The sequence below is a fragment of the Leiobunum rupestre genome, chromosome 11 (assembly GCF_980474605.1).
Source record: "Leiobunum rupestre chromosome 11, qqLeiRupe1.1.hap1, whole genome shotgun sequence".
NCBI lineage: Eukaryota > Metazoa > Arthropoda > Arachnida > Opiliones > Sclerosomatidae > Leiobunum > Leiobunum rupestre.
The window spans coordinates 23,306,571-23,378,659 of NC_143394.1; the positions used below are offsets into that span (position 1 = coordinate 23,306,571).

General features: G+C 36.2%; 2 protein-coding genes across 3 annotated transcripts in view; one reads left to right on the plus strand and one right to left on the minus strand.

Annotated features, from left to right (window-relative positions):
* The first annotated feature begins 6,744 nt into the window (after window positions 1-6,744).
* On the plus strand, window positions 6,745-48,166 carry DAT (Sodium-dependent dopamine transporter). 2 transcript variants are annotated; one of them, XM_090163247.1, is made up of 14 exons: window positions 21,040-21,151; window positions 21,217-21,264; window positions 21,646-21,780; window positions 22,788-23,163; window positions 33,801-33,939; window positions 34,703-34,837; window positions 41,944-42,047; window positions 42,112-42,236; window positions 42,718-42,830; window positions 42,897-43,025; window positions 43,583-43,682; window positions 43,774-43,874; window positions 46,970-47,137; window positions 47,818-48,166. In XM_090163247.1, the coding sequence occupies exons 3-14, from the start codon at window positions 21,672-21,674 to the stop codon at window positions 47,929-47,931; spliced, it is 1,713 nt and encodes a 570-aa protein (XP_090019373.1). In that variant the 5' UTR covers window positions 21,040-21,151; window positions 21,217-21,264; window positions 21,646-21,671; the 3' UTR covers window positions 47,932-48,166. The 2 variants fall into 2 exon arrangements, with proteins under 2 accessions (XP_090019372.1, XP_090019373.1); XM_090163246.1 differs by lacking the exons at window positions 21,040-21,151; window positions 21,217-21,264 and adding an exon at window positions 6,745-7,502.
* A 22,701-nt stretch (window positions 48,167-70,867) lies between these two features.
* LOC149922006 (uncharacterized) overlaps window positions 70,868-72,089 on the minus strand; it is a 1,740-nt gene continuing 518 nt past the window's right edge. The window contains exon 1 of the mRNA XM_090162205.1: window positions 70,868-72,089. This exon is cut by the window's right edge and continues 518 nt beyond it. Within this exon, the coding sequence (XP_090018331.1) occupies window positions 70,868-72,089 (1,222 nt within the window).

The window sequence follows — 72,089 nt, forward strand, 5'->3', positions numbered from 1 at the left end:
AGTGATGAAGACTCAGGTTCTGGCGGTGTTGTAGTATCGGGTCATCGTCGTTCTATCTGACTATCCCATCTCGGCTGCTGGACTCTGACATCTGCTCGCCCTGTCTGGTGACATCATCATGAGCAGGAATATTAGTTTCAAAGGAACATCGCTCGGGATCGGATTTTACATCTCGGGACCGAAGAATTTTGTCTCGCTTGTTCTTTGAAACGGCGGCAAGATGGACAGGGTTTGAAGGTTCGACCACCTGAATATCCACACGGTATAGAGACTCGACTTTTCTTGGAGATCTGTCGGGATTTCATCGTCGGTGCCTCTGCTTCTAGACGTTCTTTTAGCGTTTCTGCAGTCTTGGGTCAGATGCCCATATCGTTTGTAGTAGGAACACCTAGGGCGTTGCTTTCGGGAACTCTGCCTTGACGAGGATTGAATGCTACGGTTGCCTTCTCGTCTAGCTACCAGCCCGGTTGATTCCGTGAAAGCATCTCCGTCTCGGGTCGCACGGCCGATCAGTAGTCGTTGCAGTTCATCGACAGTTTGCTTTTCTTTGGGAAGAGTGTCCCAAAGCATACTGAATTATCGATATCCATTATTCGGCAAGGATTCGAAGATGCAAGCAGCCAGGATGCAGTCATCAAAAGAGATATCTTTTTCTCTTTTAGCGGCAGTCAGTACTGTCAGCCCATAAGGAACGTAATTGGGCGAGATCGGTTGCCATGTCGACATCTGGCGATTTTGTAGCTCACATTAACTGTGCAAGGAGCTTTCGCAACCGATTTGACGACTTCTGTTCGAAAATCTCGAGGAGCTTATCTCACATCTCTTTGGGCGTCTCACAGTCTGCAATCATGTTCTGGACCTTGACGGAAAGTACTGAACGCTACTTGATACTTCTTGAAAGCAGCCGGAAATGTCGCTTCTGACGTCGTGGTTCTAATCGGTTCTGTCCAGTCTCCCTGGATAATCTCATGAATGTCCCGAATGATCAGGACATCGTTGATCTGTCTCTTCCAGCTCCGCCAATTCTCGGGACCAGACAGTTTGTCTATCTCATGGCGAAGCAGTCCATCCATTCTTCAGGAAACAGTGGGTCAGGATCAGTTTGTTGAGGATATCAGGAACTAGAATACTGGAACCAGGACTCAGCTGTTCATAGGCTTCTAAGCAGAGTGACGCAGTGGGAGCGTGCTGGGCCCATAACGTGTTGAAGTTTACAACATGCACGCAGGGCATAGCCGCTTGAGGGTTTAGAAATGAACAAACTGAACGACGTTATAAATAACGAACTAGTAATTTATTAATGAAGGCATTAAAAGAATATTTACAAATTATATTCAATTAACGAACATAACTAGATTAGTACTGCAGTGACATTACTGCAAGAAGTGCAGAAGCTATATGACACACCTTAGTCTCGATTGGATTATTTTTATATATTAGTCTATTCGTTAAAATATTTTTTCACCGGTTGAGATTTCTAACTTAATCTGTGAGACTAAATTGGGTTTGTAAGGAACATCGCTGAGATATAATTAATATAGTTTAACTATTAGATTGTTAGAATTAATTATTTTTATTTACCTTAATTACTTAATTGTTAATAAATTTAGAATTGTTTAATATCTAATTAATCTTTACATTAACACTGTGATAATTAATAATTGTTTAAATAAGTATTTGGATAGAATTTAAGTCAATATGAAAACCTGGTCTAAAGAAGAATAAACTATTTTCTTTTGTGTTTTCTATATTTCCACCCTTACAAACAGTTTGGCAATCTCGAACCAAATAAATTTTTGATGTAGCGGCAACGGGAATAAAGTATCGTAAATTTATCGTGGGGGTCTTGGTGAAATATATAAACTTTAAATTGAATTTTTAAACTTTCGGCCCGTTTTCTTTATTTTTTTTATCAAAAAAATGAATTGCCCTTATAACAGTTTTGAATAAGCGTAGTTATATAGTGTTGTGAGACGACGCGTGGGGAATGAACTAAAACCCCTCCGAGGAGAGGTAATATTACGGGCTGGGCCAACTTGTTTTCTAATCATGCAACTATTTACAACAAGAAAATTACTATTGTTATCACTGCTCGGTGAGGGAAAATGACACAATGCTGGCTTCCAAGTTTTAGGGCGAAACAAATAGTCTATAATAGGTGTTTTCATAAAATCTGGCTATGTTGTTTTCTCTCTAATGTTTTAATCCTTTATAAATAAATTATGATCAACTTTACATTTGATACCGTCGTTGTTATTAAATACCTCCTTCAAACATGTTTCCCGAAAAATCAATAAAAAAAAAGCTACAGACAGTTATCCCTTCCTAGAGTAAACCACCTCCTAGGCTGTTCTTTGATGGGGATTTTATGAAAACACCCATTAAAGAGGTTTTTAGAACAAAGGGACGTCCACTTTTTCCGTGAAACAGAAATAAATTAAAAAGAGTCTGAATATCTGAAAGATTATCACAAATCCTAATTTTTAATAAGCTCCGTAATACACGAAAATACCCAAATTGTGATTAAATTTAACTTTTTGCTAGTTATTAAGGGAGTTTAATACGCTAAAATGTACAAATTAATTTCGTATTCGAAATTTTTAACTTTTTGTATTGTAAATGTATCACTATATTTCCGGAAGTTGACAGACTATAGAATAAATTAAATTTAAAACTCTTCGATTTGGCAGGCGATCAATCTTGACATGACGTTAAAACCACACATCTCAGAAAATCCATTTTCTCTGTATAAAGTTTTCTTTATAGTCGATCCATTTATAAATAATATCTTCTGATATATTGGGTGATGCAATTTTCCCGATAATTGCATTTGACCCACAAACTATTAGAGCTACAATTAGGAATATTGGAGTAAAATAAAACGAAAGGGGCTAACCAATTAAGTTTCTAAAATGAAATAATTAAAAGATTTTGGAGAAACTGTAATCTAAATAACTTCATAAATTAATACGTGATCATTTAAATCACAAATTATTTCGTTTATTTTAGTGAATGTTCAACTCGGATGAATCAATGGAATATAAATAGTAATTTGCAATTTAATGGAAAATTCCAACAAAAAATATTTAATTTTTAATAAGCTTATATCAATAACATTATAAATCTTTGTCAAGATAAAACTTCTCTATTAAAATAATGATATTAAATTGAACGGTGTAAGCTTCCCTTCAATACCCTAGTTTAAACCACCTGTATGACTCAGTTGCCGCGTCACATTTTTACTTGCATTAAAATACAATCTAAGAATCTTAGAATCTTTTATAATTTCGAGCTTTCTCATTCTTAAAGGCTGGTTTCCGATAGGGCAAAAGGGTAGACGCAAAAATGCCCGTTAGGCTTAGCGCGGGTAAGTAGGTTTTTTAGGCGCTTGAAAACCAACATTTAAGGCTGGTTTTAATTTAAGCAAAGATGCCGAGACAGTGAGCATCGACACAAAAACAATTTTATTAGGTTTAATGGTTGGTTTCCTCTAGCGTGCGTCGTCATGCATTTTTCTTTGAGCACGTCATTGAATCAGTATTTTATATAACCTGTGATTGCAATTCATCCTATATCACCAGTAGTGCCATCAAAATGCCCTGCGCAAGCGTCCACAGCCCACACGGCAAAAACGTTTGAGCGTCCCAATGTTGAGTGACGCGCCGTTACTCGCGCTTGTGGAAACCAAGGCTAACGCGGTCATTTTACGTTGACGACGTAGTGGCTAGTGAAAACCAGCTTTAACACTTCCCTTGACATGTAGAGGGGTGCTTGATTTTCTCCTACCAGAAGTAAGTTGGTTTTCCAAGGAGGATTTTATACAGTGCGAAAACTTATTCTCCTTGGTGTAAACCGTGTAGCCATGTAGTGCAATTTCGTTCTCATTCGCGAATTTTTAGATTTTCTTAGTTCACCACCAACGAACCCAGGATTTTAGGTTTAGCTTAATTTATTTATTAAGGAGAAAAGAACTGAGTTAGTTTCCGAAAGTTTGACGTTGATATTTTCGATTTAAAAATGTTTTGGAATAAAATTATTTGACAGTTTAATATAATCAACTAGCCGAGAAGCCCACACTACGGGCGGGCCCTCAGCTTGTTGTGTGTTTCGAGGCACTCCACCCCAGTAAGGCCCCCTTGCCCCTTTTCCGAATGCCAGAATTACCGGGGTACCCTTTCCCCCCTCAAAAATAACGTAAAAACTCGTCTTTCTCTCTCGTCCCAAATACCCCTGTACTTCTGTGAACCACCTCTATCCAATGGCCGATTTGCTCCCCCCTCATGACGAACAGAAAACTACGCTCGTCCTTGAGCCCTGACTTACCTCTGTCCCGCGGGCCGCTCTGTCTATAGTCGAACCACCTCAGTAACGAAGCGAAAGGCAGTCTCGGTTAATTCCCTCTGTTCCGCGGGTCACTTTCTCTTCGCCGCCCCGCCTTCGCCTTCCTTACTGACTAACGAAAAGCTCGAACGACGACGACGACGACGAGGACGACGAAGTGGTTTTTATGGAGGTTGAAACATTAGGCATTGGATGCGGTAAATCTCTGACGCTAGCCTCACACACTTGGTCCTATATCCCGCCTCCCTTAACAATTTCCCAATCATTATACCCCAACAGAATATTTATCTTTGTTTTATTACATTTATTTTATATAAAGGATCCGATTTGTCGGTAAGCTCGGAAAGTTCACTTTCCTCGGCCATTTTCGCGACTAAAGAATGCATGGATTTTGCATAAAAACCGCGAGAGACGCATTTATACCAAATAAATTCGGCAAATATATGGTTCTGGTTTTTTGACAGAGGGATAGCAGATAGCGCATGCGCAGTCGATCTTTTTATCTAGAAGTTAATTTACTCCCTGGCATGGCCACTTGCGTTGCCCTTTAAGCTGGAGGAGGTCTCGAGCATATCACGATACGCGTCACCAAGATTGAAACTATAAAGAACCAATCGGATGCTGTAAATATACATTGCAGGCAATCAAGGAGGCTAAGCCTTTACAGGGTGGTTAACATGATCTTAATAATAAGGGTTCTCATATAATCAAAATTAAATTTTTTTAATGTAACATTACTTAGATCGACAAGAAAGCCCATCAATTGTTGCGCGTAAGGGAAACTTTTCACGAAAAGACGACTTTCCAAACTTATAGGTGGAGTTTTTAAAGATATATAGACTTTCTACGCTCGCTGCGAGAGATTTATGAATTGTGGCGGACCATAAACTTACGTTGTGGCGTCGTTCGAAAACCCAAATGATCAATTTAGAAAAGTTATTTATAACGAGAAGGCTCAGACCTTCGAGAAGTTATGAAAATTTATCAGCAGCTTGCTTCAGAATGATACTGCGTTACTTTTTCCCGTACGTAACTCCAAACAAATACGAAGCCAGAGCATTTTTAAAGACATTTTCAGAACTACTCAAAATGTTCGTACGCCGATTGACATCTAGGGCAAGTAAATTTATAACCCAAAATGACTAGCGTCACTAGATGCAGAGCCGGCGAAACTTCCTAGCACGGTCCCTTCTGTGAGAAACATCATAGCAAATATATACTTCTGTGTACTTACATATGTGAATGTCAACGCTATGCTATGAGATATAAATGATAAATTTGGTATTCCTGGCGAAATAAAACGCCGTTGCATAGCTATTTTCGATGTTACTGATAGCGTAGTGGTGAAACAATTGTTCTGGTGGAAACTCTTCTTGAAATATGGTGGCTATTTTTGGATAAGAAACTAAGAACGGAATAATCGACAGATTTTGGGAAATGAAAACAAATTTGACTTCATAACGTTAGACTCCCTCGCCCTCAAAATCCTTTTAAGTGGCTAAAAAAAACTGCCTACCTTCTCAAAAAGTCCTTTACCCACACTTACAATAGACGTTGATACTTTAGAATTGTGGAATAGAATACTTTTTCAGTGTTGAAAATAGGTCGTGCTAGGCTTAGGTTAATCTGTCAAGCGCATATGGATCGTTTAGATCTGTGTAATTCTAATTGTGGATGTGCCGAGATTTGTTTAACACTCGAAAAAAATTTACACTTTGATCTTTGTCAAACGATATATAAGCTTTTTACTCAATGTGAAATAATATTTTTACCAAGTAATCTTTTTTGCTTATTCGAAATGTCGTTGATCGTAGCCTAACGACAACAAAGATTAAGTAAAAGAAAATCGATGTATTCTATTTTGTTGATGTCAAAATATATTACACTTACATCTTAGCCAGGCGACGAAGAAGATTATTTTTAAATTTCACAAAAACTGTTTTATTCAGAACAAAATAGTTTAGAAGTGCCTATCAATTCGTAAATGTTTTCAATTTTATGTTATAGAACCACAACAAGTCTATCCAGGTATATCAAATCATTCAAATGATGTATTCCAAAAAAACTTTTAGGATAAATCTAGCGTCAATTATCGGGTCAGAACCAATCAGACAAACACGCAAATAGATTTCGAATCTAATAGAAATCTTCGTTCACTCGAATTTTTTTTAAATAAAATGGCGGACAAGATTAATTAAGACACTTATGTTGTTACACCTTTCAAATAGTCTGATCAGAAGTTTACTTCAAGTAAAGACAGAAGCGAAGACGGTTACGACAGAAAGCGGTAGAGCGCAGGCAGCGGGCTAGTGAGGCCAAAGTCATGACATCGGCGCGTTCAACTCCCAAAAAGTTTCGGCACTTGTCGAATGAGGTCGTAGAAGCGAGGCGCGCGAGAAAATGTTCTTCGCAACTAGCGAGAGACGTTCTAGCGGGGCAACAGTCCGGGGCGCTGCTCGAGCGGGCAGCGGTGAAAAGTGAACGCCACCGAAATATAGGAAAGAGAGAGAGACAGCATCGAAAAGCACGTCCACGTAGGCCTGTATGTAGGACGCAAAAAAGTGGAGAACCGGTTTTAATCTACACTCCGTTTGATGTGGTTATTCACTCGATTTCGTTATAGAATAGCCAGCTAGTTCGATGAGAAATATTATTGTAGAAGTAGATTCCATTTCGTGTACACCGTTGCTGATCGACGTCGTTCAATAATATTTTTATCGCTTTTTAACTATCGGGTGCCTCTCGAGTTACGGTCGCGTTGGCAATACCCTGTCGAGATTGTCATTTACGCCCTTCTATAGCGTAGAAATTTTGTCAAGTGATGAATGGGGATAAAGAGTCGGCGTTCGCGGCAAATGAGGCGCGCGACTCGAACGAGCTGGAAGAGACGAAGCCGTTAAACAATTGCGAAAACAATACAGAATTCGAATGTGACGCGGAAGGCGGGGACGAAGAAGATGAGACCGGGACGCTGAAAAGGAATGTCTACAACACGGAAGGACCCCCGACGATTGTCAATGCCGAACAACGAGTTGCCGTAACCGAAGGCGAGCGAGAAACTTGGAATAAGAAAGTTGACTTCTTGCTGTCCGTCATCGGGTTCGCCGTCGATTTGGCCAATGTCTGGAGGTTTCCTTACCTTTGCTTCAAAAATGGTGGTGGTAAGTCGATTGTTTTTTAATTATTTCATCCAGATAATAAAAGCTTCTGGTGTCCGTCCAGAACCTAGCTAGTGTATGGTTAAGGTCAATGGCGTAACTATATCGTCCTTGAGATATTTAGAAAATTTTATTTAATGATCTGCGAGGGGATTTTTTTAAACTTGTTAATGAACTATGCAAAACTACGGTTGGTCAAATGGCAATTCCAGGTCTAGTTGGCAACGTGAAAATTGAACACTCGGAATTTAGGTTATTTATAATGAAAAAATATTAACTGAAGCTATATTCTTCGTGGACCACTTTGGAGAGCGACATTGCTATTCTGTGCATGATAAATTATTTTTAAACCAATTTCATTAAATAGTCTTATCAAACCCCGTATGGCCAAGAAATGGACCATTAGGGGCGGGAGAAATCACCGAACCCGTACCTGCCGTTGATTACGAAATTCGTTCGTCCTTCACCATGAGAATGTTATACCGGAAATATAGTATTAATAATTGAACAAAACAAGCTGTACCGTTTGAAAAGTCATTGATTTAATTATATTTTTCACTTATGTAAATTTTTTCATGCGTTTTGTGCTTAAATTCTCAGAATTGGAATTGAAGGCAATGAAGCCACATGATATCTCTTATAAACAAGGTGTCGAACTATTAGAGCTGAAGCCTTTAGAAATGAAGTGTATGACACGAACTCCTTCCCAGGGCTGTAGAGAGCGAACCCGAACCCCGGTGAAACAATAAATCCGGGACACAAAAGAGACGTTATTACTAAAAATAACTACTACGTTATTGGGAAGAAACATGAGGGAGGGTCGAAACCCCGAGTCTCAGGCTGTGCGGGCCAGATAAAATTGTACTTCCTATCTTTGCTTTGAAATGAAGTCGTGGATATTTAAAGTAATAATCTGAAACTGTTCGGCAGGAAGGGCGTTCGTTTATTTTTCAAATTTTTAATTAAAAAATATTTACCTTTTTCATTAAATACCAAGCCATTGTTCTAAATCGTATATTCTCCATCACTTAATCCTCTTTTGCTACGTACCAGCAGGTTTGTTATAGAACTATCCGCTTCGATTTAAATTAGCGGAAGTAAAGCGGATTAATACACTTCCAACAAATCAACCGATCCAATCACGTTATATTATTTATTGCATTAACATTATATATCACTAAAATATTTTTACTGTGAAGCTGTTTCCGCGGTATTCTGTGCTTTCTATATCACTTTCTTTGATTATATGGGCCATTTCATTTCATAGAAACAATAACGTAATTGTCGGACCGGTCAGCATAGGAACATTACATATGCACTTTTCGAAGCCCAATCACGAGACAATTGTATGAATTAAAATCATATATGTAGCCGTCATCTCTGTACTTAAGATAACTCAAAATCTACAGCTTTAAAAGAATTAAATGATGCATTAGCCGAGAGTAAATGACACGCTCAATTTTAATATAGGAAATGCCGACCTTTTAAGCTACCGCACCTAACAAGCAAAAGTCAAGAATAGTAATGAATTATTTCATAAAGGGCGTAATATGTGTATAACCAGTGGCTGAAGCCTAGGGGCCCGGGGAGCATTTGACGAGGCTAAACGAAGCTTAGAGGGGCCCTATTAAAGTACACGCCTAGGAGACCGGGTGGTAGTTTATCTGCCACTGATTACTAGTCCCAATACGAATAATTATAACAGTTTTTGTCTGTTAGGTGAGGGCACTACTGGAAACCTAAAAGCTAAGTGGTGTAGCTTAGTGGTGCTTTTATCTAAAACTGAGGTAAACAGATGCCCTTTGATCCAAATAATGGCACAGGGAACAATCACCTTTCTCCCTATGGGTCACTCCAGCCCTGGAAACGTTTCGCTAAAATTCAGGAGCGTTTTCTTTGAGTAAAAATTGTCTAAGCAATAGTGCTTTCAGAGATATGGTCCACCAAAAACTAACCCCAAACAACGATATTATTATGATTGAGAAGCTTAAATTTTTCCGTATTTCGTCTAAAAAGTAAATATTTCTGTTACTAATACTATTTTTAAAGAACTCTAAAACCCATTTTCTTGAAATATATTTAGCGCAGTCTGCTCCAATTTTTGAATCTGAAAGTAAAATATGACTTGGCCATCTTGTTTATTTAATAATAGCAATTTAGAAGCTTGTTGTATTTTTGTTAGAAACATCAACTGATTACAGATTAGATAATAAATGGACGACTTTGTGAATTAGAGGACAACATTGTCTGAAGAGAAAAAGATAGTAATTAATATAATTTAATGCGTAGGATTAGCCGCGTAATTAGACTTTTCAAATAAAACTATATTGCAAAAGAATTCCCAGTATAAGATTATATATTATACTCTGGGACAGGTTTTTTTTCGTTATCGAGACAGTTGTATACCCGGATAACTATTCCAAGTATAGATGCGACGAAATTATTGATAGTCAAATATTCCAAGAAACGTTATTGCATTACGGCCAATTTTGAAGCAAGATTTAAGCAGAAATATATAATATATCTTTTACGACGAGAAAGGTATTCGTCTAACTATATAGCTAAAGTTATTCGCATTAATCATGTACCTAAGCTGGCTTCCATTGATTTTCCAAAAGACGTTTCGGGGAAAAAATATCACGGATTGAAATACACCATATAATGACTTACTAAATAATAATACATCGATAAAATATTACTTATAAATAAGTACATATCTCTACGCAGTGTACATTTTACATTTCGCCTCGTTAGATGAAGTAAGCGGAAAATTTTGGGTGGTGAACCGAGGTACCGATCCAGTGGCGTCACTTTCATTTTTGCGTACATAGGACGAGAACTTAAACCAACACCTAAGCGACGGCAAATTTAATGTAAAATGCGCGTTTACAAATGTCACTTGAGACCTACATGCAAAGCAATTTCTATACAGGGTATTTTGAATTGCTCTGACTGTCCATTTTTTTCAGAAACTGCAAGAGAAATTTTCTGGGTATTATTTCTAGTGTGGGATCGCTTTAAATCCTAAATTTCAGAAAAATCGGAAATAATTTCGGGTTTTTGTAAAATATAGTTTTTTCACCGCTAGGTGCTAGTAAAAACGTTTCAATGTGAAAGTTGTAGAGTTGGGTTGGCAGGAACGGTCACGTTCGATGGCCTGCGAGGTCTCCGGACCTAACTCCGATGGACTTTTTCTTGTGGTGGTTCATCAAAGCACAAGATTACGTGACGCCCGTTGAGTTCATCGAAGATTTGCGTCACCGAATCATTGCAGCCTTCGAACTTGTCACTCCTGATATGATCAGACGCTCGTTTCAAAACCTGGTTCATCGTGCCCAAACATGTATCGCGCCAAACGGAGGTATCATAGAACCTTACTTGTTAAAATCTTATGTTTATTCGTATAAAATGTTCAATTAAATCTTTCAGACATTTCTTTCATTTACAAAAAAATCAAATCTGTCGCATTGGTTACCTAAAACTTAAGTCTTCCGACGAATATAAGACACGCCAATGAGAATGAAAGGTTAAAGAGTGCAGTTAAAAAGCTTGATTTTCCTATGCAGTGTAACGCGGTGATTTTTATTTGGGAGCTTAAGTCGCGTTTGATCAAATTTTAGTTTTCCAAAAATAGTTTTTACATACAACCCCTAGGGATTTGAATGTATTAGTTTCACGTACAGTGTAGCCTAGGCCACTGCCGTCGAATTTTATATAACTCTACAACGAAATGGTCTAGAAGGGTCAATGATATGTCAATAGATAGAACATAACGGGCCCTTGATAGAACATTAGAATTTGAGTGATCTGAGCCCTACAAGCTGCTCAGTTGATTATTTTGGTGCTCCTAGACGCCTTTCGACTTAAAATCTATTAAGCCATATCGTGGGACCCCACATTATTGGCATATTTTAATTTGAAACCAAATCCATTTTAAGATACAAGCGCCATCTACCCCCAACATTTCTTCTCCGACCTAGAAATTTTCAACAGAACCATCTAGCATTTTGGCGACAATGTTCCATACTTTATCAGCACATTATTTACGGCGGCCATTTGTTTTAGCTAGGTGTTGGTTATGCAATGCCTTTAACTTACGGTGCCCATTTTGATGACTATTTCTTCAGGTGTTGCTTTTTGGCTCGTATTTTTGGATCCTATTTCCACGTCCGATCTGTGGCCCTTGCGGGCCTCGTTATCTTGTTCTCCAACTAGATGTGCCACCGGGTTTCGGTTGGGTTATATCAAACCCGAACCGACCGACATAGACGCAAGTGTTAGGCTTAACGCTGTGTCGGGTTAAACCCGAACAACTGGCAAGTCTAGCTCCGACTTTTGGGTCCGATCGGCTGGCCTCGCGGGCTACACCTTAATATCAGATTTCTCCGCTCAATTTATGTTTATGGGGCTAGTGTACGTGCCTCTCTTTGAACATTTTAACATACACATAAAGGAAAGGGTACTTCGCTTCGAAAATGTTGTTATGTAATTCTTTCGTTGCTGGTAATTTTAACCTGCAAAATGTTTTTAAAATATTGGGGAAATTATATGTATTCTGGTGTCGGACATCTATTTAATGCTAAAATTTGTAGCTTTATTTGTGAATACCAAGTTGTTTTAAAGTGAATTTAAAATTTCTTTATCTTCTAATTTTTAACGTTTTTTTTCCAGCTGCTTGCATTTTATGTTAAATACCGGCCTAATAATAAATTAGGTTTTGTTCGGGTACGTTAGATTACGTTAGCTTATGTTAGATCAGGTCTGGTTATATTGCTTTAGGTTAGGTAAACTTAGGTTAAGCTTAGATGTATTAAAACCGTTAATATTTATGTGATTAGGTTACGGTGGCTTAGGATAGCTTTGGTTAGGTTTGTTGGGGTCTAATAACCGCAATATATATTGGTTTTAATATTTCTGGTTAGCAGTTGGAAGTTTAACTATATATTGATTCATTGAAAAACTTAAAACATTGTGCAAATAGAAAATTACGTTTTGGACCTTTGAAATCATATTTCCCCAATTTTAGATTATTCAACCATTTGAAGTAGTTCAAATAAACGATTCCAAATCATTGCTCTGTGGTGCTCTTATTTAAAAATAGTACCAATAGAAAACCAGAAGACAAATAACGCCATCTGAAGACTAGCTAATGAAGCTCTACTGATTTATTAATGATAAATTTCGACTACTTTATTATGGAATGCCCATGCTTGTCATTCTGATTTTAAAAGCGCGTTGTTATTTTAACCTTGTAAATCCTGAGATGAAATACTTAAACGGGTTTTCTACGTTATTTCTTGCTCCTACTATTAATCATAAATTAGGAGGTTTAAAATTAGATACTTTTCTTGGTTCAAAATCCTCGGTTGGTTAGATCGTTATATTTCCTTTGCAAGAAAAATACTATTTCCTGTTAAATCGATATATTTGTTAAGATAATATTTTTTATAAATATTGCCATATTATGAGAGTAATATTTACACCAGCAATGATATTTTGAGATTTCACTGTATACAATAGTTGGTTTAAGTCTTTAACCATCTATGAGTCATATCTACGTATTTAAAAACTGGCGAAACCTTCCCCTCTTCATACTCCAAATGGAAAACCTACTCTAGCCCACTCCTGTAGCGTGACTTTAGGAATAGCTAAAATCACAACTTGATAGTGAAGTATGGCGGACACAGTGAAGGGAAATGCCTCTCTCTTAAATTTCGGGTCATAAATGTGAATAATTTTTGTCTTTAGAAAATGTCCCAAATTAAATGAAGTCATACAGAGTGCACTGACTTTAACATTTCCTAGACGACAGTATGTTACTTTGCCAAATTTCATTTCTAATTGAACGAAGAAAGATTAAATGTATTGGAGTAAACGAGTGGTTATAATTATGGCTATAACGACATAAATATTAGGTCTCTTAATTAGATAAATAGAAGTAGTCTTACGAGATGCTGCCTGTAGAAGATAATTTTGGGCTGGAGGCCTTTTGTTGCTCCGTAATTTCAAAGCGGATCTCCGTTCCACTTTCCATCAGAAGCAAAACTTAATTTAATTATACTGTAGCTGGGATTCCAACTTAATTTTTTCATTTGTTTTTTCCCTGGCTTCCACATATTGATTATTCATTACGGCTTATTCAAATAAGCGCAAGAATGAAGTAGGCATCGCTAATTCAGTGACGTACGTACTGAGAAACATCTTAAAACGAATATTCCGGTTCGCAAATATGAATAAAGGATTGGAATTTATTTTGTCGTAATATCGTGGAAAAAACAAGTTTGGAAAGAAGGCGATAATATTATTTCGTGTCCGTATTCCATATACAGGGAGTAGGATGCGCCATAGCTTCTCTATTTTCTCGCTCATGGCGCTAGTCTAGAACGATAGTAGAAACACCCAATTCTTCTATTAGAGGAAGCGTGCCCACCCCGATTGTTTTATATTTAGTGTTTATTTTTTTAAATGCACCCTTAATTAACATTTAAACAACAATATCCAAGCTATAAATTAATAATTTTCATTATAGTTTGGATATTTATTCAAATATAATTTCTTAATAATGAGGTACGTGGTTTTAGATTCACGAAAGGCGTTCTAGTAGATATGAAAAATTAAAGCACTGTCAAAGCGTGGATACTTTTAGTGGGATAATTCCTCAAAAACCACTGTATTTCACACTACTTATAAGACGTGGTTAGATAAATGAGGGGAGGGAATTATATGTATTGCCCCAAATTCCTGAAAATGTAATACTCCCTTTAAGCAGCTTCAATAAGTAAGTGCCACACTTATTTATTACTTCTGGCCATACGTGGCTTCGATAAGTAAGTGACAAACTTATCTATAACTTCTGCCCATACACGGCATTGGAACTTGTATGCGTTTTTCAAATTCAACTGGTCCCCCTGAACTAAATGCAACTGACCCCAAAGTCAGAGCCGTGCTTAGAGGTCTCGCGGCCCCGGGCGAAATGCATGGGCGAAACTGAGTGTATACATCCCCATGGGAAAATTTTAGCGGCCCTGGGCGACCGCCCGGCTCGCCACCCCCTAAGCACGGCCCTGCCCGAAGTAGATTCTTCTGACTGAGCATTAAATGCATCTGGCCCCGAAGTAAAATCTAGACGCCTCCGCCTTTTCGCTGCGCAAGCCTGGCGTTGCCTAAGGTTTTCTCTTTTCCGGAATTCAGGATCGAATTTTTTGGCAGTGTACCTTTCTCTAGCTTTAATCTTCTTTCTTTCTCTAAGCAACGCTCTGCCAGTTTTCTTTTTGGTTCTGACTTCGGGGCTATTAAGTCGTACTTTCGCAAGGTTGGTAAAAATACTGTGTATTATAAGGTTAGCTTATAACGCGGGGTCGGGAATAGAGATATCTGCTGAGAAGAAAACGGGGGGAAAACACGGTGTTTTCCTGGTGTATGACGTAGCTGGATCCCAGCGAACGATCTACAACGAAAATAAACAGGCGTCGCGTACCTCAGAAACTCCGCGGTGGGAAGACAGCCGAGCGGGAGAGCTGACGGTAAACATTCCTCTTCGGCTGGCAGGCCGCGTTTGCCTTTTTATAAAATTCCTTTGTGGATTAAAATTCAGTTAAGCATTAATCGTTTACCCATAAATTAGATCCATTATAGTATTACATTTTTACTAGTGTTAAATGGTATAGTTATATAATAATAGTATTTTTGACTATTTTAAACCATGAATTTTATAGCCGAGGCTTAACTTTTAATATTTTAAAGGCGGTTATTTTGAATTTTGTTAATAAAGGCTTGTCAAGTTGTCATGAACTCAACATAATACAGTAATGCACGGTTTAAAATGCTCGGTTCTCGGGTGCAATAAGTCCTTAATTGGCACCCGAAAGAAGAATTTGTCATACCATCGATTCCCATCTCAAATAACTATAAGGCAAAAATGGATAACCGCTCGCGGACGTTCCCAAGACAAAATAAATGTGAAATATGCAAGAATTTGCTCAGAACATTTCTACGAAGAAGATTATCCAAGAGATCCGAGAGTAGAATTGATGAACCCAATACAAAGAGGCTCTGAATACCCACTGCCATTCCTTCAAAAAATAACAAGAAATGAAATATAGTATAAAGAAAGTGATAAAGTATTAGTAGCGTGTTATTTAAAGTTTAAATATGTGCAAATTTAAAATTTACTAAAGTAACAGGAATGTATAGATTTCTGCTAATGTTAAAATTTTAAATTTAAGGTGCTATATATTATAAAATTGGTAATTAAAGCTCTAGTTGATTGTTTATGTAAATTTTGAATATGTATAATTAATATACTTTAAAATACTTAAAAGTAAAAATCTATAATTTGATTAATTACTGCTATTGTTAACAACTGTATCTAAAGGCATCACATTACGTTATATAGTTACTGAATGTATAAAATATTAAAAGTGTTAATATATCGAAAGGTGTCACTTAACTAGTATTAATAATTTAATTGAAAGGTGTTTTATCATTTTACATGCCTGTGTGATAAATATTGCTGTACTTGAGAACTATTTTTGGATTTAGTCTATATTAAAGTGTTTTTATAAAAATATGACTTTGGATTATTTAGATGTAAATAAATAAGAGTTCCTATGGCACGCTGTTCAGGACAAAACTCAATAAAAAAATAGAGATTTTTTTGTAAATATGGGGGTATTTTTTTAAATATAAAGCAGTAGAAGGAAAGTGAAATTTAAACTATAATACTAAACTTTTTCAAAAAAAACTTTTACAAACAAAATTTAAAATACACATTTTTAAAATTTTACTACACCAGCTCCAAGTCAGCTAGCGACTTTTAAGTAACTACTAACTACAATTAAAATTCAAAGTATCTGCTATATTTTTCATGCTTTGAAAACAATTCATTAAAATCTCGAGTTTTTAAATATATGTAAAACACGAAGGAGCAGATCTTTTATCAAAAATTTTCAAAAATTATATTTAATTTAGTTTATTATAATATAGGGAACTCAAAAATTAAAAAACGAAAAATCAAAAAATTACTTACTTCAACCTTTCTCCCAGTTATTAGTTTCGTTTTAAACTTGGTTTACGTTTTAGTTTTACTTTGCTATTCTAGAAAATTCCCAAATTCCTTTAGAGTTTATCAGTAAAACCACTTACTTTAAGTATTTTTTTTAATCCGTTCGGTCTAATAGTAGATTACGCACCTATAATCCATGATGTTTTCATTTAAATTCAAATTATAACGAATTGAAAGTTTGAAGAAAATATTAATTTAGTTTGTAAATGAAATCCTTTAGTACTCTGAAGGGCTCTTAATACGTTTTGAACTTCCAAAATAAATTAATGTACTAAGTTACGTTTAAAAGAACCTTTTGTAACAATTCCAATATGTAAATATAGGTATAAGGATTATCCACTCTAAAGTCCATTTTTCAGGTATTAGTAAGTATTTCATACAAACTAACTTCTAAGTTTGAAAAAAAAATATGGATTTAGTTCTTAAATAAAATCCTTTTAAAGTACTTTGAAGGACTCTTTATACGTTTTGAACGTTTTGAACTTCTAAAATAAATTAATCTACTAAGTTACGTTTAAAAGAACCTTTTGTAACAATTCCAATATATATATATATATATATATATATATATATATATATATATATATAAAAATAACCGTGATAAATAGTAAAACCCACTTATTTTTCAATAAATACATTTCAGATACACAAATTAATTAAATAAAAGTATTTAAATAAGAATTGTTTCAATAAATTATGCATTTGTACTTAAAATAATACCTGAATTTGAAATTATATTAGAATAATTATATTGTTAAACTTCTTTCATTTTTAAAAATGTAGTAGAAAATGAAAGATATTTTAATTAAAACATTTCTTTATTACCTAAAAATATTTACAATATTTACAAATTTTTATATTGTTTAACTTCTTTCATTTTTAAAAATGTAATTGCTTGACTTAAATAAAGCGTGAAAATTATTAGTTTCAAATGATATTTACAAATCTTATCAACTTTAAAGTCCATTTTTCAGGTATTAGTAAGTATTTCATACAAACTAACTTCTAAAATATGGATTTAGTTCGTAAATAAAATCCTTTTAAAGTACTTTGAAGGACTCTTTATACGTTTTGAACTTGAATAAAATTAAAAACAATAATCTAAGATACCTTTTAAAGTTAAATTCCTTTAGAGTTTATCAGTAAAACCACTTACTTTAAGTATTTTTTAATCCGTTCGGTCTAATAGTAGATTACGCACCTATAATCCATGATGTTTTCATTTAAATTCAAATTATAACGAATTGAAAGTTTGAAGAAAATATTAATTTAGTTTGTAAATGAAATCCTTTTATAGTACTCTGAAGGGCTCTTAATACGTTTTGAACTTCCAAAATAAATTAATGTACTAAGTTACGTTTAAAAGAACCTTTTGTAACAATTCCAATATGTAAATATAGGTATAAGGATTGAAAAAATACTTAATTATCCACTCTAAAGTCCATTTTTCAGGTATTAGTAAGTATTTCATACAAACTAACTTCTAAGTTTGAAAAAAAAATATGGATTTAGTTCGTAAATAAAATCCTTTTAAAGTACTTTGAAGGACTTTTTATACGTTTTGAACTTTTATAGTATTTTTCTATGTATTTATTACTATAAATATCCCAATATTAAATGGAAACATGTATGCGTACCAATTTCAATATGTAAATATAGGTATAAAAATATGATAATCAAATTTAAAACTTACGTGCTAATAATATTAAAATGAAGTTTAAAAATATTTCCATTCTACGTCATTTTAACAACGAATATTCCATGTCGTCAAAACACTCAAATCCGTGTTTTAAATTCAAATTAACCGCGCACGCGTGCTCCGCGCCTCCCGGGTAATCCACGCACGCGCGCGTTATCTCTCACCCAGTGAAATACTCGTGAGATAAGTTCAAGTGCCAAGCGTACTACAATGATATTAAAATGAAGTTAAAAAAATTTTACATTCTACTTTAACAACGAATATTCCATGACGTCAAAACACCCTTAAATTCAAATTAACCGCGTCCCCCGGGTAATCCGCGCGCGCGCCGCCTAGGTTATCACTTTTTACATCATTTCAACTTATTCCGTACGATAAAACGCGATAAGATATACGTTCAAGTGTCTTTCAAGATAAGCGGAGATAAATGAACAAGTTGGCCTGAACACAATATGTTGATATGAGAAAACGAATCGTCGCGAGAAATATCATAAATACATTGACTTTTCGACGATTTTACCCTCATTTCACCCCGACCCCGGGATCGATGTGTCGACCTCACTTTCCTTCTACTTAAAGCTGTTTTTAAAATATAAAGTCGTTTTTAAAATATAAAGACGCTTTTAAAATATAAAGGTGTTTTTAAAATATAGGGTCTCTGGTTTTGCCTTTTTTCCATTGGTATGCTTAGGAGAAATGATTTAGGGTGTACTCCATTTTTCCTGCATTGTAGGAGAAAGTTTTGGTTTATTTGCTGTCTCCTAATACATAGTTGCAGGAAATAAACATAAAAAACTTTCCTTGTAGGCTGTAAGCAGTGGCGTAGTCAGAAATCCGTCAAAGGGGGTCAAGGAGGGGTGACAATTTAGTACAGTCAAACGTAGGCCTAATGGGGGCGGTGACACGGAAATCCCCCTTGTCTACGCCACTGCCTGTGAGGTTACTATAGTGCATTTGTACATTCCAGGTAGGTAGTACATTTCTTAAACTGGCCTCGAATGTCTTAGACGAATTCGCCTTATATTTTGAAAAGTAATTTATATTTCAAAAACGCCTTTATATTTACAAAAAATATACAAATATTTTTGGTTGAATTTTGTCCTGAACGGTGTGCCATAAGTTCCTTTATAGTCCTAAATTCTTATAAAAACGATTGAAGTTTTTAAAATGACAGACATAGTTTATACATGGTTTTGAGATTGTAAGACGCCTCATTATTGTGTCTAGATCGTAGGCGCTCCGAAGAAGGGATCCAACTACGTCACACGCAACTGCGACTAGAGGAGCTCTCGATTTTCTGACGGAGAGACAAACCGAAACGAGGAATAATCCCCCCTTGGCACTTTCGTTGTAGAATTGTATATTATTACTTCATCACACTTATTTATTACTTCTGGCCATATACGGCATAACCTCCATGACCCCGCAGGCGGTCCGACACAGCATGGTCATCTAAAGAAAATGTGGATTCTGTCAAAAGTAAAAACCCCTGCTTTTGGTACATGCTAACCTCCACACTTATTTATTACTTCTAGAAATACACGGCTTGTGCAGTCAACATACATTATTACTTCGTCACACTTTTTTTACGATAGTTTGGATTATATGTAATAAAAATTGTAATATAATCCCCTCTTCCCCCCATGCACTTATTTATTACTTCGTCACACTTATTTGTTATTTCTGGCCATACACGGCTTCGATTACGCGTCAACCCAACTACACGTGGTTTTAACTTGCCACACGTATTAATTACTTCTAGCCATACACGGCTTCAATAAGTGTCTTGCGCAACTACGCGTCCCCCCATTCCAAACCGATAATTGTTTATAACTTTGTCACACTTATTTATTACTTCTAGCCATGCACGGCTTCAATAGCCTCCATGACCCAGCAGGCTCACACTTATATTTTACTAACGAAAATGTGGATTTTTCAAAAGTAAAAACCCCTGCTTTTGGTACATTCTAAACTGAACTCTTATTAATTACTTATGTGCAGTCGACAAATTAATATTATTACTTCGTCACACGTATTTAGAGAGTTCGGATTATATTTAATAAAAATTTTAATATATTCCCCCCTTCTTCATTTTGGCGGGAAACCACCCATCTGACAACACTTCCGGCGGCGTCCCAATCCCTCTCATAACTCTTGCAACAGACACACAAGAAAAGACGGGTTTTTCCTGTTCCAGAAGGTCAGGGGGTTATATTATTTGGATTCACCTATTCATGTAACCATGGTTAGCTGCTCATAATAAGATTTCGCACACTTGTTTCTATGCTTATAAAAGATAGATTGGTAGATTTTCAGGTTAAAATATTTGCAAATGAAATTTTTAACAGATTTTGAAGAGCCTATACAAAGAATCTAGGCCCCAGACAAAAATTTTAATAACGTACCCGCTTTTTATGAAAGTATTCCACCTCATAAAGTGAAAGGCGAGAAATCGAATAGTGAACTCAGAAATGAGCTATCATGTCTTAGACCGCCGTCATAATGTATTTTAATATATAAATGTGGAATATTAAATATTCAATACATAATGAAGTAGGACCAAAATACGAGAGCTCAATCGGTACTATCCAAGTTATCGCATTGCACTCCATAAAGTGTTTTAAGGTAATCCCTTAAAAATCAGGTAAATTATTTACATTTTTGAACCCCGGATATTTGTTGGGGCTCTGCTTCAATTTCTTTTTAAAATTTAATTTATTAATATTTAACCCTAATTTTTCTGCCAATTTTAGTTTTAAAAGCAAAGAAAAAGTGTACAAATTGTTATTAGGCTTGCCGACCCATGGTGACATGACTAGGTGAATGCATACGGAATGAGAGAGAAAGTTTGTTACTACTGTTCGAAGAAAAGTAGTCACTGATGTAAATGTTAGTAAAAACAAATTCATATTCACAATTTTTCCGAATTTTCATATAGTGTTTTAATCTTGAAGGGATTGAATTTTGGTGAAGAAACGAAAGTAGCTCTGGAAACAGAAATGGTAAAGGTGTAAAGAAAATACCTACATGTATATTTTATTTGCTTCTCTTGTAGCTGAAAAATTTTACATCATTATTAATTATTATTTATGTCATTTTATGTTTCATAACTATAATTTTGAGTTAGCTGAGATATATTAGAACTATCGTCACTATTCCGTACACTTCATCGGGAAAATTAAGTAATTCAACTAGGTCTCAATTCAACTCCAAATTGTCTTAATCGGTTAAAAATATAGGAATAAGCTATAATTATTTGTAAAACCGATTTTAAGTAGAAATATTTAAAATTTTATATTCCTTTTCTTAATATTAAATTCCCACACAGATTACTCAATGGTACAGTACGTGTGAGAGTTAAAATATAATTGATTCTTTTTCAGGTGCTTTTCTTGTTCCCTACGTCATCATGTTGGCTGTTGGTGGCATACCTTTATTTTATATGGAACTTGCGTTGGGCCAATATCACCGAAAAGGGGCTATTACGTGTTGGGGCAGGCTCGTTCCTCTCTTAAAAGGTAACACATATTTGTAAAACTTAAACGTTTTCTTACAGTTAAGGAAACTTGGTCGCTTTTAACGGTTGTGTTTATTAGTGTTCCCTGGTGTATACATTCAACTGTATTGCCAATTTTTCCAATTTGTGGAAAATTTCCCGTATTTTATTTTGCCGGAAAATTAACAACACTAATCCATACCAAGCCCTCCACGATGGGGATATGGCACGCTGATCCAATGTTTGGAACTGGCTAAGGTGAAAACTCGGAACAACTGCAACTGCGTTGAGTTGGTTAGTTCTCTCTCCTTAGTTAATGGGGTTTCCCACGAATTCTTTAGTTTCCCCTTTCCATTAAAAAGTGATGAGGTTATGCGAAATAGTTAGTGAAGGCAGCTGTTGGCTCCGGTAACATGAAGTGCTTTCCACCAGCCTTCAACGCATCCTGATTTAAAGGCATAAACGTTTCTAGATGACTTGGTCCTGAGGTGGTGCCTTGGGTATTAGCCAAACTTTATATTATAATTAGTATTACATTTTGTTGTCATCACTCCAACCTTAGTGAAAAATGAGCCTATTTGGACAGAATTTTTTTTGTAAGTTTCAAACTTTGATCTACAACTTGAAACCTTTAATTTCGATATACAGATAAAAAAAATTCCAAAACCATGAAATGTTTTCCGACTTTTCTGAAATTTAAAAATTAAAAAGGTATCTTATTAATAAACCAAGCATAAAAATTTCAGTATTGTAGATTATATAGCTTTCAGAAAAATATTTGAGCCGACCAAATTTCAACACCCTGTATAGATTAACTAATCTAGTATTTTTCAGCAGAGGCGATTCTTCCCTATTTATACCCACTCCTACATTCCAGCACTAGCAAAAATAGTACCCCCGGAAGCATCAATCTCTACTAATAGTTTACGGTGTAGTATAGTTAGGGTAAAATTGGGTGTAAACGAATATTGTCAGCCTAACGACGTAGGAAGAAAAATTCTATTAATTTTAATATTGCATTTGACGCAGGTGTTGGTTACGCCGTGGTATTAATCGCTTTCTACGTGGACTTTTACTACAACGTGATCATTGCTTGGGCATTGTACTTTTTCTTCGCTTCGTTCACGTCCCAACTGCCGTGGGTCGGCTGTGATAATCCCTGGAACACTCCCAACTGCTCCACCCTCGATGATGGAGATTCATCGTCTGTGGATCAATTTGAAGGTGGCAATATGTCTACTGCCTCGCCCGCTACTTCAGCCTCTCTAGAACACTTCTCAGCCAGTCTACTTCAGGTTGCGGCATTCATGGAAAATGCGGGAAATGCAACGGCTCAATTCAATGAATACGTGGCTGACCCGACTGAGAAGAAGACCCGTTTCTCTCCCGCCGCGGAGTATTTTAAGTATGTTGTTTATTTGTTTCTACGCTATATGAGATTAAAATAATGTATGTGTAGAAGTTGCCCACTCCACGGTTTCAGATAACTGTTCAGTTAGCTGAATCTTATGAGATTAATTAAAGCAGATAACTTTAGATAATGAATCATAAATTTAAAATCAAATTGCTAGGCTTGGGAAGTATAAACTATTGATCTGATCTGCCTAACAGAATAAAATTATCAGTTGGCTGTTGAATTACTAACAAGGAGAGTACCCGAGGTGTTTATTGCCGATTTAGTTCAAAGTCGGCCGTAATGTGGACCTATATGAGATATGAAATTTCCCAAAAGGAGAAGTTGCACTACCCATTCTATTTGCCATGGCAACCGAAAATGTTTTTGACCACTTACAACCAAAATAAGATTTTTCCCTTATTTTACCCAAAATTTGTTACAAATTTACCCTAAAAATGTTTCAATTTACCCAAACTTGATGAAATTTACCTAAATGTGGTCCAAATTACACATTTCGTGATTTTCAAATTTTTTCAAAATTTTCGTAGCAAGGACCCTGTGAAACCGAGAAAATCCCATGCTTTTTTAAATGGAGATTTTATTGTTTTAAGTGATCAAAAACATTTTTGGTTGCTATAGCAAAACGAATGGGTAGTGCAACGTCTCCTTTTGGGAAATTTCATATCTCATATAGGTCTACATTACGCCCGACTTTGAACAAAATCGGCAATAAACACCTCGGGTACTCTCCTTGTAAGATATATCCATAGATAATGGTAATTAATCGATGATATCGAACTTACTTTACAATAGGTGGTTTCTTTTCATTTGTTCCGGGATTTTGGAGTAGGGTAAGAAGAGTTACGCTATAACATCATTTTTCTTCGATTTTGTGGTGGTGGATAGTTTGAGTCGGAGTAAAAACGTTTTTTAAAAATTGCTGACGACCAAATCCAATTTACTCTCTTTTCACCTTTTTTCTCAAGGAGTAAAAAGAGTAGCCGTAATTGTCCGGAACAAGCGAATACTTTATATGGCAGTGTAATTATCAGGCGAATAAAACGTTTTAGTTTTAAAAGAGTACACTTTTAGTCCGAGAAAAGGGGAAAAGAAACCACCTAGTTGTTGGAAGGCCTTTGCGGTCTTCAATTATATTCCAGCGTCAGACACGAATGAGTATAGGTAACATAATTACTCAAAAGCTAGAAATCTTTAAATTTGAACACGAATATATTATCATACATTACTTATCAGTGACAATTGCAGTCATAATAATAATAATAGTAATCTGCTATGCTAATTCCCAAGTCACCACCTTTGACCCAACTCATTTAGCGACTTTTGATTATCCCTACACTTACAATCCATATCCACCTTTTTTAATGGACAGTCAAAACCTTCAAAATTCGTATTCAAAGTTATTATTGTTATAAGTCTATAATTGCGTTCGTTAGTCAGCCGGAATACTATTAGTTATCTATACATGTCCGTGGAATACACAAAACGAGAAGCGCCTCTAACGAGGAATATGCGCAGCGTAAAGAACTGATAACGACTCCGAACGGCTCCTTGCACGCTCTTACTATGACGGTGACACAAAGAGCCCGATTAGGCCTAACGACAAAATATGAAGTTCATCAAAAATGTATAGTAATTTTATAATTGGCTCTCATTAAATAAAATGAGGAAGAAACATGTCTCGGAGTCACTGTCAATAACTCCTGATCAGTAGCGGCGCTAAGGGTGGGCTGAAGTGGGCTTTAGCCCCCCTGCATTTCTGAGAGGGGCCACATATTTATATTAAAAAGGCCACATATTTATATTTAAGAGGCCACATATTTTAAATTTCTTTATGTTTTTATTACCAAGTAAAGTTTTTCGGGGGGAAAAATCTTTAAAAATCAATTCATTTACTCAAAAAGATAGTAGACCATAAACAGATAGATTCGGGAGGCGAAGGGAGCGGAAATGGAGAGAAAGTTTAATGAACAATTGAAAGAAAAGAAAGGCGCTTGAGGGAATTTCGGGAAATACCCCAGCGGCCATGCACGTTAATGCTCGGATACAAGCTCAGAAGGGGTCCAGTAAACGCGACGATAGCCACAACAATAAAACGACCTTGCTCTTCACGCTTCCTGGAAAATTCTGCGGTTTTTCGATTTCACCACTTTTGCGAAATATGGTCAATGCCAGGCTCGACCGCTAAGCTGTTTTTTTTTTAAACATTTCTTTCCATTTCGTCTTGAGCTCCAGAACGAGTCAGGTCTATTTTGAAAGTCTTCCTCGAATTTTAAGTCTTTAGTCTTTCTGTTCTATTATTTTCGCAAGAGCGGACTTCTACCTCCTCGAAGTTTAAAGAAGCCCTAATGCGCTTGTTTAAAATATAAACACTTAGCTAAATGACTAGTTGATAGTTTAATTTTATTTCAAATTATTTCAACAGCCTTTTAAAGGCTAATTAACTATTAATAATTAATTTTTCCAAACAGCCTTTTTCAAGGCTAGCTAACTATTAGTAGATATATATTTTGAACTATTAGTATCTACTAATAGTTAGCTAGCCCTGAAAAATACTTTTTGGAAAAATTAAATATATTTTCCAAACCGCCTTTGTCAAGGCAAATTACTATTATTGGTTATTTTTCTAATATCTTAGACACTTAGTCTTATTATTTACTAAGATAAATATTCCTCGATAATTAGAAGGATTTTAGAGATACATTTTAGATAATTATATCCGGTAAATTTAACTATTTAAGTATTGACAAATTAAAAAAAATTGTAGAAATGAGTGGGAGAAAATTTCCGTCCGGAAGCCAAAGTCGCGAAAAGCCAGTCAAGAATTTTTAAATTCTCAAAAAGGGGCTCTAAATAAGTACTTCAAAACATCAATTCCAGTCTTAGAACAAACTCAATTAAATACAATTGCGAACAAACTTGACTTACCAACCACTACTGAATCTTTAAAAAATCAACTTTCCCACAACGAAAACGAATCGCTAGAATCCGAACCAAAACAAAATAGTACTGACAATAAAATAAGCTTATTGAAGGACGCTATAGGGGTTCATGTTGAAAGTAATCTTTCAACTAATAAATCGAACGATGTTATAAATAAACATTATATGTTGGAAACGAGTCAAAATGTTTTCGATAAAGTTGTAGAAGGCATTGAAGAATCAGTTATTGATAATATCTTAATAGGAGCTCCTAGTGAAAGTGAATCAAACAATTCAAATGACATTGCACTTTCATTTGTCGCTTCCAGGAATTCCCGAGAACTCCATGAGAATAGCAGTATCGTGCACCATTTAACTCCTGCTCTATCTGATTTAAATGCAACTCAAATTATTCCTGACATTAGTATCGACATGGATTCTCCACTCGCTCAACCAAGGCTCTTATCATTTCCCCAAACGATTATTAGGGGTCAAAAACGAAGTTTCAATAGTATTTATTATGTAAAATATCCCTTTTTGGAATATTCTGTAGAAAATGACATGGTATACTGTTTTTGCTGCCGTCATTTTCCAAGCAGTGGTAAAAAAAACATATTTCACAACTGTTTTAAAAATTGGAAAAATATGAATGAGAAATTTCACGAACATTTTACTTCCGAGAAATCGACCCACCAATTAGCGGAAACGAAGTACATACATTTTTTACAGTCTAAGAAACGAGGAGCTATAACTTCACAGATAAATAAGCAACACCGTTTAGATACTATTCGAAACAGAGAAGTTTTATCCGCCCATGTGCAAATTGTTTTAACATGCGCTCAACAGGATATCGCGTTAAGAGGGCATCGAGAGAACGACGATCAGCAAAATCGTGGTAATTTCATTGAAATCCTAGAATTGTTAAAGCGCATTTCACCTGACTTAAAGAAAAAAGTAGATAGCATGCCCAATGTAGCAAAATATACCCACGGATCAATACAAAACGAGCTTATTAACACTAGTGGTGCACTTGTTCAAAGAATGATTATTCAGGATATTAATGATTCGGGTGGTTTTTACGCAATAATTGCTGACGAAACTAGGGACAAAGGCGGTGTAGAACAACTAAGTGTGATTTACCACCAATAAGGGAGAGGTTCTTGAAAGGTTTTTGTCTTTTGTTGATTTACATAAATTTGACGCTGAATCTTTATCTTCCGCGATTATTAATATTATTTTATCAAATGGGTTAAAAATATCAAACTGTGTAGCGCAAACATATGACGGAGCGAGTGTAATGAGTGGAAGTAAGTCGGGAGTGAACATTAGGATTAAGGATGCTGTGGGTGGGATGTGTCCATATGTGCACTGTTACGCCCATCGCCTAAATTTAGTTTTGGTGGATACCTGTAAGAATGTACCAATAATTCGTGAAACACTTGGTTTGTTACAGGCAATTTATACATTTCAAAGTAATTCGTCACTTCGAAGTGAGTATTTTCAAGAGGCCCAAAAAGAACTTGAATACGATGTAATATTAAAATTACCTCAGAGTTGTGACACTAGATGGTCCAGTAAAAAAAAATGTATACATTTTTTTAGAACTAGATATAATGCTGTAGTTTTAGCTTTAGAAAACTTAATTGAAAGTGGCAAATCTGAGGAAGCAGCCGAATGTAGAGGGTACCATTCCCAGCTTCAAAATTTCAGCATTTTATTAATGTTCGTAGCATTAGATGAGATTTTAGGCGTAACAAATGTGTTGTCTGAATATTTGCAAAATTCAAAAGTAGTTATAACTCAAGCCGTAGCAATTTGCGGTGCCACAATAAAAAAGTTAGAAACAGACCGAAATTCTGAAAGATTCGATCAAATTTGGGATGTTGCGAAACAATTAGCTCTCTCAGCCGCAATTCCAGTACCAGAAAAGAATAGTTCCGTCAAAGTACCCATGAAAAGAAAAATTATTCAAAACAAAAGGTTAAAAGGTACCATAATAACGGGTACTATAGGAAGTCGGGAAACGGAGTTCAAAACTATTGGCGACCAACTTAAAGCAACTTATTTTGAAATTTTAGATAGATTCGTATTAGACATGAAAAAAAGATTGTTAGAAAATTGTTCTATTTATGAAGAACTTTGCGCATCAGACCCAAATTCGAGCGAGTTTTTGAACGTTGAAAAAATTACTGCGTTTTGTCAAAACTACAAAAGATTTAATTTTGAAATGGAGTCTCTGAAAAATCAGGTCAACGTTGCTAAAATGTTATTTAGTACCAAAAGCGGTGAAAACATAAACACAGAAAGTTTGCAAACGCAGCTTGAAACCAATGAATATCTTAAACCTCAAAATTTGCAAAATGTTTCCGATTGCTATAAATATTTATTGACATACGAGCAGGCATTCCCAGATCTCGTAAAATATTTCCAAATTGTATTATGCACACCTGTTGCTAATACTATTTCAGAGCGTAGTTTTAGTACACTTAATAGACTCGAATCATTTTTACCTCTCCGAGGGGACAAAGTCCCCTAGGAGGGGTTATACAACGACCGTGTCTGTCTGTGGGTGGGTCTGTCTGTGGGTCTGTGGGTCTGTCAGGACTGCGAACGCGTTCGCATTTTCGGTGCAAAGTGTAATCACTGCGTACGCAGTTTCTCAAAGGGTTGGCAAAACCACCGTGTGACGGTGAGCGTTAACGGATGCATTTGCGGTTTGGTTTAGATGGTGTTTTTTCGCTCACCGTCGTGACGGTTTGGTGTATTACGTTTTTGTAATGTTTATGCGTAGGTTGTGAGTGTTGAATTTGTTGTGTTTGTGTTCTGATGGTTGTGTTTATATGGGCGTTTTCTCTCCAACTTCTTCTTAACGACTTTGGGATGGACCGAGTGCTGAGTGTAATGCTACCTCTCAACGTCCAATGGCAGGGTTTCCACCAGTTGTACACGGTATTCGTCTTAGTATCAATTTGCGATCGCATCGGGCGGGATTTGAACCCGAGACCTCCTGATTGACAGGCGGACGTTCTACCACAGAACCACCGACACTTGTTACGCCTTATTGAAAATTAGACCTTCAGCTTTATCGGAAGCGTATTTAATAGAGTACGAAATTTTGGTTTAATTGAAATAGAATTGAAATTGAAATTATTGCATCGAAGAAATTCTAATTTAGCGTTTCTCTACTGATTAAAAACAAATGCGCCACCCAGGTTTCGAACCCAGACCATTCGGCTTGGCAGTCGAGCGCTCTACCACAGAACCACCGATAGCTGCTTAGATTCACTGAAATTAAGACAGGCATCGTAAACATAATAGGTAATAAAGTCTTTTTTTATTAATGAATTTATGAAGGCCTAATCTGGTATTTTTTAAAGGTTAAATCTTGTTTTAGCGCAGTCAGCCGAGATTAGAGGGTTAAAGGGTAGACCCTGTGGGTGGTCCACTTTCTTAACGACCTATATATAGTTCTGTTAATTCAAAGGAGATAATTTAACGTTAATTGCTTTAAGAGCTGGCGGTTAGTCAAGTGGCTCTCTGTGCTTTGTTGATGGTAAGGTTTTTGCTTCTTGTAAATACATTTGGTGTGGATATTTGGATATCTACGATTTCTAACGCAGTCAATGATTTCTTGGGTGTGCGAGTCATTATATGATATTGGAAATTGGACGGCATTGGTCTTTTTCATGTGGTATGTGTCACAACGTCAACAGGAAGTGAACGAGTCGTCCACTACCAGATATCTACGGTATCTTCATCAAGGGCGAGTGTTGAAATAAAATGAGCGTTAAAGATGCGGCAAGTATTTCGTAAGCGAGTAATTCCAAAAAGCCTCTGTAGATATTTCTTTCATTAAAATTTGCTTCGTATTATATTTAACTGATAAACTTGTTCTGTAAAAGGGTTTAATTCAATTGTGCATTGTTATAGTACGTCTAACTTACTGTTGTAACTACTTAACTTATGATATTCTGAATAAATTAAAATTGGTCGTTTCGTCTCAATTATTTTAATTATAATAAAAATTTTATACCGGGCGGGATAGAAATGGGTTAATATTTTTAACAAATAACTCTAAATTGCGGAGATATATCTTTAAGGGTTATCTCGAGAAATTAATACCACTAGGGACAATTCTTCCGAGGAGAGGGATATTTTGGCTTGCCAACTTGTTAAGAACAACAATGTCTGAAAATCGATTAACAAATTTAGCCTTGCTCTCTATAAATAGAGATTTATCTAATAGGTTAAGAGACAATCCTTTGTTGGTTGTTGACGAGTTTAGTAAAAAAAAGAGAAGAGTGCAATTTATACTTTGAGTTAAATTTTCAAATTTTTAAATATGTAGAAGCTATAAGAGACATATTGGAGGGCAAGCCACAGCTTCCACCAAATTATAAGGGGTAACTAAAATGGTAAGGGCCACAAAATTCTTAGGGGCCCCAAAATATTTAGCCCGCCCGTGAAAAAACCTTAGCGTCGCTACTGCTCCTGATTAATAATGATACTTATGGCATGAAAAATGTTCAGGTAAACGATAAAGTGCAGCTGACGGACAATGGAGATTAAAAACGAAAGCCGCCTCCCTTTTGTATTAATTAATTAATTCACAATCGCCGCAGAACATCATTATCTGACGAGGAGACTACCCGAGGTGATAATCACCGATTTTGTTGAAACTAGGTGGGTATGTAGACCTTATGGTAACATGAAATTTCACCAAGGGAAAAGTTGCAATGGGCATTAGTTTTGCCATGGCAACCGAAAATGTTTTTGACAACACAGTCTGTATATTGTCCCATTGAAAATAACAATTGATCAATTTTTACATATTTTGATCAAATTGTCCAAAATTCATCAAAATATCATAAAATTCATTTCATTTGTCAATTTTGATCTATTTTTTTTTGGGTTTGAAATTTGAAAATTTTTTAAAATTTTTCACAGGGGGGTACCCTTAGAAGTGCTCAGATTCCCATGTTATTTTCAATGAGAAAATATACATACTGTGTTGTCAAAAACATTTTCGGTTGCCATGGCAAAACTAATGCCCATTGCAACTTTTCCCTTGGTGAAATATCATGTTTCCATAAGGTCTACATACCCACCTAATTTCAACAAAATCGGTGATTATCACCTCGGGTAGTCTCCTCGTGAAAGATGTTCAACTAAGGAACCGCTGGCCCATTATAGCCTTTCGAGTTTACATAGAGCGGTCAGAGTGAAAATAACAGAAACTGCTTGAAAATCCAGCAGTTTCAAAGTTTCTCGCGTTGGCCGCTTCGTGGCTCTATGAAAAAGGCAAACTGTGGCCCGCCTGATAATTTTATTTTGTCAGCGTTGAGGTAGAAATTTATCGTTATTGATAGGTCGTAGCGGAAATTTCAATGACATATAATGCATGTTTCTATAAAATAAAAGAATGAAAAATTACACAAGACAGTTCTTTATTTTTATATTGTTTGACGTTCCTCGCGACTCTATCCGTAGCTTTATTAGCCTTCTCAGGATGTATAGAGTCAACGCCAGAAGTTAATTAACCACTTGGTGTTTTGAAATCCAGCAGTTTAGAATCTTCTCGCGTGGGCTCTATGTAATATAAATAGGTTAACTGACTAGAAAATATCCCAAAGTTTAATGTTATTCGAGTGATTTACATTAGCGTCTGGAGTATATTGTGACTTAGACTTACAAAAAAATTCGTGATCAAAATGTACTATATCTTTGTTTTATAGAAAATTAATTTTTACTTTAGCGGATTAGGCCCATAATCTAAAATAAATTGGCCATCACTGTCCTATCCGAGAAAAAATTGTTCGCCATATAGGCCTACTCATACGGCGCTCTTTTCATTTTAGCTAGAGACGGTATTTCGCATCCCCGAATATACACATAACGCCCTGTACACTTCGTCTTGAAGGGCCACATCCAAGACGCGCTGAAAGGGTTTTTAATCAGGCTGATGAAGTTTGGTTTCATTTGGCCGCGAGGGGAATTTAATGGAACCATGTGGGAATGAGCGGAGCCGAGCGAAGACGTTTCGGACCAGTGGCTACTCCTTAATCCGAACAGATGACTTCATCAATCTTCCGACACCTGTTTCTGGCCGTGCGCCCTATCAGCGTCCTTCCTACCGATCCTCACGGCTCAAGGCCTGATCCCCGAGACCATCCTAACGTTACTTCTCTTCTCTATGGATTCCACGGATAAAGTTTTACTTCAGTCCGCAGTTAAAAGAATTTATCACCGCTATGTTACGGTATCATGGGGAGATTACCGATTTATGGTAGAATGCCCGTTTATCGCAATAATATTGCTCGGAGAATACATGGTGGAGATATTACGTGAATTAGGGTGGTATTTTACCAGGTTATTTACGGGTAGTGGTAATTCACCAGTAATATTCGTTAATTCATTTTCCGGAAACCTGTTGCGATAATGGTTCAAAATGGCTAATTTTATAGGTGGGCTTTGAATTTCAAATGTTTTAGGGGAACCTTTACGGTTTTGGGTGGTTGTTAATTACTGGTTACCCTACATTGTGGAATTTTAGGCTTATCAAATTTGAATGACAAAGAATTGTATCAAAAATTAATACCATTGAAATCTCACGTGTTATGATGTACTTTATTAATTGAACTGAATTTTAATAAATCGTAAATGTGTTATATTTAATCCCAACTTTATTCCGAATTGATCAAAATTATTTGCTTCAAACAGAATCGGATTCAAACTGGATGTGTCTTGATTCCAGTTGCATATAAAATTCGACATTGGATCAAGTTATTTTTGTAAGGGTTCGGTGTCCCTTTCCTCGCCTCGAAATGTTTCAATTTTCTTCGTGTTTTACTTGAAGGTTTTTAAAGTTTTCTTAAAAATATTTCGACGTTGCGTCGTATGCGGTGATGTCAACAAAATCATTTGAAAAATTCGGGACGAATTTTAAGTATTCAATTCAATTCAATTTTATTAAAAAATGAGAGATTAAAATTGAGAAATACAATGGTTTTGAGGGGCCAAGTCATCTTGCGACTTATAGGCCCCAAATTTTGGTAGTAACAAGTAAATTATCATATAAAAAAAAGAAATGGAAAAAATAACAAATAAGTAAAAATATACAAATGTAAATAGAATAAAACATACAAAAAATGGTTTTAGATATCATTCTCAAGTATGAGAGTTTTTAAGGTACTCTTAAGGGTGTATTTAGAAGTACAATTCATTAATTTAAGTAAGTAAGTATATCTTACTTTTCCGTCACGTGCTTCAGGAATACCTTCCAGCTTCCAAAAACCCGGTCTTTCACTTCATATATTTCGTACGAACAATTGCAATTGTGTTGCCCACATGACAAAATGTAGACTTATTTAAGACGAATCAGTTTCCAATTTATTCTCGACAGAAATTTGTGTGTTAAGAACCTTATTTCAATTTAAATAATTTTATAACGTAATTTCGTTCCGTTTTCAAGAAGATGCACACCGCACATTTAGAGTAGGGTCAGTTTGTTTCGGAAATTTCGTAGGTTAGGCCAAGCAAATTCTTAGTTGAGCCTGGCCGACCTGACCCGCACGCTGGTGACGGGCTGGACCCAACTTTCAATATTTAAACGATTTTGTTGCCCTTTTAATCTAAATTCAAACCTGTGACAACCAAGTTTAAAAAATAGGATTTCTGAAAGTTAACCAGTGCGCTTTCTTTTTTCAGTCGTGGCGTGTTGGAATTAAATAAAAGCCAAGGCATCGACGATCTGGGCATTATAAAGTGGGATATAGCTCTCTGTCTCCTGGCCGTCTACCTCATCTGTTATTTCAGTCTCTGGAAAGGAATCTCGACGTCTGGAAAGGCAAGTACTCCCAAAATGGGCCTCACTCTGGTGACATTACAGATTTGAATCAACTAAGGCGAATAGATTGACATTTGTTATTTTCCAAAACAGTAAACAGTAAAAAATGAAGTATAAATTGTAGGTGAAATAAACCTGGTTTACCCATTTGAAATTATGGACCCGATACCATTTACGCTGCAAATAGCCTTATCCCCTGATAAATCGTCTCCATACACATGTTTACCTTTCTTAAGGTTTTAAAAGTAAAAAAATGAGGAATTATTTGATTTTATAAATTGATCATTTATATTGTTTATTTAGATAAGGACTTGATAAGGATATCGTTTTTGGAATTTGAGAGCGAAATAAGTTTTGAGTTTAAATTTAAGTTTTCAGGGAGATAAAAATACCAATTCGACATTAAGACTTATTAACTTAGATCATTTGCTCTTTTTTAACCATCTTATTACTTGAACATCTTAAATAGAACAATTATCTGAGTACTTAAGTGAGATAATAAATATGGGATTCTTAAATCTCGATTTATGGCGCGTTAATTTTCTAAGTGAGTGAGAGCGTCTTAATTTTTTTTTCTGCGGTGACGGCGGCCAGACAATGTATTTGAAAATACTTGTTACTACTTACATTTGAGCATTTAAAGGTAGCTTAAGCCCCACCCGTTTCTCCACGTGCACTTAGCAATGGAGCCTTACATTTTCAAATGTATACACAAGTCTTTCTTGGTAATACCATTACATTTATTTGATTTGTTTAAATGAAGGTCGTGTGGTTCACTGCGCTTTTCCCGTACGCCGTCCTTTTCATCCTTCTCATAAGAGGAATCACTTTACCAGGCGCATCTAATGGAATAAAGTACTATTTGACTCCCGAGTTTTCTGCACTCTTAGACGCAAATGTAAGTACACATTTTATTCCACTTAATAATAATTTATGTAACTACTAAATTTAGCCAAGAGCTCTATACTGTACGATAAACCCAGTGTGACGTTATATCAGACGATTTTAATACCCTTCCGGAAAAAGTATCCCACTCCGTTATCCGCATATTATATGGCAATTACCAAAGAAATAAGTTCACAAGAACGAGCTAAGTCATTTGTTAATGATAGTTCATATTTATCCGACATTCGAATCTCCCGCCCTTATTCTAACCAGTAATAATACAGTATTACGTCAACACTACTTTAGTGTGGCAGCCCTGTATTTTTGTGTCAGTCTAGACTGTCAGTGAGTGCTCTCTTAGATTTGGCCAATGATAGACCGTCTTGTGTAATTATGTTATTCTTAATTGTTTTATTAAATCAGTTAAATTTTATTCAATGCCTAATTCATGGGTTACCTTAGATTCAGAAAATAGTTCCTACATGTGGTAGCAGAGCGTGGTTATGTTGATGATTTAAAGTCGGTTACACTTAATTTATCTTTGGAAGTTGGCTAGTCGGCAAAGCGACAAATTGAGGAATCCAATATGGTGGGACACTCGGGTGGTATGGTGGTGATGAACCAAGTAAGTATCAGTGGCGGCGCCAGGGGTAGGCTACAGCCTACTTTTATTTCGCTTGTAGGGGCCCCAAATCTAGATGAATGGGCCCCGAACAGCCCCCTGAAATGATTTGCGAAACTAGAAATATCAAAATCTGAATTAAAAGCCTAATGTTTTTACGTTGCGAACACTGAACAGTGATTTCTAATATTTTTTCGAACGCAGCCTTGATTCGTTGTATTTGCTAAACTAGCTACTTCAAAAAGTGTTGCATCGTTAGACAGATGATAAATTGCACGGTTTTCCGACTCTCCGAGTCCCATTTTCCAAAATAAAGACAAAATAAGCCGGGAGTAGTGGCGTACTCCTGTAATCCCAAGCGTCTGGGAGGCAGAGTTTGTGGATGGTCGTTTGAGGAAGACCACCAATCCCACAACGGGTGGTCGGAATACTGCCGCCACAGGTGTCCTCACCCCTGTCCCAACGTATCCCCCCGTTGGCGTAGCTGTTACACATATCTCGCCCTTATTAATCAAATGGACGAGAGGACTGAATTGTCCCACACGTCACAATCGACTAAAAAAAAAGATAAAATAAAGCGTGGCAACTGGGAAGTGTTTTTGCAACAATTGTAAGTGAAAATGGAGAATGCTGTTGGAGGATGTTGCCCATGTGTGCATTGGTATGCTCATCAACTAAAAAAAATAACTTCCGAGTACATTTAAATTATTAAACATTAACCGGTTTTGTCACAGTTTTGTTTAGTTAGTGTATGTAAAGGGGGGCCCCAAATTAAAGAATTAAGTAGCCTACCCATAGTAATATCATGGCGCCGCCACTGGTAAGTATGTTACAAACAAATTATTACAAGAATTGGGGCTATGAAGTGGAATTAAGACTAAAAAAACATGGATTATGGCAATTGTCCAAGGTGTAAAAACAGCACCAGATGAGAAAGCTGCGGCGGATTTTAAGGAGAAGTATAAACTGAGAGAAGGCAAGGCTCTTTCGATTGTAAAGTTACCAATCAGTGTAGATGTTTTGTTGGGCAGGCAATAACACCTCATGAAACGTGGCAAGCATTGAAAGATTCATTTTACCAAAAGTCCAGGGCCCATATTGCAGCATTAAGGGAGGAGGTTTACACAATTGTTTGAACCTATTCCACCTTTTATAGGAAGATTGTATGGCATTAAGGAGCAATTGGTAGAGGCTGGAGAAACAGTGGACGATAAAAACATTTCATATCAGTTGATTAGTTAATTACCAAAAAGTTATGAGACCATGGTACAGCAAATATATCACGATAATAATCTACAATTTACGCCGAAAATTATTAAAACGACTTTGATAGTCTAGTAAAGCAGATAGTTGATGAAAGAGGGAGGCAGTTCAGATCATTCATTAGCATTATTGATGCATGCACGAAATAAAGTTACTTATGAGAGTTAAATTTCGATAATTCAAGTTTTGGATTCAAAACGAGATGCCGCAATTGTAATAGATCTGGACATAAGAAAAGTGAATCCAGATCTAGGAGGGACAGGTTCAACAATGGACGTGGAAACAATTTTGATTCAAGAGACCGGAGGAATAAATTTGCGTACTTCGTATCAACGCAATTAGTGGGTTGTTGATACGGCCGCCACAAATCATTTTGGTAGTCAACTAGAGTTTTTTTAAATGATATACTGTTTTTACTGCGGAAGCATCATCTGACTAAGGAACTTTAAAGGTAAAAGTAAAGTAGATATTGAAATGTAGATTGATGTTAAGCAAGGAGGCATTTATATATTAAAAGACGTTTTATTTACTCCTGGAATGAAGATAAATTAAATACACTCCGATGTTTCGGGGCCATCACCGATCACTGAGAAAAGTTATGATTATGAAGTATGGGTAGTCCGCAGGTCACCAGATATCTAATATTATGGTTCAGATGGCAAGTGGTTTAGGCCAAAACCTGAAGTACAATAGTTTATTAGGAAGAACAATTTACCTCATGATATCGATGTTTTTGATTCACAAGAAAGAACACAACATCAAAATTGATCTCAACAGTCACTCAAACAGACCTATATGGTATTTGTGAAGTGCATGGTACGTTGGTTAAAATACAAAGAGGAAACGAAATCGCCACAACAACAGGAATGGAAGACTGCCACAGATAACAAGATAGAGGTATTAAATGAGCGGAAATTCATGGTAGTAGTTGAACGACCAATAGAGCGTGAAGTTGTTGATTGCCGTTGGGTTTAGTCCATGAGCTAGCCACCAAAAAGGGGCTTGTAGGCCCATTAGGTGGTACCAGACGAAATTTTTAGGGTTGATAGATGACATCATGACAAACACAAATTTCAATTATGCACTCTGAAATCCGTAGCTTTTCAAGATGGCGGCCACGCAACATCTTAAATGTGCAATATCTAAGGTTCACCTTGTCCGTATTTGACGTTCTATACGTCACGTAAAAGCTCTTTGAGTGATCTACATTTTAGGTTTGTAGTATGAATTCGCTGTATGAAGTAGTTTTGAAGACACGCCCAATTTACCACCCGTTTCAATTTGAACATTTCCGGTCGCTATTCAAAACCGAATTGAACAATGAAATTGGCTTTCTTTTAACGTATTATTCATAGAAGTAAAACCAATAGAACCGGAGATATAATAAATATCATGAGATTTTTTATTAAAACCAGCTGGTTAAGACCCACATAAGAGTAATCAAATTTAAAAGAAATAATTCTTTCAAAGAATCTTTTTTTAGAAACCAAGTTAAGTAAATCGATTTACCTAACTATATTGGCATATTACCTTTCTTTGTGCTTTCGCCACCATTTTGAAAAATGGCAGCTGGTTCCTAAGATATTATATTTTGATAAGTTAATTTTTTTAAATAGGATTTTGAAGTAGGAATGTTCAGTCGCTAGACTATTTGAATGGGTACAAAAACGTTAGGCCAATATTAACTTTTACCATAACATAATAATAATAAGTCCCTTAACGATTAATTATAAATGAAAAAACTATTTTAAGCTAAAATTACTTAATGTTCTTTTTCAAGTTATAAACCAAAATTTGTACAAAATTTAATATTAATTATTTATATTTCGTCTTCGCTATCTGCGTCATTTAGATCCATTTGTTCTGTTTCCACTGAAGCGGCCATATTTGAACAGTCCTGTAGTTTGCAGGCGTCTGTACATTTTAAGCCATTTGATACGCATTGACATTTAGAATTTTTACACGACTTTGCGCAGTTACAAGCAATAAATTCTAGTATAGCTTGAGTTGCGGGGGCCCTAACATCCATTTGATGTCCAATAGACCATATTTTTCTGTTTCACATCCATGTCCTTGGGGTAGAGGTATTTTCGGATATGCGATTAGAGAGCGTCTCCATATCCCCGCTTGATAATTTCCTTGTGTATATTAAATATCATCAAATAAGAGAAAAATTGACGCAGAATCTATTTAGGTTTAGATATGTTCCATCTAAACTTAATGTTGCGGATATTTTTACAAAGATCGTACGAAAGAGTAGTTTTGAAAACTGTGTAAATGCTTTAGGTTAAAATATATGTGAATGTCAAATAGGGGGAGTGTTATTAATAGTTTGTATTTATCTGACATTCGAATCTCCAAGCCATATTTTAAGCCAGTCATAATACAGTATTACGTCATCACTACCTTAGTTTGGCAGCCCTGTATTATTGTGTCCAAGTCTAGACTATTGTGCGTGTTGTGTTTGTGTTGTGCATGTACGGGGTTTCTTTTTGTAATTTTAAAACAAAATCTTCTACCTAGGAATTTCTCCAATATATATTACGATTGATATTATAGATTTATGCCTTCGAATACAGTAATTACGGTCACTGGAGGGCCCCTTCCAAGGATGGGCCCATAGACCACGGCCTAGGTTGGCCTAAGCGGAAATACGGCACTAGAGAGCGCATGCGGATAAATTGTTCGGAATTTACATACAGCGATGAAATTGATATACACGTGCCTTGAACTATACTCTCGACTACCTAATTTTTATTTATTTTTTAAAAAACCTACTGGAAAAAAGGTTATTGTCTTCGTTTATTACATACTTAATTCAATATGATTTTTTTTAAATAAACAAATTACAATTACTATAAATTTATAATTATAAAACAGAAATATGAAAATATTGAAATAATTCTTTTGCATTATGGTAAACTGCATTATACTTGAACATATTCTTCGGGTAAGACATATAATGTGAAATCTACTCAACTATCACAATTTCCTTCACTCGTGCACATAACGGTAAAATTGAGGTTAGCCTTCGCGCATTTGCAGGTGGTGCAGTTAAACGCTTTGCAAATCAGAAGAAAGCGGGAAAAAATTATTATTTTTTAAATATCTCGATGTGGTTAAATATCAGGTTTTAAGTAGTACTATGACACGTATCACCATAAACAAATTCATAACTTTACAACCTTTACCACCCGAGCTACACGTGATTCACCAGTTTTCCCTATAACGAAAAAGGTAAAATCGTAAAAAACGTCAAGTAAAAAAATATCTTGATGTGGTTCCATATCAGGTTTTAAGTAGTACTATGACACGTATAAACAAATTCATAACTTTACCACCTTTACCACCCGAGCACCACCATTTTTTAATCGTAAAGTTGTGTAGATGCGGTGCAACGTAGAATGTGTATTTATAAAGACCCTCAAACGAAGATGCGCACGCCCTCGCCAACAAGCGTGTTTTTTGCTTATAAACGTTTTTCCAGTCTAGGTATTTTTGAGAAATAAAAATTATGTAGTCGAGTGTATAGTTTAAGACACGTGTATATCAGTTTTCAGAGATGTATACCAATTCCGAACAATTCGGGTGTTTTTTGTAACCATGCGCTCTCACTATATAGATTAAATTAAAATACGGTTGTGGTCAGGAATTGAACCCAAGTCATACTTTTACAGCAGAACCATTGATTTCCGCGTCTTCAAATTGAAAATAAATAATATCATAGACAAACCATGAAGAAATAACAGGATACGTTAAAATTAGCCACGCTATATAGTACAGTACGACAGCCAGGTGACGCTAGCATTTCCTTTCAAAATAAACTTACATAGCCCAAAGGCTGAGTCTGCCCTCTTGTTATTTCTCCATGTACAAACTCTTCCCAGGAGAGATATATTTTGTATTGCCAACTTATTATTCAAAACTTATTATAATCTTCTAGTAATATCGATTCCTCTTAAAGTTATGTTTAATTTTCGAACGCTTCGTAGTGACGTTTTTATCCCTTTCGTAGTTAACCTTTACGTCCCACGTACAAGGTCTGGCTGACGAAGGATCACGGTCCGAAAGCTATTGCCGTTTTTCTTAAAGTAACAAAATAAATAATAGTAGAAATTATGTTTAATTCAGAGAAAACGGCATGGTATTAGAAGATAAAACTTATTTTATACAAGACGTTTCGAGCCGAGGCTCTTCTTCAGTCGTTCGTTAGTTTTAATTTGATTTAAAATTTTACCACGCGCCATATTCAAGTTCTAATATCACGCGAGCAGAAGGTCAGCGTGTTAAAAAATAAACAAAAGTTTTACTGATTTTAACAATTTACGTGTGTAATAGAATCAATGTAACCGATAAATCCAAAGTATATGTAAGTCAGTGTGAATTATTAAAATATAAATATAAAATAAAATAAAATTTTAAATCACAATATTACCCCAATTAGTTACTTCTTGACATCCTTAATCCTGCGTGGCTAAGGGCGATATGAATAACGGAATTTCAAAACATATTTGGTCTACGTTAAACCACTCTATTAAATGGGATGATTACAAAATTTTAAAACGGGAAACCAATTGGTACAAAAGAAAATTCTATGAAGGATTGTATATTCGTAAACTAGGTAATTTAAATTTAGATAAAGGATGTCAAGAAGTAACTAATTGGGGTAATATTGTGATTTAAAATTTTATTTTATTTTATATTTATATTTTAATAATTCACACTGACTTACATATACTTTGGATTTATCGGTTACATTGATTCTATTACACACGTAAATTGTTAAAATCAGTAAAACTTTTGTTTATTTTTTAACACGCTGACCTTCTGCTCGCGTGATATTAGAACTTGAATATGGCGCGTGGTAAAATTTTAAATCAAATTAAAACTAACGAACGACTGAAGAAGAGCCTCGGCTCGAAACGTCTTGTATAAAATAAGTTTTATCTTCTAATACCATGCCGTTTTCTCTGAATTAAACATAATTTCTACTAATATTCACCATGGTAAATAATAAGTTTAAAATAAATAATAATCCATGAAGTAGCAGTTTTATAAGTAACATTGAAAACATTTCGTACTAAAGATTTCTGTCACTTTCTTAGTTAACGTTTTGGCACTTTTGAATTGCTTCTTAATTAATTATTGATAACCATTCTTTTAATGGTATTTTTAAGTGACTATGTATAATCTGAACATATAACTATGATTAAATTTCCCCTCCTTGATATTAGGTGTGGGTTGATGCTGCAACACAGGTCTTCTTTTCGTTGGGCCCTGGATTTGGAGTGTTACTCGCGTATGCTAGCTACAACAAATTTCACAACAACGTTTATCGGTAATTTTCGTTATTGATTGTTAGTATTTTTGGAAATAAATAATCATTTTATGTCTATTAATAGAGATGCGATGCTGACGAGCGCCGTCAACTCTTGTACAAGTTTTCTGGCTGGTTTTGTCATATTTTCAGTTCTGGGATATATGGCCAATAAGGCTGGAGTTGAGGTTAAAGATGTAGCTGACGAAGGTACCTACATCACAGCTTAAAGGCTTATACTTCAGTTGAATTTAACTGCGAACCTGCAGTTGAAAGCACGCTAATTTTTTGTGATAAATTATCCAATTAGTGGTTTGATGTCGATGCCGGATTATCATTAGGTCAATGGGACACGGAGTTAGAGGCGCCAGATTTCTAGGCCAAATTACCTTTCAGATAAAAAAAATTTGGAGTTTCAAAACCGTTATGAAAAAATCCATTAGTCTATAATGTTGTTCAATAAGTTGGACACTGCTACATAGACAAAATCTGGCTTCGCTAGTGGATGATTTACATTTTCTAATGAGTAAACAATGTGAATTGAAAAAAAAACTCATTGATTAGCTAACCATGGTTACGAGGGACATCCTAGGCCTGGCAAATAGTTTAACCCTACTATTACTTTTTATTTTAATAAAGCCTATCTTTTGAAAATGAAATGAAATAAATTAAATTAATGCATTTTTTCTAGGTCCTGGTTTGGTTTTTATTGTATATCCCGAGGCAATTGCCACAATGCCAGGCTCAACATTCTGGGCGTTGATATTTTTCCTAATGTTACTGACACTAGGATTAGACAGTTCCGTAAGTTCCAATTGCTGACAACAGCATCAGTGTATGATATTAATTAAATAAATTTAAACTTTGCAGTTCGGAGGATCTGAAGCAATAATTACAGCGTTGAGTGATGAATACCCAATAATTAAAAGAAATCGAGAAAAATTTGTGGCCATTTTATTTACAATATACTACATAGTGGGATTGTCAAGCTGTTCTCAGGTAAATATAATCAGGAGTGTGTAATATATCTATTCCGAGATAGCTATCCATTTAGGTCGAAAAAGAGGAAAAATGTTTCGTCGCTGAAGCGTCGAATCGCGGCTCAAATTTCTATGAACATAAATGGAAAAATTACGCTGCTTACTTATTTACAAACCACATTTTCCGATTAAATATATTAAAAATAATAATAGTAATAATAATAATAATAATAATAATAATCAGCTAGGTTCATGTTTCATATAACTAATATAAGTATTATAGGGAGATAGACAATTTTTCAAAGGCATATTTAGTTCTGTTAAAACTCGTACTTGGCTCGTCGTTTACAATGGTAATAACGTCTAAAATGTAAACAATTTCTACTAGAAACGTAATCGTTTCCGTTAACCGTCAAACTGAAAGCAGGCTCATCCGTTTTAAAAGTATTTTCTTTCCCTGAGTTGTCGCTCAAACTTCTAGATTTCTTTGCTTAATCTCTCTCTTCCCTTTAAACTTCTTTAACTCAATATCCCCCTTATTAGTATCTAAAATGACTTTTATGCCTTTAATTTCAGGGAGGTGCCTACGTTGTGCAGCTTTTGGATAAATATGCCGCTGGATACTCCATATTGTTTGCTGTATTCTTTGAAGCTATAGCAGTCTCTTGGATATACGGTATGTGAGCCTCAGATAACCAAAAAAAACCCGAATAAACCAAAACAATTTCTAAATTTTTCCCTTCTTTTTAAATTACATTATTTCACAGGAATAAAAAGGTTCACGAGAGATATCAAAGCCATGTTGGGCTTCGAAGTTGGAATTTGGTGGAGATTCTGCTGGGTTTTCGTTGCACCAATTTTTCTTATGGTAATATATTGATCGTAAAAATAATGTAACTCTTAAAGTAAGAATCGTAACTACAATATGAAAGTGCTGTTTTATACGTCTCCGATCCCCTAGGAGAAGTTTTACAATCACCGTGTCTGTCTGTCGGTGGGTGTGTGTGTGTGTGTCTGTCTGTGCTGTGAACGCGTTCGCATTTTCGGAGCAAAGTGTAATCGCTGCGTACGCAGTTTCTTAGAATTAGGGAAAAGTTTTTTCCAAAAGCGCCCTCTTTTTGTCATTGGGTGTATTATAATTTACTTTTGCGAATTGTTATTGTACGTGAAGAATCTTCGACGTTTGGGACGGACCGAGTGCTGTGGGTTACGGTAAACGTCTTAACGTCCAAATAGCAGGGTTTCCACCAAATGTTCACGGTATACGCCCTAGTATCATTTTGCTATCGCATCGGGCGGGTTTCGAACCCGAGCCCCCCTGCATGACAGGTGAGTGTTCTACCACAGAACAGCCGATACATGTTACGGTTCGTTGAAAATTATAAGCTCAGCTAAAGTGGAGTATATTAATAGTTTTTAAAGTCTAAATTTTCTTACGTTTGAAATTTTAAAGGTCAAATCTTGTTTAAGCGCAGTCAGCAAAGATAAGAGGGTTAAAGGGTAGAAGCCGTGGGTGGTCCACTTAGTTAGTTTGTCTATCGGTACTTTTGAACCGTTAAGGGTCATTTATGAATACAATTTCAAGTGGTATACTACGCACTTTTTTCGTTTTGCTTACTTTACTCGTAACTTCGTAATTTATTTTACGTGTTTTCTTATCGGCTTTAAATGTGTGATCCATTTTCATTAATGTGGTTACGTTGGTTTTATATTTTGAGATATTCGCTGTTGTTTAGCCTTCACTATTCATATAAGGTTTTTTTTTGTTTGTTATAAGCCGGGAATTGTTAACGGTAAGGTGTTTTTGGTTTTTTCTATTACAATTTCCATTACCGTGGGTATATGGATTGACATTTTCTGGATTTCTAAGTATTTGAATGACCTTGTTGTTTGATTGGGTTATTATTATATATTTTTTATTGCATATTTCGGTTAATACAATGTTTATTACTGTGGGTATTTAGATTGACTTTTTCTTGATTCCTAAGTATTTTAATTAACTTGTTACTTAGTTGGGTTATTATTATATATTTTTCTATTGGTTATTTTTCTTATTTGTTGATAATGTGGAGGCTAATTCATGTCTACGATTTTTTATTTGCATTGATTTTTAACGGCTTCGTTTGGTTGTCGTCATGAGCCCACGCAGTTTTTATTAGTGCTTTCACTTATAGTTTTGGTGTTAGCTTTAACTTTTATTTTTCCATATAAATTTGATTGTTTAAGATCTACAATACAATGGGTTGGTTTTTCTCTATAAAATATTTTCTTGCACGTATATTTTACGTTTCGTGAGCGTTCCAATAATTTTAAATTTTGTATTTTCTATCTCTCATTTTGTTGCTTTGGTAATTTAATCACGTTTGGGGTGTAAAGTTGGTTTTTTGTTCTATTGATATTAGAAATTTGTTTAATGCAATAACATCTGTAATATTTATAATTAAAATAAAAAATAATCTACTGGTTGGGATAGCACCGAGATAACATTTTTTTGGAGGACGCTTTTGATGGCGAAATATCATTGAGTACCATGTTCAGTAGTTCATACACCCAAGGGCAAATTCTTCCGAGGAGAGGTATATTTTGGCTTGCCAAAAATTCCAACTGGTTGTTTTTGCCATCAAGGTTTCTGATATTATCCAATAGCTTCTACTCATTTTTGGCCGAGCGAATATCGGCTACTGTGTGTAATAGTTTTTGGAGGAGCGACCCATACGATAACCTAAATTTCTTAACCGTATATAAATTAGGCTTTTCAAAATACTACGTGGTTTTATGAATCTGAAATGACTTATTGGTGTGCGTAGGGTTATAAGACTGAAACGTTTTCAAGTAAAATGATTTCGGCGATCCGCTTCGACTACATAAAAGACACACACGGTTATACGAAAGACTAATTTCAATGGCTTGAAATTGGTTTAAGGCTAGCTATTAATTTTATCCTAGGTGGATATCTAGTATTTTTACTACAATAGGGTACATGACGACGAGATAGAAATCACTGCAGTCCTATGAGCTTTTTACTATAATTGTTTTAGCCTCTTCTAAGCACTTTTCATTTCTTCATGAACCCTGTTGTAGCGCAAAAATACCTAGATAAAGCTCTATCCGTCGGAATGCCTCATGAATATGGGTCCCAAAATGCATTGCTTCTGAGTAATTTGCCATCAAAAAGCGGCCTCCAAAACGTCGAAAAATGGGCAAATGTGCAATTTCTATTATTTCATGAGCCCAATTGTTTCCATTTACTAAGCATTTGTTTTTTTATCGAAAAAGATAAGAAAATGATCACTAGTATCAAAAGTGCGATATTAAATTAGAATAAGTAGGAACTGTAGGGTAAGGATTACATTTTACGTAAAACGAAAGAGTTTCAAAATGTCACCGTTGTTTAAATGAAAGTATCTTTTTATTCTTCAAATGTCATGAAACACGTACAAATTTATTATAATTACAAAAATTAAAAGTACGACATGTTTCTCACTCTGTTCAGAGACATCATCAGCAGTGGCGTAGCTGAGAACTCAAAGGCCTCCCCGCCAAAATCTCTATGGGGCCCCCCTTTTCAATTTTTTATGGTGAGCGGGGCCCCCTGAATCTCGCCCCCCCGCACCGCGGGCCCTGCGGACCCCCAGCTACGCCACGGATCATCAGGTCTGATGATGCATCTGAACATATTGCGAAACCTGTCGTACTACAACCTGATACTGAAAAGGAGGAGCTTCTAATTTTCACCCAGATTTATCAAACGCCCGAGTGACTCATTCACGATATTGGCACCGTGTAGCGTTGTTTCTATATTATTGCTGTAACGGTGAACATCTTATTTCTTTACGTAACTCCTTTACTCTATTGCTTAAGATAATATTTCTAGTCCATTTCTGCGCTGACGTTTCTTTTTTTTTTATATTTCAGTCACTAATCATGTTTAAAAAAAATTTAATAATATTTTTATCTTTTTAGTTCATAATTACTTATGGGTTAATTAGCTACGAGCCCCTTACATACGACACGTACGTGTACCCCTGGTGGGCCAATTTATTGGGGCTTCTCATCGCAGCTTCTTCTGTCCTTTGTATCCCGATCGTGGCTATTTATCAGATCATCATTACTCCTGGAACGTTACTCCAGGTAATTTTTGTGTCTCGGCTCCACTAAAAAGAAACTGACCAAACCTTACCGGAAAGTGCTGCTAGGTTAAGCACTTTCATATTTTGACGTTCTTCGCTTACCACAATACAGAATATTCACAATCATAAATGGTCATGAAAACTCTTTTAATAATTTGACAAACTGTATTATAGTAAGTGGGCTTTTGATTTGTATTGGTCCTTGGATGGAGCTGACACTTGCTTTGAATAATATTTTGAACTTAACAAGAACAGGTTATGTGGAGAAGAACCCATTTGAAATTAACATCTTGGACCTGTTCTATTTGAGATCAAACTTCACCGTGTTAATGCAATGGAAATTTACATCCCTTTGTAAAATATAGTTAATATTAATTGATAGGAATGAAATTTTTAACAGATACATTTCGTTTTTTCGAGAGGAACAAAAGTTGATTTAGTAAAAATTTATTTTGTTAGTTTTTTCGAGACGGACGAAAATTTACATAAAATCTATTGCTCTTACCATTATTGATTTTACATCCGCCATATTCATGGGTTCAACCTAAAACAAAGTCGCCTTCATCTCGGTCCCAAACCCAAATCCCTTTTATAGCCCCTTTAGTTTTACCGTTAGTTTTTGGTCCTAAGGCAAGTACGCTATCGAAACATGTGTTTAATATATTTTCCAACCTATTTCAGCGTCTCCGAATCTTGACGACCCCGTACGAAGACGAAACCACAACAACCACCACGATAGAGGCCAACCGAACAATAATCCCATTCGACGGAGTCACAACACCGACTTTTGTATGAAACTGAAACTGCACATATTGATTCGTATCTCTACAAATTCTCAAAGCACGAAGCCAATTTGAAAAAAAGATCACAAATGTTCAGTGATATACGATTGAACAAATAATGTCGTCAATGCTTGTCGTAATTCAAACTGCAATATCGTTCAATAAACCGTGTTTTCGCATTTCGATCTTCAAAACGAACAATATGGTATTAAATATTTAATTTCAGCTTTTGGCATTGTTAAGTTAAGTTTTATCCAGATAACATTCGTGTTTTATCCGTGTGAAATGCACTTGTTAATGTTAAAACTACAATGTTGGAAATAAACGTATTCAGTAAGGAGCCAAAAACTGCCTTTGACTTTTTAAATTTAACATTTTCATATAATATTAACATCAGTAATTTACAATAAAAAGCAAAAGAGGATGAAATTATGTGAGTTGTTGATTGTCACGAGAAACAAGACAACCACGGTAACATACACTCGTCACCTTCCGACGGCCTCCACTAAATTACCTCTAACCACAAATTAAGTTAACTTAGATGTAATATTTGTATTTAAAATCTCGAGTTTAATATGAAATAGGCAATAATTATAACCATTTACCACTTGCAATTGTGATGCCACAAACAATCTGAGCAAGTGCTGAAGTGTTTCTCGCCAAATTGGTTAGAAGAGCATTTCAAATAAAAATCGTCAATCCGAAAGCTGATATTCGTAAGAAGATTATCACTTTTGGAGTAAAACAATATTAATCTGTGTACAAGAATTATAAAAATTTACCAAGAAACAATTCGTTATGTAGGCTTGCAATTTAGGTTTTTGTTTTCGAAAAGCGCAACAAATAAACTTGTTTTATGTTTAAAAAATGTATGGAATATACTGGTTACTTGTACGTTATAGTTTATAAAAATTGTTATAGTAATTGTTGATTACTTTTGAATTATTTCGAGATATTTTGTTCTTGAAAAATGCTTCAATTCTAAATATGTGATACATTACGATAGTAATCACCTCATAATATTCTGGTATGCAAAAACTCTTCCAAATTATCCACGAATTCTTAACTGCTACTAGGACTGTCTGAGCGCGTTGGTTCACTCCCACTGAAGTTTTTCAATTCCTATCTTGTTTCTTTGCTATTTTTCTGATGCGTTATCCCAGCTTTTATCACGGAAACATTTCCTAGTAGAAGCCGTATACGGTTATAATTGCCTGTTATTCCATAGATCTCCGTTGACCCCACATTTCGTTTGTATAATCCCCACATATGGTATAAAAAACTTCATTCTCTAAATTCTATTACGCACCGTAAAAAAATGCTGACATTGTATGGTTATCCGGTCTATATCTACTTTAACCACTAGAACCAATGAATAAGAATATACAAGAAATAACGTATTTAAAGGCTTGACAATAAGCGAGGATATCCTTGAGCTAAAGAGTGAGACCTTTAAGCAACGCATATAATTAAAGAAAACCGAATCTATTTTAATTTAACATATTTAATCATTTACTTTTTATGAGCATTTTTGTTATTTAATATTATAGTTCGATATTGGCCTGGTAAATGGTAACTAAAAATAATTTTTAATTAGTATAGTTCTATGTTCTCAATAGGCACAAATACATTCTTCCTTATGAAATTCCTTAGTAAATGGAATATTTTATCAATTGTCATTTTTGCAACAGTCACTTTTACATAAAAAAATTAAAATTTATCGATTGTAGCGGACTGGCAAAAATAGTTGTAATGTTTGTATATTTGTGCACCAAGATGTTAAAATAATGAAATGTATCTGGTGAGTGACTTTTTTTATTTTTAAATACAATGGAAGGCGTGACGATTTGTGAAAATCTTTCGCAATCTATGTTAAAATTGAAAATTTAAATATCCCAAGTTGTCTAATTTTATGGAATTTTAAATTGTTTATATTTAAATCCAATTAATTTTCTTGATTAAAATATGGTTTGCATTTTAAACAATATATCTGCAATTAAAAAAACCTTAAATTTAGTATGCTTAATTTTTATTACTCGTTTTTTAAGAGCTATTCCAACTTAATTACCTAGCAATGTTGATATTAACTAAAACAAACTTATTCCTTAAAGTGATACAATGGTATTTAGGACATATAATTATGCGTTAAACGAAGTTGGTCCCAGAAACATTTGATTTTGACGATGAATTTGTGTATGGCGCTGTGAATCTTCGATTTACTATTAAACTTGTTTTATCCCGAATTTACAATTCGATTTGTTATTTTTTATAAACTGCAATAATTTCTTTAAATATTTGTGATTAATTTTCGACTATCAAATCTGACCTTCAAGGTTCAAAATACTCGATCCGAATACCAAATCAAACTTGATTTCACAAAAGCGTACTAAGTGAAAACTCGATTATGAAACCCAAATAATAAACAATCCCATGGAATAAGCGATTAAATCACGTAAAAGCTTGAGGATGGTAGTTGGTAAAGGTTTAAATCTTTCTCATAATGCATATTAAGCTGCAATTTAAAACCATACTACGTGAATAGTCTCAAACATTATTACGTTTTTGGAATTCAACGTAAAGATTGTGGAATTAACTTTGGAATAGCTGTAAAATTGTTAAGCTGTCGAAATAGAAATTTGGATGAGAGGGTTTCATAGTTGAGTAGTATTCGGCTAGTATCCACCCTCTTCAGCCTCTATCTCATAAACGTTCTTCAACCCCCTTGAGTCTCGACTTCGCGAAGGTTCTGCCAGTATACCTCACCCTTGAGCATCGAGCTCCGAAAAAAAAAACACCTCGGCTCGAGTGGACGTAAAATTAATTTTGCCTCCAAATATACTTTTTGAAGAATATTATGTTATTAGAATAACAAAACATTAAGAACCCATGTTTACTCGTATGAATCAAACCGATATACAATGCTACACCCTCTTTCGATGACATTCAATGACTGTGACTGATACCTGACATGCTGACCGCCTGACATGCCAATGTTGAATGTTAAGCCACAAAACTAAACCATTTTACGTGTCCATTAAACTTTATAAATTAAAATGATAATTTAGACAACTTGCAAATCCTTCCAAATTCTAAGAATAAAAATTGGTTTTCAAAAAAACAGTTCGTGTCTAAAGCTCGCCATTTCCGTCGTGGCGAAAACAATCGGGGAATATGTCACAATGTTTGTAACATTTCATAGCGTCAAATTCTGGTTCGGTGGTTTGATTCGTTTTCAACAGTATCATGGGAAATCCTTTGATTCGAAAGTCACTTCCAGTTTGATATTCGGTTCGATGGAAATTAAGTTTAATCTTCGAGCAATCGAATCGTATTCGACTATTTTTAATTGTTTTCCATTCGAATTTTATTTATTTCTACATTCGACTCGATTTTCGTTTTGATATCAGAATTTCTCTAATAGGGCGCTAAATTTATGATTCTTCATGTAAGGCAATCCAGAAAAGCGGCTGTGTCACCTGACTCGAATGAGGAAAAATAACTGAATAAATAAAGGTAAAACATTTCAACGGATCGAAAAATATATGTTTTAAAAGACTTTATGATTAAGTAACTGCACTTTCGTGAACTATAAATAAAAGACAAGTTTTTAAATATATATTAAATAACTCAATTCTCATTACCAGTGGAATGATAATGATTCGTGATTATCATTAGGGATGCAACGGATAACCGGAACCGGAACCGGAACCGAGAAGAACCGAGTAAATTCTAGGAACCGGAACCGGAACCGATAATATAAAAATTTTATAACCGTATCCGGAACCGGAACCGATATTTGTAAAAAAATTAAAACCGAAACCGGAACCGGAACCGAGTTTTTCACTGTTTTAAACGGTTTTTAAACGGTTCTATAACTTTATTTAAAAACATTTAGTGCATGTTGAAATTTAGTAATTAAACTTCCTAATTTACTATTAATTTAGTTTTTCATATAAGCTAATCTTTATCCTATCTCAGATAACTCTATGTGGGTATCTACGTAACTGTCAACTGACACATCCTTCCGTATTCCCAATTGAAAATGGGCTCGTCCTCCAAATGTTTGCTTTCAAAACTGGCATCATCCGGAAATCCGCGATAGTTTTAGGTTTATTTTCTTCAGTCGAAAAACTCGACACAATTTCACAACTGTAGCAAAGGCCACAAAACATATTTGTCGTGTACTGCTACTAGTGTGCCTTCCGAGCAATAAAATAGTGGGGCAATGGGCAAGCATAATTTTTGATCCCCTTCGCAACCGACTTAGAGGAGAAACAGCAGAAAAGCCAGTGGCGTAAATAACGCCCAGGCAGACTCCGCAGTGCGGGGGGGGGGGGGGGGTCTGCCACCGAGGGTGCCCCAAATTTCCTATGGGACTGTGTAAAGTCCAAGCGCGCGATGCCTCGTCTCTGGGGTGTGCAAATACCATTTTTTGGGGATCGAATCGAATATCAAATATTTTTTTCAAAGCACGGCAACTACCAAATCGAATATTTATAACGTCAAATAATTTGGTCGAATACTTTTAGGGCAAAAATTTAGGCCAGTTAACTGATGAAATACCAAATAGTATTTCGAATATCAAATTATTCGACGTATTTGTTTTTCAAATAGCCAAATAGTTTGCATATTTGTAAAAAAAAGTAATTGAAATCACTGTTAGATTTACTTGAAAATGGTAATATATTAAACCCAATACAGTATAACCTAGAACAAAGTTCCCTGGGCGAACTTTGTTCTAAGCGATACTGTATATAATGTTATTAACCAAAATGAGTTTCCTGATCGTAACCTACAAAAATATATATAAACTTATCATGGGTATCATGGCAAAATAATAATAATAATAATTAACTAGGCTAATACCCTAGGTTCCACTCCAAGATCAAGTCTTCTAGCGACTTTTAACCTTTAGTAACTACTAACTACAATTAAAATCGAACATGCTTAGTGCTATATACTTCATAGTTTGCAAACAATTAAAATTTCAAGTTTTTAAATATATGTAAAACGCGAAGGAGCAGATCTTTTGTTACTAAATAAAAAATTGCATATATATTAATTTTAAATCAATAATTATTAATTTAGTTAAATCAAAAATTCTAAATAGAAAAATCCATAAAGTTACTTACTTCAACTTTCCTCCTGGTTTTTAGTTTTGTTTAAACTCAATTTTAGTTTTACTTTGCTATTCTAGAAAATTCCATTACAAAAGAGAACACGCGAGTAATCTAACCAATAGGCGCTAGAATACACAGTTTCTGCCTTTCGTTAAGTAGTTTTAATACAAACGGTATGGATAATGGACGTGCAAGCTACTCTTTATATGGTCCTTGGCGCTGCGGCCTAAAGAGAAGTGACAGAAATAAGGACTAGTTCGGAAATTTCACTGCGCTCTCCTGGGATGGCCTTGAAACTCAACAAATTAGAAAAAGACCCGCGGTTATTCGACCAGTTTGCAAACTATTTTAAAATACCAAATACTTTTTCCCTATCTTTTCGAATATTCGACTATTTGATCAAAAAATTTGATTATTCGCGAACTTTTCCAAGCGCTATTCGATTCAACGAATCGAATATTCGATTTGGTATTCGATCGAATTATTTGGTCTGACCAAATATTTTGCACACCCCTACTCGTCTCCTGTCAGCTCAAGTTAAAGTTTTACTTGCTTGAAATATTTCTTTATGTTTTAAGACGCGCGCCCAAAACTTTATAAATACAACCACAATAACCGTCGCATAAATAACCAAACAACGTACACAATGAAAGTGACATACTGAAGTTTGAAAAGTATCGAGACACATGTTTTATAGCAGATCGTTAAACCTTGTAAATTAATAACTAAGTTGTGTTTCTGAATTTAAAAATTTTAAGGTAAGGCTAATTCGTTTGCATAATATAATCGCTTGGCTGGGTAGTTTTTGTCTAGAAAATATAAAATTTCAACTTATGCATTTGCTTACATTTCACAAATGATAATGCTTTTTGAACGAAATAATATGGACTTTATTTAGAACGATATACTCAACTGAAATGAAAACAAGTCATAGAAATCCCGTCTTTATATTTTTCAATGAAATGAGGCAGGGGCGTAGGAACCAGGGGGGCATGCTCCTCCCTAGAATTTTGCTGGGAGGGGCAACTAATGTTATTGGCCCTTCAACTTTTTGGTCAGTTGAAATCTTTAAAAGCTCAATTTCTCAATTTCTCAGCATATAATGCTTAAAGAAGCTCAACTGTGTCTTTTCCCGATAATTTACATAGTAGTCAAACAGTAACACATGCATTTGGTGAAGCTACACTCCTTTAAAAATTCAAAACCATTCTCATTTTATTATTGTGGATTTGTGTATCTTAAATTCATAAACGACTCGTATGACCGATTACTCACTCTACATCGGGGGCTAAGCTCCTAGACCCCCGTTTCCTTCCTCTTAGCCCCCTCCATTTTCTAAAACGTTCCTTCGCCCCTGAAATGAGGAGCGGAAGGGAAGGCAATGTCTTCCCAAAACTTGAAAGTACATCATTCCCCACCGCCTCCATCTTGAAACGGTGAAACCGTGGGAATTTTCAAACAGAAAATTTCATTTTTACCCTACTTTATTGAATAAACAAATAACGCGCTTACATGAGTTCCCTACGAGAGCATAGTAGCAATAATTTTTTTATTATTTTACATTAAGTCGTCTAGTTCGTGATTCTGGTCGGAATTGGGAGTCTGAACTCCAGACTTCCAAGTTCTACCATAACCTTTGTTTTTAATGCTCCAGACGCTGATTGCCGTGATTTATCTTAATGGTTTCACTTAGGGCTTAAAGCCATTTTTAAGCGTTTTATATATTTAACATGCAAGTACGTGTTAAATCTAATTGTAGAAGGCGATAATCGCGACTCGGCCTTAATAATTATAAGGGACCCCAAAAACAGTTTCGCGGGAGGACCCCGAACCCATCGCTACGCCACTAAGAAAGCTACTATTTTTATAATATAATTTATCAAAAACCAATTTTATATTCTATATAAATAAATGTGGTGGATTTTATTTCTCTTTGACTTCATTTGAATTGCTAGTGTATTTAACTTTAATTAATACTAAACACACTGGAACCGTATAGGAACCGTTTAGGAACCGGAACCGGAACCGATCGGTTCTAAATTTTGAGAACCGGAACCGAAACCGGAACCGTTAAATTAAAATTTTAAGAACCGGAACCGTAACGGGAACCGATAAAGCAAATATTTAGGAACCAGAACCGGATCCGGAACCGAGATAGTCCAAAAAAGTGGAACCGTTGCATCCCTAATTATCATTACGTGATGGCTAACGGTGGAAAGCTTATAGTTCATAATAATTATATGCACGGAATAGATAAAATGGAGAACAGTACTAAATATTATCGTTGTCGGAAGTATAAACAACTTATATGTAAAGGTCGCACTATAAAGAGCGAACATATAGGGACAGTGATTAGTGCTCATAGCCAAGAACCAGAAGATAATTAGAATAGAAACCGTTATGAAAAAGAAAGCTAAAGTCAAAACTGCAACTTCGATTTCTATCAAGATAGGGTGCCACAATGTAAGTATCAGTGTCGTAGCCAGAAATTCGTCAGGGGGGTCGAAGAATGTGAATGTTAAGAGGGGGGTCGAGAATGGGGTGGACTAAGGTAGGCCCAAGGGGGGGCCTGGACCCGAACCCCCCCCCCCCTGTCTACGCCACTGGTAAGTATAGCGCCATGAATCCGTATGATATCGCTAATTGATCGTTAATTTACTTAAGGTGATAACTGAACAAAGGAATCTGTTGAAGAATTCTTTTGACCAGGAATTGATCCGTCAGTCTTTACCAAAGAATTCGATTGTAAGAACCTCCATGTTAAGGACCCGTAGCGAAGTAATCCCTAAAATTCGAGAGCTCTGCCATGTATACAGGGGATGATTTTACTCAAATTAAAAGCGGAGATACCTTTCTTCTTATTGGTAGGTGGTCTGAATAATTACAAAGTTACCAAGCGTTATTTTTAACGTCTTGAAAATTACAGAAGATGTAACTGAAAATAAAATTTTAGTTTTTAACACCGAAATCTATTTTGAGTACTTAACCAAATCTGAAATATTATATATGGATGGTACATCTACCGTTTTACCAAGCCTCTTTCTCCAACGTTATTCTATACACAGTAGAGCCGCCAGCGGTAGGCACAAGTAGGAACGTGCCTACGTTGAAAAATTTTGTGGCCTACTTAGGGGGCCTCCATTTTAAGAACTATAGGCCTACTTGGGGACTCCAATTTAAGAAAAGGTGCCTACTTTAGGCCTAGAATTTACGAAAAAGGTGCTTTCTTCGGGCCTAAAATTCATTAAAAAGATGACTAGTTGACTACCAGTTTTTTTTATTCCTGAACGGCCGGTAATCTTTGCTTTCCACTTTAGAAAACAAGCCCATTCAGGGGCCCCCTGGAGCCTTAAAAGGGTAGGTTAAGCAGTGTTAACATTCCGAGTATATTTGTGAAGGGGGATCATTGTAATTCGGGGAAAAACAGCTGCTTCCATAAGCCGCACACGTTATCGTAAAACTTAAAAATTACCTTGGACCTTAGCTCCCTTCCACCTCGTGGCTAGTTCAATGTGCGTAATGTCTCCCCCCCCCCCCCACAAGATGCAAATCGAGAAAGGGGGCCCCCGCACCTGACACCTGTTCGTCCGAGAGCTAGCGTGTTGTCAAGAATGTCGTTTGTTGATAAGCGCAATATCGTCCTAGAAGGGGTGGGCCTCCACCATATTGGTGAAACTGGAAAGCTCCAGCAGCTGCTTTGGGGGTTTGTGATTCGTCCACTGGGTCACGTGTTCGAAAGGCCGGTGGTCTTTCTTATCTTAACGCAGTTAAGACATTATTTTTACCAGAGTTTCATTTCATTTTGTGCGCTTGTTCAAAGCAGTTCTCTACATTTCGAGTCTTTCTCAGTCAGTTAATTTAGTGTCCTTTTTGTTTAAATATTTTTGGCAAGTGCCGACTTCTACCTCCTAGAGGTTTAAAGAAGCCGTACTGCGCTTGTTTTAAATAAAAACATTTCGGGTTAGTTAATATAGTAAGTTGGCTTTTTTCAAGCTTTTTATTTAGTACCTAGTTATTTTTTAACAAAACTATATTAGTGGTGTCTGTTTTGTTTTAATATTTTTGGCAAGAGCCGACTTCTACCTCCTAGGGGTTTAAAGAAACCGTACTGCGCTTGTTTTAAATAAAAGCATTTCGGGCTAGTTTATATAGTTAGTTGGCTTTTTTCAAGGTTTTAGAAGCTAAATATTTTGAACCAAACTATAGTTGGTGCCGAGTTTTTTTAGACTATAGTGGTACAATTTTTAAAGGCGTAATATCTGGAGTTTTTACTTTAAAAACTAAAACCAGAATGAGTTCCAGAAAGTTTATGACGGGGGCCCAAAAACGCCAAAAACTTAAGAGAGAAGCGAGCATAGTTAGTAGTCAATGGAACGATTTCTTCAACCGTCAGCTAAAATAAATAAATTGAATTCAGGGGAGACTCAAGGTTTTACAGAGACTGAAAACAGTAAAAAAAATTTGTTGACGTTTTACCCAATGTCGATGATAGTCCGGCTAAGGAGGTAGTTCTAAATTCTGAGTTATCGGAAATTTTGGTTAAATCCTCTAATAGAGCCTCGAGTGCAAAGATAGACAATTCAAACGTAAGACGATTAATTGATTTAGATATTAGTTTAGATAATGATTGTCTGCCCGTTCAACCTAACCTCGCGTCTTTTCCCAAAACCCTAATGGGTGGTAAAAACCGAGATTTCAATTCATCTTGGTACACCAAATACCAAATGTTCGAATATACTGTAGCAAACGATAAAGTTTATTGTTTTGGTTGTCGACATTTTTAGGTGGCAGAAATACGGGATTTATTGAGGGGTTTTCGGACTGGTAAAATATGGCCAAACGTTCGAAGAATACTTTACTTCGACTAAATCTTTACACCAACAGTCTTATAAAAAATATTCAGACTATTTGAAATCGAAATCTCGAGGCTCAATAGTATGTCAGGTTGATCAGCATCATAAAACAGACGTTGCTAGAAATAGAGATGTCTTAGCTGCTCACGTGCAGATAATAGTACTGTGCGCCCAAGTTCGCAACAAGATCTCGCTCTTCGGGGGCATAGGTCGGACGATGAAAATGGGAACAGGGGCAATTTCGTAGAAATTTTAGATTTATTAAAGAGAAATGGTCCCGACTTAAAAGCCAAGTGCGAAAGTATGCCAAATAATGCTAAATAGCACGGTCCAAAATGAGCCGATTTACCTTAGTGGAAATTTTATTAGGCGAATGATGGTAAAGGAGGTTAATGAATCAGGTGGTTTCTTTTCCATAATTGCCGATGAGACTAGAGATAATGCGGGAGTAGAACAGCTGAGTGTTTGCATTAGGTATACTAGAAAGGAAATTGGCGTAGTAGAGCAATTTTTTGCATACACAGATTTGCATAAGTTCGACTCTGAAAGCACCAGCTTGGCTATAATTACCCTTTGGACGGAGAACGGACTGAAAATTGAAAATTGCGTTGCTCAGAGTTATGATGGGGCCAGTGTAATGAGTGGGCACGTAAAAGGGGTGAGGGTACCAATAGAGAAGGCAGTAGGTGGAAATTGTCCGTACGTCCATTACTATGCCCATCGTTTAAATTTAGTTTTGGTTGAATGCTGCTCCAATATAGTCGCGGTTAGGGAATTACTCTGACTATTTCAAGCGATCTATAATTTCCAAAGCAATTCAGTTATTAGGAGTGAATGTTTTGATAATTATCAAAATGAGCTGGGCTACGAAATAGTTCTTAAAATGCGACACTAGGTCTTCATTACTTCAGAAGTAGATTTGATTTTGTTCTATTAGCATTGGAGAACTTGGTAGAAAATGGTAAGCACGAAGTAGCTGGCGAGTGTCGAGGTATTGCAATTACAAAACTTCACTAACTTGATTTTGATTACGACTTTAGATGCAATATTAGGTATTACCAACCCCTTGTCGGAATATTTACAAGGTTCGAGAGTCGTTCTAACTGAAGCTATCGCTATTTACACAGCTACCATAACTACCTTAGAGGAAGTAAGGAACTCCGAAAAATTCGACTTATTTTGGGACGAAGCTTCTAAGTTAGCAGAATCCGTTTTTATCACGGTTCCCGATCGCAACATTGCACCTTTAGCTTTAAGAAAACGAAAAATAATCCCTAATCAAAGACTAAAGCATAGTGTAATAACGTGTACAACAGGGAACCGAGACACTGAGGCAAAGACCTTAAATGAACAGTTGAGATCAACTTACTACCAAATAATCGATAAATTGATATCAGAAATGAAAAAACGATTTTTAGAAAATAATAGCCTAATTAAAGGAATAACTGCGTCTGACCCCGACACGGAAAACTTTCTCGTAGAAAATGACGTCCTAGCCCACTGCCAAATATACACTCGCTTTAATTTCGACCTAGATTCATTGAAAGGTCAAATTAAAATAGCCAGAAATTTAATAAAATCGAAAAATTTGTTATGACTAGCTAATGACGATGGAAGGTGGCTTTCCCGACTTAGTTAAGTACTATAAAGTTGTTCTGTGTAATCCCGTGGCCAATACTATTTCTGAAAGGAGCGAAAGGGGTCTCTTAAGTTGGCCCACCAGTGACGTGATATTCAAACACATACGAATGATTTATACTAAGCTTACACCATCTTGCACCATAAAAGTCAAAGCTTGCACCGGAAGGGGGCGGTGCCCATCGATGAAATTAACTGGTGGGCCAACTTAACCGTAACACACCAGTATTTTCTAAAACACTTTTCAAAGACATAAAAAATATGCACTGACCTTGCACCACCAAAATTGGAGCTTGCAACGCCACTTTTACAAAGTTATAGATAAATATTACATGGTGGGCGGACTTAATACGCAGCCCACCATATGTGCGATCGAGGAAATAGTACGCGTTTCTATATGCACCAACCTTGCACCACCAAAATTAGATCTTGCACCGTCGTGGTTACAAAGTTATAGCTAAATATTACCTGGTGGGTGGACTTAATACGCAGCCCAAAATATGTCCGATCGAGGAAATAGTACGCGTTTCTATATGCACCGGATTATATAATTCGCGAATAAGTAGACTTATCTACTTATTCGCGAATTATATAATCCTTTACAATGCAGTCCATAGGTGGTTCCTTTTAACTCTATTTGCACCGACCTTGCACCACCAAAATTAGAGCTTGCACCGCCGCGGTTACAAAGTTGGTGGCGGTCGCAACATTTGGGTAAAAAAACTGAAAATTAAATTTTTAAAACAAAATAATAATAAGAGGCATGATCTTATCGCATAAATTGATTTTTAAGGAACATTGAACCAATTTTTATCATAGTCAAGAATTGAACCTGCAACCTCCCCAACAACAGATGTGTACGCTACGAATAGCGCAATATTAAAATTTGTAAAATTCAGTACTTGCCAGCCACTTTTATATAGTACCACGAAGGCACTCGGATGTTATTCGATTTGGTTAAGCTTTTTAAACTTCTCCTCGAATAGGGTTATGATAGACTTCTAGTGACGCTTAACGTTACTTGGCCGTGTAACTGTGAAGTACCATTTCAATTTTACTTTACCCTAAATTTTTGTGTTTACGGAGTTTCAAATTTGACGAATTTCACTAGTGTGCCATATTAAAGGGGCTCCAAAGTTCGGTGGCAAAAAAAAAAGAAAATTGAGCATGCTTTTCCTTCCCCCCAACCCCTCACTCGGCCTTGGCAGAGGCGGGCAGAGTTAACCGTAAATTTCGCACTTTACTGACTTTACACACATTTTGCCACCGAACTTTGGAGCCCCTTTAATAGTTAAACATAATAGTTTGTAATTTTTCCAAGTGCTGAATTCGCTCTCAGGTTGTTCTTGATTCTGCCAGTTGCGTGCCGTCCTGTGAGAGGAATTTTAGTCGGTTAAGAACGAATGACAATCTTGTAATACTGTTATCGAAAACGATAAAGTTATGTTTAAAAAATTATACTACATTATTACATGAAAAAATATTTATACTTATCTATTTTTAGATCGAAAGCAGGCTATCTAACATTTTCGGTGTGAAACAACTAATTTAGCACGAATATGCATGACACCCCGGTTAAATAACGTTTGCTCCACCATTGCTAAATTAAAAACTTCCATTGTGTGGTTTGTTTTCGCCTGTTCTTAAATAAAAGCGTACTCTTTTTACCCTAAAACGTTTAATTCGCCTGTTCCGAGGATGAGATTTCCTCTGCCACATGGAGCTCCTCGCTTGTTTTAGAGAATTAGGGCTATTCTTTCTATCCCTCCTCAAAGTAAAAAGAGTAAGCGGATACATTTTGAATAATTCTGTTGTCTGGATTGTAAATGTTTTAACCGTACTTGAACTATTCCCCAACATTATTCCGAAATCACAGAACGTTCAAGCGAAATGAAACCACATAGTATCAACGATGGCGCTTACGGTGAGATTTGTTTGGCTCAGGTTTCTTCTCGAGCTAAGGCATATTAAAGCCAATTTTCCAAAGCGCACCTGCGTTTCCTTCTACAGAGTGCTTACGAAAATTTTGGTTTTTTTTTTACCTTGTCTGTGAACGGATATTGGAATTTTACAAATACAAAATACAAAACTTGGAAAATACATTAAAAAAAATACTATTACAATACACAAAAAAATACTATTACAATACACTAAAAAAATATTACACATTAAAATTATTCATTTTATACACTATTATTATTATTAATTAACAAGTAACACTTATTACTTAATTAAATATAATTAGATTGTTGGCTGCGTTTTCTACAGCGCCCAACAGGTCCAGAAACTGGAGTAGATTTCGCAGCGCGATTATACATCAGGTCCCACGATCCAGGAAAAGAAAATCAAAAGACATATATTGCTATCTAAACGTGCGCTGTAACCAGAGTCGACTTGACGACTGATGGTTTTATTATGGCTACCGGAAGATTCGTATCTCGAAGAGGCCTAGTGCGTGTCATTTACTCGGACAACGCCAAAACACTTACGAGAGCTGAAAAGGAACTTATCGCCTTATGGAAAAATATAGACAGCCAGAAGATCAGATAAGTTTTCGGAGGCCTTAGAATTCAATGAGAGTATGTCGCGGAGCGTACCCCTTTGTGGGGAGGTTTTTGGGAACGTATGGTTCGGACAGTAAAGGTAGCCTTGCGTAAGACCTTGGGAAACTCCTTCTTAACGTTTGATGAAATGCGTACAGTTATCACTGAAATGCGACAGTTCATTCAAGACCCATCACGTTCGTCAATAATGAACTTGGAGACCCTAATCTCCTCTTTTGAGCGCAGATTTAATCCGTTTAAATCCAATTAAATGTATTAAATCGAGTTAATCGTGACTAAATTTTTAATCCGATTAAATCACGATTAATTTTTTTAATCTTGATTTAATCGGCTAAATCATCGTCTAATCTTTTTAATCACGATTTAATAGACCAAATCAGGATCTAATCTTTTTAATCACGATTTAATCGACTCAATCATGATTTAATATAGTTAATCATGATCAGTTTTTAATCAGATATTTTTTATTTCGCCATCTAATCTTAAATCTATAAAATTAAACCAATTAACTTCATTCAATTAACAATATAATTTGTAGTATTTAAATCTAAAATATGCTAACTGGAACAGCCAAAAAAGTAATTGTTTTGAAAATAGTTGCATTTATTATCACAGCTTAATGAAAAAATAAATAGTAACATCACACAGATATTTAACACAGCTAAGTGTATTAAAGTATTAAAATTAAAAATTAAACATTCGCAGTTTAAAGTTTATCTACAATCTTTAATTTCATACCATAACATTGTTTTGCATTATTTACCCATATTTATCATACTATATTAACCACCCAATAAAAACACTTCAGAATCCTACATAAAATGTTAGCACTTTAGTTTTTAGAGAAATAATGCTGCTTCAGCAGTCTCGTGTCACTTTCAAATTCTATCAGCGCTTTGTTGAGAAGCCAAGGCCCAAAATTCCGAACGAAAGTCTTATACGTTTCAGACGAAAGTTTCGTATGAAACAAACTTAAGACTATGAATAAACACTTATAAACCGTGTTAATCATAAAAGGCTTCGTTACTAAATTAACAAATATAAATACAATATAAAACCAAAGATAATATAGCTTCGTACCCATAGACATAATAAAGAAATAGACACCTTACGCGGAGTTTGATTTGACAAAAAAATACGGGAGCGATAACTAGCAGACAACTGGCAGCTGTTCCGTATTACTGGGGTACTACGTGTAAAGCGCCACTTAAGTTTGGTGGTGCTTTACTAAGGCTAGGCGCCCACTGGCTCTCCGTTTCGTATCCGTCCTGCCTTCCACAAGGCATTGTCTCCGTTACGAAGCAAAGGCTTGTGGAAAGTAGTACGTAGACGTTACGAAGAGCAGTGAGTGCTTGGCTCTATAGAGTAGTAGCACTCCGTAGCTTTGGCCATGGCCGCCATTGTGGGCGCGAATTTTTTATGAATAGGAAAAAGCATGGGTGACGTCGTGTGACGTAGCACTGCCATTACTCTATAGGCCACGTAGAATCTAACGCTTAAGAATATTTATCGGGTTTAAAATCAGACGCAAAAACTTCAGCGGTGAATTTGAAACACGGGTAGTACGTGTATGTTAGCTAATATGTTTTATAATTAAATACCAAAGTTTTTGGTAGCACGTCAATAGTTCGCGGGAAATAGTTCGCATGTCAATAGATCGCGGTCAATAGTTCGCGCGCCATTAGTTCGCATTAACAAATAGCTCGCCAACAAGTAGTTCGTTTGGAAAATAGTTCGCCTGGTCAATAGTTCGTATACCAAAAAAATCGATTATTTCATTAAAAAGAAAAATTACAATTAGAATTTGAAATTATGAGCAATGCCTCTAAGATAGTCGAGTATGTCGCGATTTTCGTAATCTCCAACAATTAAAGCAATTCTTTGACTAAGATCACGGTACTTTTTTCTTCCTAAATTAGGTTGTTGCCCAGCTAAATACTGTTCGATTTTAACGTCGTTTAGGCTTTGTTCGGTTTTTAAAGCTTCTATGAATTTCCAAATCGAAGGATGATGACCACCAACTAAAGAAATGAAGCCACGATTCCATCCTTCAGCCGAGTTGTTGGTTTTAGGTGTGCCATTAGCAACGTGATGGTAGCGATTCCACAGTGAATGCGAAAATAAAGGAGGTCGGCGATTTCTTCGATGTGGTCGCCCTATCCAGACATCTTCAAAATAGTCCAATATAGTTTGGGCTTCTAAAGGTAACGGACTATTTTCAGATGCTAATAGTTCGAAGGCTTCAACTACAAATGTAAGCGGAATAAAGGCCAATGCAGGTATCATTCTAATTGCAAGGGCAAACTCGACGTCAGTTTCGTATCTTTTTTGTAAGCCGCTGCTCTGAACCTTTCGGTATACGCATTGGGTTAGATGAAAAAAAACCACTATTCATTTCTACCTCCGGAAAAGAACTCCGAAAAGCGCGTATTGCACTCTGTTCAAAATCCGTCATAATTGCTTTAGGAGACAAATTTGGTTCCTTATTTTTTATAGTTCTAATAATCTCGTATATGTACGTTTTAAGCACTGAATAGTAGGCAGTTGTCCACTTACAGCTTGCGACATTCCGGCGACGGAATCAGCAACTATTCTTTGAGTCGAATCTCTAACGGTTAAAGACTTGGTTTTCATTTTCTGAACAGCTTCCCGCGCAATCACTTTAGCAATATCTAAAGCGTGATTTTGAGTGTCTGAATATTTCTTCAGCTGATCATCATACGTATGAACTCTAGACGAGCACTTTATTGTTTTGTAAAATGTGCACTTCCAGATCACTTTACCGTCCGAACATGCTTTTTCTTTCATAAATATATGCCCTTCCAACTTAAGCAGTTTATTTCCTCGTTCACTTGAAGTTGATAAGAAATCTAACGGCATGTTGTCTCTCTATTTTACTATAATCAAATAAACGAATTTATTTTAGGGTACGAACCGGAAATTTTCAGTCATTTTTTATCAATTTCCTAATCTCGTTTATTTACTATAATTTTTTTAATGACATAAACGAATTTTTACCTCTCCGAGGGGACAAAGTCCCCTAGGAGGGGTTATACAACGACCGTGTCTGTCTGTGGGTCTGTGGGTGGGTCTGTCTGTGGGTCTGTGGGTCTGTCAGGCCTGCGAACGCGTTCGCATTTTCGGTGCAAAGTGTAATCACTGCGTACGCAGTTTGTCGAGATCTCTGCGTTCGCAGTTGCTAGTAATTAGGGAACAAAGTCGAAAAACCGTGTTTGCAAAACCACCGTGGGACGGTGAGCGTTAACGGATTAATTTGCAGTCGGGGGTGGTTTGGTGGTTTTGTTTTCGTCAACGTTCGCCGTCACGACAGGTTTAATTCAGTGGTTTGGCTATTTCGCTATTGTAATGTTTATGTGTAGGGTGGTAATGTTGTGTTATTGTTATGACGTTTGTGGGTGTTGAGTTTGTGGTGTGTATGTACGGGTGGTATCTTTCCAACTCTTTCTTATTGACTTTTGGGACGGACCGAGTGCTGAGTGTAATGCTACCTCTCAACATCCAATGGCAGGGTTTCCACCAATTGTTCACGGTATTCGTCTTAGTATCAATTTGCGATCGCATCGGGCGGGTTTCGAACCCGAGACCGCCTGTTTGACAGGCGGACGTTCTACCACAGAACCACCGACACTTATTACGTTTCATTGAAAATTAGACCTTCAGCTTTATCGAAAGCGTATTTAATAGAGTACGAAATTTTGGTTTAATTGAAATAGAGCAAGATTTCGTGGAAGATTTAAATTATTGCATCGAAGAAATTCTAATTTAGCGATTTCTCATTTGATTAAAAACAAATGCGTCACCCAGGTTTCGAACCCGGGCCGTTCAGTTAGGCAGTCGAGCGCTCTACCACAGAACCAACGATAACTTCAAGCTATACTGCAAATAAGACACTCATTGTAAGCATAATAGTTAACAAAGTCTTGAATTTTTTTACGAATGAAATTGTGAAGGCCTAATGTGGTTTTTTTACGAAAAAATTATAAAGACTTAATCTTGTTTAATATAATAAGTTGCTTTATTTCAATTTGGTACTTTTGTTTAGGGTTTTTTTAATGAATGGAGTTAAAGATTGTTTTCTTCTATTATTTGACGTTTTATTTTTGCGGTTGTATATTTGTTTTATCTTTTATTCTTTTAAAATTATTTACTTCTTCCGCAAAATGGTTCATTTTTTGGAGGAACCTTTTTACTTATTTTTTGTGTATTAATGTTTTGAGAACCTTTACGTTTGGGAAAGGATAATTTTTGACGGAACCTTCAAAGTGTATACGTCGCATTTTCAAAAAATTTAATGGTCAAATCTTGTTTTAGCGCAGTCAGCAGATAAGATAAAGGGTAGAGCCCGTTAGTTTTTTGTAATTTATTTAGTTTTTTCAGTCGTATATTCTTATCTATTAGGTTTAGCGTATTGGTTTTCAAGCTTAATAATTCATTTATTAACAACATATCGAGTTGGTCTGGTTTTCAACTCGGTCGTAATTTATTTTAAACGTTTTCTCGGCTGATTAAGATGTTTAATGCAGTTCATCAATTGGGTTCGTTTGTGTTTATTTATAAAGAACCCTAACTATTCCCTCTACGGTCATTTATTGATATACGTTTAGTCAAGTGGCTTTCTGTGCTTTGTGAATGGTAAGTTTTTCCCTTCTTGTTAATAAGATTTTGGTGGTGTGGATATTTGGATATCTACGATTCCTAATGCAGTCATTGATATCCTGGGTGTGCGAGTCATTATATGATATTGGAAATTGGACGGTTTTGGTCTTTTTCATGCGGTATGTGTCCCAACGTCAACAGGATGGTTCCGACAGTCTACGAGTCGTCCACTACCAGATATCTACGGTATCTTGATCGGGCGAACGTTGAAATAAAATGAGCGTTAACTATGCGGCAAGTATTTCGTAAGCGACAAAAATACAAATACCCTCTGTAGATATTTCTTTCATTAAAATTGGCTTCGTATTATATTTAACTGCTAAACTTGTACCGTAAATAGGGTTAAAGTCAATTGTGCATTGTTTTAGTACGTCTAACTCACTGTTGTAACTACTTAATTTATAATATTCTGAATAAATTAATCTCGGTTGTTTCGTCTCAATTATTTTAATTCAAATAACTCTGAATTGGGGAGATATAACTTTGAGGGTCATCTCGAGAAATTAATACCGCTAGTTGTATTTTAATTTTGATTGTGTTGAGCTTTTGGGCGGTATTGTTGGCTTTAATTATCATTTTTTCGTGTGAAGTGGTTTAAAGATGGTTTTCTGTGTTGTTATATTGTAAGCGATAAAAATACAAATACCCTCTGTAGATATTTCTTTTATTAAAGTTTGCTTCGTATTACATTTAACTGATAAAATTATTCTGTAAATAGGGTTAAATTCAATTGTGCGTTGTTCTAGTTCGTCTAACTCACTGTTGTAACTACTTAATTTATAATATTCTGAACAAATTAATCTCGGTTGTTTCGTTTCAATTATTTTAATTCAAATTAAAATTTTATACCGGGCGGGATTGAACCGGGATTACGTTATTAGTAAATAACTCTGAATTGGGGAGATATAACTTAGAGGGTCATCTCGAGAAATTAATACCACTAGGGACAATGCTTCCGAGGAGAGGTATATTTTGGCTTGCCAACTTGTTTTAGTATACGAACTATTGACCAGGCGAACTATTTTCCAAACGAACTATTTGTTGGCGAGCTATTTGTTAATGCGAACTAATGGCGCGCGAACTATTGACCGCGATCTATTGACGTGGGAACTATTGACATGGCATATTCTCATGTTTAAAATGGATATTTGCGGTTTTTAAAAGTATTTGAATTAAGTTTTTCTTACAAATGACCTAATTGCCTTTACGGCATTATTTACTTTTTCAAGTAACAGTCTTCTGACGGATTTTGTATTATTATGCCCACTCTTTATAAAGTGTTAATTGATGTTTTGTATATGGAAAGTTGAGTTTTTATTATTAGTGCTTTAACTGTAAATGTAGTGTTCGATGCGGTTTTAAAACACTAATTTTCTCAATTGGTTTTTACAGATACTTGTATGTCGTTTGTCAGAACCATTTGCTTTTCATCTTTTTATTACCTTACAAAATCAACCAAGTTTAGCTAAATATTTCCCGTTCAAATAGTTTTTATTTATATTTATGAACACACAATTTATTAAACACCATCAATAATTACTTCTAATGGCGTTTAAAAAGCTAATTTTTATTGGAAGTACTAATACACGGCTTTGCTTATAGACGAGTTGGGCTCCCGATTGAATCGGGCTTTGTATGCCTGACCCGGCCCGAGCCTGCTTCTGGCCGGGTCGGGCAGAAATAAATTTTAATTTTTACGGGTCGAGTCGGGTCGGGCAAATTTTAGTTTTGAAAATTACGGGTCGAGCTTATTTTCCAAAGGGCCGGGCTTTCAAAAAAGGCCTGACCTGACCCGACCCGACCCGACCCGACCCTTACCCGCGACTGCGTACTGCGTATGGCTTGTGAAATGTTTCGGCCCTTCGGGTGTTGTACGAAGTGGGATAGATGAAGAGAGAGGGTGTGGGTGAGAGATAGACGTCGTGACGTAATGAGTACTGCAAGTAGCGCGATTAGCGTCTATTGACTATCAATTCAAGGTCGTCTCAGTCTTCCGATTCGTCTAAACTTCTCTTACGTTTAGTTTTGGTTTTACTTTCGATTTCCCGGCGTTAAATTGTGAATTTGCAAGTCCCGTGTCTCGGCGCACTTTGAAAAAATATAGCTAGAAGAATTCTAGGTATTCCCGCGTCGCAAACGAGTGACGAACGCGTATATTCCAGCACAAGACTGACACTTGGTCCTCGAAGAACAAATTTCAACTGTTTCGCAACTAACTTTTCTTCACAAAAATTGTTTCAATAAATAAATGCTTCTTGTTATATTTTATAATGCATATCTACACCTACACTATATAATAAAATAAAAAAAAGCTTCGTGCTATGGGTTGTGGCGGTTCTTCGGGTCGGGTCGGGTTTTCGGGAACTATCTGGTTTTCGGGTCTTGTCGGATTACCGGGCCGGGCCGGGCAAAATTATTTTTTTAATTTATCGGGTCGGGTCAGGTCGGGTAAATTTATTTTCATTTTTTACGGGTCGGGTCGGTTCGGGCAAAATTTTATTTGAATTATTTCGGGTCGGGTGGGGTCGGGTCGGGTCGGGAAAAATTAATGTTTACGTTTTTCGGGTTGGGTCGGGCCGGAAAAAAAGTGGCCCGACTCGTCTCTAGCTTTGCCCGAAGTCTTAGTTTTAATGAATTAGATCTGATTTGTACGTAAGAAAGGTAAACGCTGTAGCAAAAACGCAACACGCGTAGCAAAAACATAACACGCGTAGCAAAAAGTCCTGAACTACTTAAAAATCCCAACTAAACCGCCCCTTCTACGAAGTCCCTTTCTTTCACACTAACCCGTTAAAAAATTTTAAAGGTCGGGACGGGTGCAAGAAACTCAAGTGAGGAAAACCAACCGGGCGACGTTTTAAAACAAATAACGGCGTGACCATGCGACATTTTTCCAAAATAAAATAGATCTGAAAAATGGATAAGGGAAGTAAAGAGGTGCGGGGAGTCTAGCCGCATCCACTCTTTGGGTGTCCGTAATGGAGGATGGGGCTGAAAGGGGGAAAACCAAACATGGACGCGCCCAGGAAAATACCGCCGAGACAAGCCGGAAAAATAGATAAGAGAAGCAAAGAGGCGAAAGTCCAAAGTCGAGTAAATAAATAGTAATTGATTACTATTATGAATTAGGCGCGTTTAATTGGAAATCAGGCCCTGAACATTAAGTTAAAATTTCAAATCTCTATAGAGCTAACCATTCTCAAGTTTTTAGGAACATGACAACGGATTGTCATGGCGGTGCAGAGAGGCAATGCGGCCTCAGTATTAAACGCTTTCCCTCCGGAGTCCGGACGCTTCACTCGGTGATTGTTTGTACCCCGTAACGCACCTTGCACCTATCCAATGCATTCCAATTCAATGGTCCACTTTTCTCGAGGTTTTTGCATATCTCGACACAGGTGCACGGTCTCCAGACATTGAGGTGGCCCTTCGACCATTTCGACATTAGAACTGAGGAGGCCCTAATCTTTCACGTGCTACCTAAGGTACTTGTGTCGAATTCTGAATACTCCACTTTGGACGGATGGGGTGGGATATAAATTTGTTTGGGAGAGCTAATCTTCGATACACTCGAGCCGACTGAAAAACTCGAGGATCTTAATCGCGTTTAATGTTCGGGAAAAATGAAAACGACTGGCTTAAGAATGAAACAAACTAACTTTTATTTACATCAAATTGCTAATAATAGTGACCACTCGGGTCCGGTCCAACAAAAACTCTGCCTTACTCCAAAAAAAAACATCTTTTTAAAACGGGTCGAGGGCTTGCCGTGGCGCCTCGTCATCGTGGAAAAACCCCAAAAGGGGGACAGAAACCGCATTTCTAAACAAGCGGCCAAGCTAGGACCGTAACTAAAGGGATTAACGTTCTCGGAAAATCCCCACTCCCTTCATTTTATTCGATGTCTCAATAGGAAGCAAGGTGAGAGAGAAAACGAATTTAAACCACAAAGAACGTATTAAGTTTACAAGCACAAATAGAAAAGGTGAACAATCAAAATAATTACAATATATATATATTACGCGCAATAATCAACACTCCCCCCAAAAATGATACAAGGTGTTATTTTTCAAAAAGGATAATTTGCGTGTATACAGTTAATTTTCGGTAATTTCTTTTTCATTATTAATCTCTAACGGATATAGGAGTGATATTGGGCGTTTGATCAGGGAGCCGTTTGGCATGCGAACCATACAAGAGCGGATTCGGCCATCTACGCGGTTCACAAAGGATTGTGTTATTCTGCCGAGTTTCCACAAGCCCCTAGGCGTTTTCTCTCCATGAACTAGCACTACGTCATCTTTTTTCATACTCAATTCGTAGTTTATAAGTGGCGCGTGATAAGCGGATCGTAGCTCCTTTAAATATTCGTTTTTAAATCGACCCCATATTCGGTCCATTAAGAATTCGCGATATTTTATTCTCTTTTCAAATTCCTGTTGAGATTTCGGTAGTTGGCCTTCTTTTGGACGCTGAGGTGGCAAGGCGGTCAACCGATCACCGATTAAGAAAAGAGCCGGCGTTAATGGCATAGGATCTTTCACTTCGCTGTGAACATAAGTGATTGGGCGGGAGTTCGTAATCGCCTCCGTTTCGGCAACCACGGTCTCTAATTCTTGATACGATAGACAGGTTCGTCCCAGGACCTTGCGAAGCGGTGTTTTGACGGTCCTAACCATCCTTTCCCACCAACCACCAACCCAGCTAGCGCGGTCGGTGATAAACCTCCACTGGATACCTCGGTCTCCGTAAAACTCGCGTGCCTCTTGGCTATTTATATTTTCCCAAATAATTTTGAGATCTTCATCACCGCGTTGGAAGGTCTTGGCGTTGTCGGAAAAAATTATATTAGGTATCCCGCGACGGCTGATGAACCTCCGTAGAGCTAGCAGGAATTCGTGGGTTGTCAGAAATGGGACCAGTTCCAAGTGAACGGCCCGTGTAACGGCACAGGTGCATAACAGTATATAACATTTCTCTGATTGTTCCGCTATCTTGACATATAACGGCCCGCAGAAGTCAATTCCCAAGTTCTGGAAGACGCGAGTTCGATCTACCCTTTCTCTCGGTAATGGCCCCATTGGAGCGGCGCCTGGTTTCGCAAGTTGTCTTCGGCATATCATGCAGCCCCTTATGACCCTTTTCGCCAGTTGCCTTCCGGCGATAATCCAGTAGCGACCTCTAGATTGCGTATAGGTGCTCTGTATTCCCGAGTGAAATACTTCGGCGTGGCTCCTGATAATGAATAACTCTGATAATCTCGAGTCCTTCTTCAATATCGCTGGGTGTTTTTCATCCTCATTTAGGTTTGACTCTTCC

Bases quoted from the DNA above. Each gene is read 5' to 3' on its own strand.
- DAT (XM_090163246.1), top strand. From the start codon at position 7,163: ATGAATGGGGATAAAGAGTCGGCGTTCGCGGCAAATGAGGCGCGCGAC. The intron at 7,503-21,645 runs GTAAGTCGATTG...ATTCTTTTTCAG, and splicing joins TTGCTTCAAAAATGGTGGTG to GTGCTTTTCTTGTTCCCTAC. The intron at 43,683-43,773 runs GTATGTGAGCCT...ATTATTTCACAG, and splicing joins AGCAGTCTCTTGGATATACG to GAATAAAAAGGTTCACGAGA.